Source organism: Protopterus annectens, chromosome 5.part0, assembly GCF_019279795.1.
Source record: "Protopterus annectens isolate FY-2018-M chromosome 5.part0, PAN1.0, whole genome shotgun sequence".
Lineage (NCBI taxonomy): Eukaryota > Metazoa > Chordata > Ceratodontiformes > Protopteridae > Protopterus > Protopterus annectens.
Window position 1 is genome coordinate 392,921,483 of NC_056735.1, and position 72,089 is coordinate 392,993,571.

Consider the following 72,089-nt stretch of genomic DNA (forward strand, 5'->3'; position numbering starts at 1 on the left):
TGTGTGTGTGTGTGTGTGTGTGTGTGTGTGTGTGTGTGTGTGTGTGTATGTGTGTGTGTGAATCAAATATCAGAGTGTGTGTGTCAGTTATTTGGAGTAGGGGCACAGAGCACTAGTTTCACAGAGCAGGTGGTGGAGAACTTGGCTAGGAACACTTGGCTGAGAACTCAACTCTACAGCTGTGTGAGTGGGAAGTCTTATTTGGGGCTTGGAGAGAGAGAGAGAGAGAGAGAGAGAGAGAGAGGGAAACCCATCCCCAGGACTGAATGTGTTCCCTGTGTGCTCTTAAGGGAAATTGTGCTTCGTGCAGACAGCTGCATCTGTAAATACTGTGTGTATCTGTCTTTGTTCCAACTGAACATTCCTCACTGATGTCAGTGGTGAGGATTGAGGCTCCTTGATTACTGGACTAGAGCAGAAATGCTACAGTTGCCATTGCATATGTTTGTATTTAGCATGTGTGTTGCTAATGCTTTCCTTTTAGTTACTGTGAAGCATTTGCTGTACATAGCCATTCCCCATTATGTTGTCAATTACACAATCGTATGACTGTGTAGTCAAATACATTCTGCATTAAAAGATCAAATAGTACTGTTCTCTTATCACTGATGCATACTATGTAGGGGTTACAGATTTGCAGAATGAGAAGGTTATGCTATGTAGTCTAGAAATGCTGGGATTCTTATGTTTCATTCGGAGTGAACTTTGTATTTTGGATATCTTTTGTTTGTGATTCATGATTGGTTGAATTCTGTACTACAGAGAGAGAGCTCTGTTGTCCTTGAATAAGACATTTTAGATTCTGTCAGACACTGTTATCATGCCATTGTTTGATATGTCGTGAACAGAACTGCTGTATAACTCTAGATGCCTGTGTCTGCAAAAATGTTTAATAATAAACCAAAATTAAGTTACTGAAAAATATATGCTTGAGTCATACAGAATTCAAAAGGTGAATTTCTGAAATTGTTAAAACGTCTGCTTCTAATAATCTCTTACAGGAAAACCAAGCCCAGGAATACCTGGTAAAAAGGCTCAGACTGAATTTTTGCATTAATTAATACTTTATAATCATAGACTATGACTGCATCGATCAATTTAAATTAGTTATTATGGCTTTTACTGAAATATTTTTCTTCTTTTGTCAGACATACTCAGCATATTTTGGGTTATAGCAGCCAAGTAACCGAATAAAAAATGTTCTTTACAAAGAATGCAGTAATATAATGCATTTATTTTGAGCACTGCTCTGATTTTATAATGAGTACTAAAAAAACACAGTAGACCTGTATATTTGGAGATAGCATGTTGCTATTGTCAGAAGATTCTGCATTTACACAGCACACATCACAGTATGTCATCAATTCTTCAGAGTAATTTTCCTAGAAGACTGATAGCTTTGTACACAGTGAACTTTCCATTATGATTTTGCCAATGAGTAAATGGAATTTCAGCTTTTGCTCCAGTTTCTGATAAGCACACCTCTTCAGGTCAAGTAAATGTAATCCACAAGTAATCCTGTAAAAGTAATTAGATGACCTGTTAATATTTACTGACTTAAAATTGTTTTTCGAACAACAAATTGCTAGAAGTGACAGTATTCGCTTGTTAATTTAAATTATAATGATGGGTTTGGAGAATTTGTGTTTGCATAATGTTGTATTTTCCCTGCTCTGCTGCAGAATTATTATTGTACTTAATTTTTGGAAAACGTCCTTTATTCTTGTTTATATGTTGTATCTACGGGGTACACAATCCAATATATTTCTGCATTTATAATAAGTTTACTGCAAGAAGCAGGTAAATACATAGTACAATACTTTTATATATGCATTAACATTACAAACCATCTTCACGGAAAAGGGTGCACAGTTAGCATACTGTCTAATGACAATGCTTCCTTGTGTTAGGATACCATCTTAATGACAATGGTTCATTGTGCTAGCATACCGTCTAATGACAATGGTTCATTGTGTTAGCATACCGTCTAATGACATTGGTTCATTGTGTTAGCATACCATCTAATGACAATGGTTCATTGTGTTAGCATACTATCTTCATGATAATGGTTCATTGTGTTAGCATACCATCTAAAGACAATGGTTCATTGTGTTAGCATACCATCTAATGACAATAGTCCATTGTGTTAGAATATCGTCTAATGGCAATGGTTCATTGTGTTAGCATACTGTCTAATGTTAGCATACCATCTAATGACAATGGTCCATTGTGTTAGTATATCATCTAATACAATAGTTCGTTATGCTGTCATACCATCTAATGTTAGCATACCATCTAAAGACAGTGGTGCATTATGTTAGCATTCTAATAACAATGGTTCATTTTGATGGTATACAGTCTAATGACAATGGCTCATTGCGTTAGCATATCATCTAAAGACAATGTCTTGTTGTTGTCTAGCTTCAGCAGTAGTGGTGGGGTATAGGGGCAAAGATGCATGGAAGAATGTTCTAGACAGAGATATGTAGCAGATTAGGATAGTCAATGACCTGCAGCAAAGTGTGGATGGGAAAGAAAATCTCAGAGCTCAACTCAGTAAATCATATTAAACCACAAGCTACTGTCACTTAAAAGTGTGGTGGAATGCATCATCATCATCATCATTTTAAGTGCAGGGAGTTTACAAGTGATAAGCAGCCAACAAAGAGGGGTTACTGATGAAATAGCAGAGGTAAGATGATATGCAATATCAGACATCTGTGCTGAAAGCTATGTGCTGTCTTACTACAAGAAGGCATAGACTTGTGAGGTTAAGAAAACAACAGAAGAGTTGACAACAGTGTTTAGCAGCTGGGATACAGAGTTCCCTGGACTGGTTATGTACAGAAGGAATGGGGAGAGTGAAGAAGTGAAGGTTGACAACATATACTTCAGATGGGATAAAATAATGATGAAAAAGAAAAGCAGAATGAGATGGTAGGCTCATGGATGGACATGAAGGATTATATTCCTGAGAAGTAACTACAGCATGCGGGTCATGAGAAACAGTAAAGAGGGAAGATAGCCTGAAAAAGAGGATTAGTAGATTATTAAGGAGAAGACAACCTAAGTCATGATAGACACTTATTGTGTTGTCAAGAACTAGGAGATGCTCACATCTAGGGTGAGGAAGCAGAAGGGAAGAATAACAGTGACTGAATCACTCAGAGAGTGATCATATCATTGGCTTAGTCCAAGCAAATGGAGACAGGGCCACAGAGTAGATTCATGTTAGACAGAGGGAGAGGTACTGATCATCTGTAGTCATGCCACAGTGTGGTCCACCATACCTGGAACAGGACTGGGACATACCAAAAGAATAGAGCTCTGAGACTGCAGAACTTTGATTTCAGTCAGTTGGAAAGCATATGGAAAAATAATATAGAAGGGTGACAGGAAATAAAAATAGATACCAAACAAGAACTTGTGAGAGGAGGTGTAGAGAGAAGGTGTATGGGTGAGAACAGAAGATAGAGTGACAGAAGAAAGATGCAGCAATGATGATTAGCTGTAAGAAGATGGCATATAACAACATGTGAAGTAGGTGAGAGAAAAAGAACAGCAATGCATACTGACACTTTGAAAAAGTAACAAAGATCATTTAAAAGGCAAGATGAAAGAAGGAGATACATGGGAATGAGGGACGGGTAAAATACATTTGTTTTGTTTAATGTTTATTAACCAAATAAGTAAACAGAATGACTAATTTTAATGACAATTTACAATTTAAAGCAACAATTTACACTAACAATTGTTCATGTCTTGCATGTTAAATTTATATTTGGAATGTTAAATGTTTAAAGTATATATAGAATTTAGAAGGGTGAAGCAAAATGGATGAAACAGCTGAGATGGTTAAAAGGGGTCTACTTTACATGGTCGACATTTCAGAAAGTCGACTTTCATATGGCCGAGACCATATGATTGACTTTCAAAATGCCGATCATGTAAAATAAACATAAAAACACAACAAACACTTACCTTAAACTGTTAGCAGGGGGGCTATGCCCCCCGCACCTCCCGTAAATTTAATATACCAACTCCGAGATTGCGCTACAGTGCAGAAGTGGGAAATTTTCCCCATTCCGCACTGTATGGAGATAGCAGTTCCCCATGGTCGGCTTTTCAAAAGTCGATCGTATGGTCTCGGTCATATGAAAGTCGACTTTATGAAAAGTCGACCATGTGAAGGGGACCTGTTAAAATATATGCAGAGGGAGTCAATAGTTTGGTGTCTTAAGCACAGGGAGCCTCCCTGATAGGTGTGGGTAGTCACTGGAACTTTATAGGTATAGCAGGCATGGAGTGTGTGAGAGAACTGGTACAAGGTAAGAGGCACAGGTAGTGCAGCTTATGTCTGGTGTAAGAAGGCTACTAGGTGGAGGGGGGTGTAATAGTGAAAGGCCAGGCTGGCCCACTTGTTGACCAAAAAGGACAGAAGAAAAGACAAATGAAGCCAGGTAAATATTTAAACTCCAATGGGATTTGGAAGTTTGTTCCATGTCTTGGAGATGGCAACATTGATAGTGAGTCATCATAATAATTATTAGATTTATTAGGAAAATTTAGTTTAAGTTCTGAGGATCTTGGGGTTGTATTTGGTACATGCCATTGGATGAGATTTGACAGCGATGGTGTTTTAAGTTAATGTGAAGTATTTTTGTGCTGTGAGTAGCTGGGAGAGGGTGATGTGTTGAGGAAGTTCAAGCTAGATGAGGACATTGAGGGCCATGCAGTGATAGGAGTGGTTTCAGTGGCTGCAGGTGAATTTACTAATTTTATTGTCAATGCTTTATTTAGTGTGCATTTGGCTGAAGAGTTGAGATTTGAATATTGTTGAAGAATACAGGAGAGTAGGAAGGAGAAGGAAGGTGGCAGTTTTTTTTTGTACTAGTTTCACTTAGCAGGTACTTTGCTCTGTAAAGTGAGCACAATTTGCAGTGTGTCTTTTTAACTGCAGTGTCAACAGGCAGATCAAATTTTAATTTGTCATCAAGTAATTTTGTGTTGGTGATATTTTTGTTTGAGCAGATAATATTAAGGTCAGTGTTGCTTTTATTTATAATTTTAGGAAGGAATATAATTAGTTTGGTTTTATTGGGATTTAATAGCAATTGAGATTTATTTGGCCATTTGTTTTTCTTTCAGGATAGAGGTTAATTCATTATAGATGTTTACTATAAACTGCCCCCAGTTGTGAATGTCCACCTTGTTTCTGTACACTGGCACTGTATCCTCAGGAGCCATTTTCCCCTAACACAGCCAACATCTTGATCATATGTGCCATAACTTCATCTGAGCCTGCTGCTTTCACTGACTTCATTTTCCTTCGAGCTATTTTAACTTATTCTATGGTGGGTTCCTCTTTTTTTAATTATAGACTAGGTCTGGGACAACACATCTTCTGTGGGGTTTTCTTCATTCAAAAGCTACTGGAAGGACATTTTTTTCAAGTGGTTAGGAAACAAAACAGCTTATATTCCTAAGTTTGATAACACACAGAAACTGTAAGGGTAAATCCAACGGCTTGAAAATACGGACACCAAAAATTAGCACTTTCATTCACTTTTATTTCCTTGTGAACTTCTTCAGAAATAAAAAAACTCCACTCACGTCCTTTTTTATATACAAGTTAATTAGTCACATGAAAAGTGATCTCATAAAATAAATAAGTTAATTGATTCTCTTAAAATACACTACAATGAAATATAATTATATAAAAAAATATATCAAAAACAAGAAACTTGTTATAGAAAATTGTTATAAAAATAAATATAAAAAATATATATATATATATATATATATATATATATATATATATATATATATATATAGTTATTAGATTTAATGCTGTTTCATTTGTAAAAAGCACTTTAAATTAATTGTTTCATTTAAACCAGGAGCAAATTCTGCTCCTAGTTGCAGTTGCCAAAGGGATTCTTTACATTCTAAAAGGACCATAACATCACCAATAAATGCCCCTGATGGAACACAATCCATTACAGAAAAAATACATTTCTTGAAATCTTTACAAAGCAAAGAGTGTTTAGCCAAAGCATTAACTAAATCTTTTTTCTTAATGGCTAAAAGATGTTCACTAATCCTTTTTCTAAGGCATCTTGTAGTCATGCCTATATAGAAACTAGGACACGTTGAACACTGAGCAATGTAAACTACCTTCTCTGTACTACATGTATAATAACTCTTAGACCAATATGTTTTATTTAAGTGTGAAACATATATTGAAGAAGAATTACTTATAAACCTGCACTGTCTGCAGGCATTACATGCATAGGTACCCTTAGCTAAAATTCTTGGATCTTTATTCTCTTTTCCTACTTTATTTGTCCATTCTAACATGTTTTTAATGTTTTTTTGTTTTTTGAAAACAAATTTAGGTCCTTCACCTATAATATTTATCAATTCCTGATTTCCTAACAAAATTTCCCAATTATCCACTATTATCTTTTTTATACACCACATTTCATTTGTAATAGGCAAGACAAAAGCAGAAAAAAATTATTTGTCAGGGCAATTAACTCTTCCATTATCAGCTGTCCCAAAATTGGATGAATGGAAAACCAAAATGGGACAAGCTTTGTCTTTTCTAAGTGCTATCACTTCATTGGCTATAATTTGTAACCACCCTGAGTCATAACCTCTGGAAATAAAAAACTTTTTAATAATCTCCAGTTCTTGAAAAAACATAGCATCCTGTGATGTAAGCCTACTAAGCCTAATAATCTGTCCCTTAATTACTTTTTTTTTCATATGAAATGGATGTAGACTAGTTCTGTGTAAATATTGACTGGCAAAAGTTGCTTTTCTATATATGCTACTAATAAATTGCTTTCTAATATTGTCATAAGTTAGATGCAAATCTAGGAAATTTATACTTTCCCCATATTCACCTAACGTGAACTTGAGGAACACAGTGGTACTGTTTAGATATTCAACAAATTTTCCAAAATCTTCACGAGTGCCATGCCAGAGAAAAAACAAATCATCTATGTATCGATGATAGAATAAAATATTATCTCCAAAAGTATTATTATTATCAAGAAATTCATTTCCCCATTTTGCCATCACAAGATTAGCATATGCTGGAGCTACCTTGGCTCCCATTGCCACTCCAGCAATTTGTTTATAAAATAACTTATTAAAAGTAAAAAAAATTATTATCAAGTACCAACTCCATCAGGGTACAAATTGTATTGATTTTAGTGTTACTGAAAATAGTTTTATTAGTTAAGTAATCTCCCAAAAAATCAATACCTACTTTTTGTTGAACTAACAAATTTCCTAATTGTGTTGTTTTTGGTGACAGCTTATACCACAAACTTGTAGATTTGTTTGACAATTTTGGTGTACAACTTATGAAATTGTTGAAATTGTTGGTAGAGCATTATGTTAAGCAAATTGAAGAAGTGAAGAACAAAATGAATGATTTAGACAGGAATATCAAGAATTGTTCTTGTTTCTCTTCATTTAATAATTTATATTGTGGAATTGCAGCAAAAGCAGACAGGCAGAGGGCTACTATAATAGCAAGAAAACAAAAAAAGCTTAAACGAGATATTGTAGCCTATGCCAACAAAAATGCTTATTTTGTGAAAAAAAGTACAGATGTTACCATTGAAACGAATAAAGTAGAAACAATGAATAGAAACAATAATTCTTTTATATCTAATGTCAATACCAATGAGGTTCATAACAGTTCATTGGGTTCTTTTACAAACAATAATAACGGGGTGGTATCTAATGGAGAAAGGTCTAATATGCATAACAATAACAACAACACTGAAGCGTGTAATTCAAATAACAATGAAGGGACTAATGCTTCAAATAATGGTGTTCCTTTTTTGGTCGACAAGCAGGGGAACAAAAGAGGGCCTACTTGGTCCAAAGTAGTTCAGAGCAAGGGGAAGGGAAAGACCAGGAGTAAGAAAAAGTGGTAGTTTCTGAGTATGATCTTCAGATTCATAATTTGTCAAGCCTTGTTCTTTCCCAACCCACTATACAATTTTTAAAGAAGGGATTCTCTTTTATTCCTGGAAATTCCTTTAACATTGCTAAAACTTTGGTTGATTTTAGGTTAACCTTAAGAAAATTGAATTTAAGGTATATTTTGCATGACATCCATCACCAAGATTTTAATTTAGGTCCTAAGAAAGCAAGTACCTTTAATCCACCACTTATGGGTACATTGCAGGTTTTTCAAAACATCTGTGAGGCAGGTTTTAGAGCTATTAAACCCAATAAGGAAGTTATTAATTTAGAAGCTTCTGAATTAGAAGCTTTTAAAACTCTCTGAGAAAACAGGGAAGTAAGAGTTATGAAGGCCGACAAGGGTGGAAAAATAGTCATTATGGATGTTGACACCTATAATAAGAATATGGAGGAGATGTTGACTGATGACAAGACATATAGAAAAGTTGAAATTAGTTTTATTTCACACAGTTTTGTGAAAATAGACACATGTCTATTTGATATGTTTTGTCAAGAAGAATTAGACTACCAGAGTTATACTTATTTAACAGTTCCACATCCTCAAATGGTCAATCTTTTTGGTATTCCTAAAATACAAAAAGACAGTCAAAATCCCCCTTTTAGACCTATTATTTCAGCACACAATTCTAAAACTGAGCCTATTTCCACTTGGTTAGATTATTTTCTTAACCCTGTTATGCAAGCATCTAAATACTACCTTAGAGATTCTTGGCATTTATTAGAATTAATACGTGAATTAGATACTAGAGGAAAGTACTTTAGCTTTGCTTTTCTAGATGTAGTTTCATTATACACATGTATAGATCAAGAAGTAGGTATTGATTTTTTGAGAGATTACTTAACTAATAAAACTATTTTCAGTAACACTAAAAATCAATACAATTTGTACCCTGATGGAGTTGGTACGTGATAATAATTTTTTTACTTTTAATAAGTTATTTTATAAACAAATTGCTGGAGTGGCAATGGGAGCCAAGGTAGCTCCAGCATATGCTAATCTTGTGATGGCAAAATGGGAAAACGAATTTCTTGATAATAATAATATTTTGGAGATAATATTTTATTCTATCATCGATACATAGATGATTTGTTTTTTCTCTGGCATGGCACTCGTGAAGATTTTGGAAAATTTGAATATCTAAATAGTACCACTGTGTTCCTCAAGTTCACGTTAGGTGAATATGGGGAAAGTATAAATTTCCTAGATTTGCATCTAACTTATGACAATATTAGAAATCAATTTATTAGTAGTATATATAGAAAAGCAACTTTTGCCAATCAATATTTACACAGAACTAGTCTACATCCATTTCATATGAAAAAAGGAGTAATTAAGGGTCAGATTATTAGGCTTAGTAGGCTTACATCACAGGATGCTATGTTTTTTCAAGAACTGGAGATTATTAAAAAGTTCTTTATTTCCAGAGGTTATGACTCAGGGTGGTTACAAATTATAGCCAACGAAGTGATAGCACTTAGAAAAGACAAAGCTTGTCCCATTTTGGTTTTCCATTCATCCAATTTTGGGACAGCTGATTATGGAAGAGTTAATTGCCCTGACAAATATTTTTTTTCTGCTTTTGTCTTGCCTATTACAAATGAAATGTGGTGTATAAAAAAGATAATAGTGGATAATTGGAAAATTTTGTTAGGAAATCAGGAATTGATAAATATTATAGGTGAAGGACCTAAATTTGTTTTAAAAAAAAAACAAAAAACATTAAAAACATGTTAGAATGGACAAATAAAGTAGGAAAAGAGAATAAAGATCCAAGAATTTTAGCTAAGGGTACCTATGCATGTAATGCCTGCAGACAGTGCAGGTTTATAAGTAATTCTTCTTCAATATATGTTTCACACTTAAATAAAACATATTGGTCTAAGAGTTATTATACATGTAGTACAGAGAAGGTAGTTTACATTGCTCAGTGTTCAACGTGTCCTAGTTTCTATATAGGCATGACTACAAGATGCCTTAGAAAAAGGATTAGTGAACATCTTTTAGCCATTAAGAAAAAAGATTTAGTTAATGCTTTGGCTAAACACTCTTTGCTTTGTAAAGATTTCAAGAAATTTATTTTTTCTGTAATGGATTGTGTTCCATCAGGGGCATTTATTGGTGATGTTAAGGTCCTTTTAGAATGTAAAGAATCCCTTTGGCAACTGCAACTAGGAGCAGAATTTGCTCCTGGTTTAAATGAAACAATTAATTTAAAGTGCTTTTTACAAATGAAACAGCATTAAATCTAATAACTATATATATATATTTATATTTATTTTTATAACAATTTTCTATAACAAGTTTCTTGTTTTTGATATTTTTTTTGATATAATTATATTTCATTGTAGTGTCTTTTAAGAGAATCAATTAACTTATTTATTTTATGAGATCACTTATCATGTGACTAATTAACTTGTATATAAAAAAGGATGTGAGTGGAGTTTTTTTATTTCTGAAGAAGTTCACAAGGAAATAAAAGTGAATGAAAGCGCTAATTTTTGGTGTCCGTATTTTCAAGCCGTTGGATTTACCCTTACAGTTTCTGTGTGTTATCAAGTTTTGGTGTTTTTCAGCTTTTCTACTTATAGAACTTATATTCCTAAGTGACTACAGTATGCAGTTCATCAGACACCGTAAAGGTTTAACCAGAATACTGCTGATACCAACATCTATAAATAATCATATCTGATCATTAAATGTAAAAATGTAGGACCAAAATATGCCAAAGGCATGCTGATGTGAATGGAGAATATCTGCAGCAGAAAGTAAAAAAAAAGACTGATGTGCTTATTATAATGTATGATAATCCACACACACACACACACACACACACACACACACACACACACACACACACACACACACACACACACACACACCCTTCTCAACTGTACAGATTTTCACAGACTGTCCAGATTTGGGCTCATATTTTTTGGTCTATTTTTCATAAAATTGTGGATTTCGAGCAAATTAGTGTAAATCATTGTTGTGTCTTTCAGCTTTTCCCAGTTAGGGGTCACCACAGCAGAACTCCACTCCACTAATGATTGGCAGTAGATTTTTATGTGTCAAGTTGCCGGCCCTGACACACAACCTTCAATGAAGGTACACCCATTCACACGTCTCCACACAAAAGACACCCCAGCTGAGAATCGAACAGGACAACATCTTACTGTGAGGCGACAATGCTACTGCAGCACCACCACCGCAGTCAGTAAATCAGTGTAAATCATTAAAGACTGAAATTATAATAATGACAGACATTTGAGTTTCAGACTTCATATCTTTCAGAAAATACATGCTAATACAAAACCTGTTATTCTATCAACTTTCTAAATCTGTAAGAGCAATGTTTAAAAATTGTCCCTATTTTTGGGCCTTTGTCCCACTTTTATTTATGGCTTTGTCCAGATTTATAGCTCTAAGAGGTATGCAAACACACCAAAATAAGTAAAACTCATCTTACCTGTTTGAATTTCTTGCTCATGTTTGGTCTTAGCAAACAGTCCATGACAAAAAAATAATCCTAGAACAGAAATGACTTTGTGGAGTTATTTCAGATCTCTAAATCCCTTTATTTGCAGTCAGGTTGTAGTATGAAAGTGAGGAACTTTATGCCCCTTCCTCTGAGTTTGTGCTGTTTATAGACTTAAGACTGAGTATCCTAATTCTGACACCCTTCTGCTATCATCACCACCACAGACTGCTGTTGCTGTTACATTATGGGTGTACAAAGTAGCCTTAAGCATATGCACTGGTTGGGGACTGTGACTCTTACACCCCTGTCCTCTGTGCTCTAAAAATTCTAGTGTATCGAACCTTACAAAACCCAGTGTGCACACACCACATCATGTTAATGGTTAGAATCTATGCTGTCTCCTCACATCCATCCTGACAAAGAGAAGGGCACTAGCCTTGTCCATCTTAGAAGTGACATGAGTCTCCTGTATCTTATCATCCCAATAGAGGTGTAGTCACTTGTCTATCTCTGGGCCCAACCTATCTGCAGTTGGTAACTAAGACTTACCTTGTAAAGCCTGTCTATAAGTGAAGCACCCTCCTGACTTACATTGTCACCCTCATGGAGATTAGATTACACTCACCCAGCCTAGGAGTGACTGATTTCCCATGCTATCACTTATCTGTCAACTGTTAGTGTTTTCCTCCAAGGCTACCTATTGTATAAGCAGTTTACCTTCCCTCACCAGTGTATGCTCAGCTAAAGTAGACAACTGTATCCACTGATGAGACCATGATCAGCCACTGTATTAAAACAGCAGGATAGAGCTTTGTCCTTCTGCAAAATCTGCTAAGAATGCCAGTGGACACTGAAACTCCTTTAACTAAGTCACTCCATGGCCCATCTCTTATTTGAAACTTAGACCGGGTCCAGTATACTGTTCTGGACATCCAGAAATATATTACGCAAAAGCTAAGACCTGTAGTTTAAATTTTACATGAATTGCAGCTTGCCAGCATAGCATTTGGCAGCTTGGGTTAACATACTTTACATACTATACTAAACGTCTTTATCTAGAGTTTTCCAAGTATACAATTTTTTGCATACTGTTGACCATAAGGATAACTTTATGTCAAACCTTCACAACAGCAGTAGCTGATGTTCTTCAATCCTGGACAAAAAGCAATGGAATTAATATACATATTTATTTTGTAAACCATAAAAATACAACTCAAAACACAGCATTTCTCTGGCTGTTTATCCCAGATAATTAAGGTGGTCAGCTATGAATGAGCTTCATCCTGTAATCCTGGGTTTGATTCCCTACATCACCATTTGCATATTGTATGATTTTGAGCAAGTCAGTCAACCATATAGTGTTCCTGGGTCCCAGATGAAAAAGATACATGCCTAATAGGTTTCCCTGTTAACAAAGACAGACAGATACAGGCTAGATAGTTTGATAGCTAGATAGACAGGCAAATAAGTAGACAGACAGATAGACTAATAGATGATAGACAGGTAGATAAATAAATGATAGATAGATAGCCATCTAGCTAGATAAAAGCACTTCAGTCAAATGAAGCAGCTGAAATAAATGGTTCTAACGCAAATGTGCTGCTTAAGAACAGAACCAAGACAGGTTGAATGATTTGTTGTCTGTCTAAAATACAATTTCAAAACATAATATTCAGTCATCTAAACAGAATGCAAAATAAAGATTACTTAATTGTGCTATAATTGTACATAGCATTATAAGTTGCAGTGTACGTGCCTGATATGGGAAATGTATTAACGCTTTATGACTGCAAGAAACAAGTTATGAAGAATACGTTGACTGTGACACCTTGTCAAGCTACAATCATCATGAGGCTGACAGTAATCCTCCATCTTTTGTATCAGATATACTTCACCAGGATCCTGATTGTGTTATTGAGGATGAAAACAGTAGCAGAATATCAAAAGGGGAAAAAGTCATAGGTATTCCATATAGAAAAGAAGCCCAGTAAGCCCTGTCGTGGTAATGATAGAATATAGCACTTTAGTAGCTTGTCTGGTGAACTTAAGTCCTTCATCACTTAAATGCATCAATGTGACCCAGGTGAACTTGTTATACAGCAAACAGGTAATCCAGGTACTCAGGTCAACAGTCAAAGCTCAGATGTTGTGTAAACCATCCGTTTTCTGGCTTTTTTTTTCTGGGCAGTGTTTGTAGTCTGCAGTAATTACATTAGGAGGAAAAATATAAAGCAAATCTTGGAATCCCAACAGGAATATGATACCTTTCAGTGCCCCAGGTTATTTTTATAGATGCTGTAATTAAAACAGAAATACACTGTTGCCAGGAAATATCAGGTCTCTTAATGAAAAAGGCGTGATGAAATTAAAGGAAAACAGAGGGAAGCAATCAAACAACAGTCACGGACCAGGCTTATTCAAAGTAATCATAACAGGTCCTAGGTTCTGCTAGGCATAGAGTGCAGTCATGCAAAAGCCAAATCTCTCTTTACCTTGGATACAGTTAGATAACATTTAGCAATGTTTTTAAAAGGAAAAATGAATATCAAGAAATATGGAGTTGGGGGAGATGATTTAGAAACATGATATTTAATGCTAACTAGAAAATGCCTTTTGGTGACTACAGTGCCCAGAATGCATCCAAGTATAATACATTTTATTTTAAATATTTATTTATATATTTTATTTTATTTACTGGTAATCAATCAACATAAGCAGCATGCTTGTAGAATATAGGATACCAGATATAGGAAGAAAGTAGAGTTGTGCAAGTAACCTTACCATAATAGTAGATGTTCGAATAGATCACTGCTACAGTAGCCTAAGATAGAGGACAGTCCATCAATTTTCAGCCCTCACTGGTCTCCCTCTAGAGCTTTAGGGGACCTTCCACACACTGTAGCTACTGACCTGTGCAAACAGTAGAGGGATTATGTAGTGGCTATGGTGCCAAGAGTACATAGTTTTCCAGCCCCTAGGGATGTATCCAGAAGTCATCTTAGAAACACTATCATGTGGGAAAGAGTGAAAGATCTCTCCCAGTTCATTTGAAATTCCAGATGAAATAACAAGCATATTACCCAGGTCAGGGCCTTCTGGCAATCCCAGAAGGAATCTGCTATTATCAGACAATCATCTAGGTATCAAAAAATGTGAATGTCCTGCAAACTGCAGTGGACAATCACTGGAGCCAGGGACTTTGTGAATACTCTTGGAGTTGTAGATAGCACAATGGGTAAGACAGATAAATGTGAACCAAAGATAGAAAAATGTAAAAACACATAAAATGTTTGAGGACTGTAATGTGAAGATAGGGGTTACTAGAAAACTGCCAGGGGAATGAGTGGCAGCACATTGTGAAGGGAGAGTATTTTGAATTTGGGAACTTTAATATAAAGGCTAGGAAAGAAAATCTAGTCTTTCTCCAGGTCTCCAGGCGCCTTGCCTCTTGGGTACCATAACATGGTATAAAGACCTGTCCTTTGCATGTCCAGTGGTACGGGTTCTATTACTCCTTGAGCCAACACGTGCTGTAGAATAGGAGGGAAAAGTAAAATCTGATTGGAAAGATGTAGCAGAATCTCATGGAATGGAGGAAAGGAATCACACTGCTGGGTGTAAGCCTTGTGGATGGCTCTAAAGAGTGACATGAAGGCGTGGTCTGTGGGACTGGTTGACAATTCTGCCAGGATGGGGGGGGTGGGTGGGAGAATTTGAGGAGGTTCATAGTCAGTCTGTTGTTTTAACTTGCCTGACATTGTGGAAGGTATTTCCCTTGTATCTAGTTCCCCTGCTGCTTCTTTTGAGTATTTTCCTTACCAGGTCCCTTTAGGAAAGATTTATTTTGTCTTTGAGGAACCTGAAGTAAGAGAAAATGTTCTGCAATACTTCTGAAAAGAATGCTAAAAAAACTGGGTAACTCCTTTAATTAACTTTCCTCTTTCCTCAAATCTTTTGAGAACTTCTGCCAAACAAAAAATCTTTATCCAAAGGAGCATTACAATTTTCAGCTTTAATATAGTTTGTAAAATTTTAAGAATATAACCAAGCATATTTCCTCATTACAGAACCAGTAACAGCTGTTCTTGACACCCCATCCACAGTGTCATACCCACATTTTAGTGTATGTTTTGTAACCTGAGATATAGAAGATGACATGACATTCGGAGAAGCTTTTTAATAAGCTTTAGCCTCTGATGAAGGATGTTCTGAAACCACCTTCTTCATATTATCAAAAAGGTTAGCAGAAGTCTGAACATGTGAGCTTAATTTACAACCCTGAAGGCTAAGGTAGAAGACACAAACTTTCTTCACCAATGTATCCAAGGCGCTACTCAGTTTGTCAGAAGGCAGAGGATTGGTCACTGAAATGTGCCTGGTATAGGCTGTATTTGCCAAAGAAATTATAACTAGGCCTTATATATGATTAGGAAGGTGGCATCTGAGTGTTTGAGGGACTTTTTATGGAGAGGAGCCCGTGTCTCAGGAGACTCTCTAGCAGACAAAAAGGCATCTTCTAAGATTGGTAACACAGAAGGATAGGAGCAGGTTGAGGAAAGTCTTCCTGCAATAATTCACAATATCTCAGATGAGATTCTAGAATTTCTTTCTATTCCCATTGAAACATGGCCCTCATTTTGGCAATGGTATCAGAAAAAGACAGCCCTTCCATGGGGAATTCAAAGAGAAGCTTGCCTCAAAGTCAAACTCCCCAACATTTGAAGAGAACATGTGAGAAGGAGCACCCTACTCCCATTCCTGAGCCTCCACCTGTGAATCACTATTAGCAGAGGTGAGAACATCTACCCTTTTAAACCGAGAGCAGAGAAATCAGTATTGAATGAGTGAAAAGACATGCATAAACCTTTCGCAAAATTCAGCCAATCATTTCCAGAAAAAGAAATATGCCTAGTATGCTGTTTCCTCTTCCTAAGGGATCCTGTAGGAAAAGAGTGGCTAGACAAACTGCTACTTTTTCGGGAAAAATGTTCCTCAGAAAATCTTAATAGAAGAATGTCTCCTGGTCCCTTCCCCAGTGCCACCAAGAGAGGTTCTTTCTTCCTTAACTTGGGTGACTGAACAGCTACAGAGGACATACCAGCCTCTTGGTCCATAGTGGCTTTCCAAGGAGCAGCACCAGAGGGACAAAGAGAAGAAGAAAAGTGATCTGAGGGACAGCTCATGGCCACAGCAGCATCACTCACTGGTAACTGAGGCGCAGAAGCTAGATAAAACACTGAAGCTTCTGAGTACCTTTCCTTTTCTTCTGGACTTGGGAGGGATTCAAATATTTACTGGAACTTATGTCCATGTCCTAACCAAAAATGGCAGACGGAGATTTTGCAATATAGGGAAAAGGACCACATACTAAGCAAAAACAGTAGAGTTTCTCATACAAATTTACTTTCATGAAAGTCCAAGACACCCAAAAAAAAAGTATGCCAAAATAAATTAAGAGCAGTCCCTGAGAAACATAAAACAGAAAAATAGCAGTCCCTGAGCACCAACGTCTAAGTAAAGGAAAACAAGAAAACAATGCACCATTCCACACCAGGAACCCTATAAGTGTTGCACTTATACATTCATCATTCCACACCAGTGAATATCATGAGTAATACACCTTTGACAGTCTTTTGAACTGCATCACTTTTTTATTGATTCTCTTCATCTTCTCCTCCCATCTTCATTCTTGTGGTCTCTACCCCATGCCCCGAGTCCATCACTGAGTCCACCAGCTGTTTCATGCTCCTTTCACTTAACTCCGTACATTGGCTGGGGGTTGACACGGAACCTAATGGCATCTTGGGGGCCAGATGCTATTCATCCACCAGGAGGGATCTACTCTTTATGGCCTACTCTATTTCACCTTTCCCCTTTATGCATCCTGATTACCCCTCAGACCCATGCAATGTGTTGACTGAGTCTGCATGGAACTGATATCAGCAAGTTCCCTGTCTCTTGGCAGTAGAACCTCACCAGGAAGCTCCATCACACTGTGTGCCTGTGCAGACATCATCCACCCTCCCTTAGGATGTGACTGCCCATCCTCACTGCCAATACCTAAGATGCCTGAACAGCTAATCACACCTGTGTTGCCTACGCTGTAGTAAGGGTTTTATCCCCCTATAGTTGCATCATTTGTTAACCAGGTAAGCTCCAGTGGATGGCTGCTGACTTCAGAGCAAAGGGTGGATGGAGGTGACTGCAGGAAACAGCTGTATAAGTATGACTGACCAGAATATGGTTAGGACTTTAATATAGCAGGTCAATGGTCATTGCCTGTTATCAGACAACAGATGTGCTCATTCATTTTCATCCACAGACTGTCTCAATATGTACCTAATCATTATAGTCACTCTACTGACTATATAAACCTGAGATGTTTTGGTTTCAATCAATAATCTAAAGGTTCAAAATCTTTAAAAAGCAATCCAGTCTCCATAGCAAGAAGCAGTAGCATTAAATTATTCAAGTAACTCAGCGCACACACATAGCTTCAGGAAAATAAGACGTATGACTTGTTTGATCTGGGTTGAGCTACAATTTAAAGAGTACACAACTGAAATATTTATTCTGTATACAAGGTAACATTTAATGACATATTTATTTGTAATTGTTTTCTGGAGTAGAGCACTGATCTCCAGGGACCTTTTCACAATCAGCCCCAAAGAGGTATCTGGTTAAGTGACTTGCTCAGAGTCACACAAGAGTGGTGTCTGGTTAAGTGACTTGCTCAGAGTCACACGGGAGAGGTGTCTGGTTAAGTGACTTGCTCAAAGTCATACGGGACCAGTGTCTGGTTAAGTGACTTGCTCAGAGTCACACGGGAGCAGTGTCTCATTAAGCGACTTGCTCAGAGTCACACAGGAGTGGTGTCTGGTTAAGTGACTTGCTCAGAGTCGCATAGTTAGGCAATAAAAATATAAAATGAATACACAAGCTACTAACTCTTCCATCCTTTCCTAAGCTAAGACATTTTTGTTAAACTGTAGTGTTTAGCACAAGAATATTTGATCCAGTAGAAGAGATTCTGAAACTTGTTACACTAAATATGTTCAATAAGACGATATCTTACCATTTCAAGGCTTCAGCATGATTTTTTAACTGGGAAGGTCTGGCAGACTATCAGACCTCAGTGAAACCAAAGTACATTCTTTCTCTTTCTAGGGAAAAAATGTTTCACCACAATGCAGTAGAGTCCTTGTAGTAAGTAGAGGTATGAATTTCATGAGTGGAATATCAAGCTGTCATCAGGTAAATCTGCAAAATGTAAATGATGTCTGTCTTCCTTAACAATAGATGCAGATATGGGTACCCCAAATGCATCTTCTACAGATACAGCAAGTGTCTCTGGACGCAAACAATACCTGTTTACTGCACAGAAGATCTTCCACCTTCTTCTGGTTCACAGAATGGCACAGACTCTATGAATCTATAACAAATTTGATTGACATGTCTCCTGAAAGACAAACTATTTCCCATGATTATCATGTAAGACACAAGTCCTGAACAGCTCTCAGTTACTCAGGGAATCCATTTAGGCCCACAACTGTATGTCTGCACACAGAGTTCCTTCCCAACTACAAAACTTTTCATGCTGGTGCTTTTATAAAAAAATCTGCTTCTGAGTTTGCTGCTCTCTTCAGATTTTTTAATTTCAGATCTGGTAGAAGCAAGTCAGTTGTGGATCTTAGCCTTCACAACAAAAGCTTTTTGCAGGAAATAAGTCTGTTGTTTTCCAAGTGGGTAATTCTTTACATAATAAATAAATAAATAAATGAATAAATAAACAAACAATGTGGATTTCTGCCTTTACAACATAAGCATTTCTGAAAGAAAAAAAGTCTATCACCACTGCAGGGGGCAAGTCTGTAAATAAACAAATGCAACAATATAGCAATAGTCCATGGCTGGGTGTGGGCAATGCTGTATTTACTCATGGTTGGTATGGTTTGGTCATGAGGGTGAAGCCCGAGTGACCAAACAAAGCCAACATTGGGTAAATACAGCATTACCTACACCCACCCATGGGCTATTGCCATTATACAATGACACTATTTAAGAAAAAAGTGACTTATGTTTCTTAAATAATGTCCTTGTATTCGGCACTGTGGTGCTCTTCCCTGTTTTTCACCGGTATCATAGGTATTTCCTGATGTACTGCGCATGTGCATGGGACTTACGTTCCCATGCTTACACAGTTCATCAGTGAGTGCTCTGCCAAGGAAGCAATGGAAAAAGGAAGATCTCCATTGCTTTTTTTTCTTTTGCAATAAAAAAAATTGAAGTCCAGAACCATTCATACTTACGAGAGAGACAGGGTATAGAAAATGCAAGGATAATCAGGTACATTTCTCTTGTTTTGCATAACATACCTGATTATCCTTGTATTTTCTTTGTCCTGTCTCTCTCATACTTCTGAAGTGTCCGGATATGTAAGTTTATTTATTTATTTTTTTAAAAAAGAGAAGAAAATTGGAATCGCCGTAGCATATATTAATAGAAGAAAGTCCAGGCAACCAGACTTTTTTCTGTTGGTATATGCTGGATGTACAATGGGCATGTTGGTCGGGCTGATCAATCAGCATGCATGTTTTTGAATGTTAATGGCCAGTCATTGTATAATAGTTTTGTTTCCACAGTCTCAGATTTAGTTTTCCTTATCCCTTCCTTCAAATTATGTAGAGACATTAGCTATCACAAGCTTGAAGCCTTGACATTGAGTGAAAATTGCCTTTCATACCCTCCATCAGACCATTGGATGAAATATTTATTTATTTATTTAACATTTGTTAACCGGGAAAGTCTGACTTGGAACAAAGCCAATTTTCAGTGGAGGTTTGGGGAGAAACACTCCAGACACATGTCTATGCAAGACATGAATCTATAACATGGAGCATAGTTTATAAACTGGAATTCCATTTCCCGTCATGAAGTTTGCTTAGTTCACAGTTATGAAAATCTCACTGGTCCAACAATATCATTTCTGGAGTACCACCCAGTTGTTCTTCAATATGTTCTTAATATATGCTTTATCCATTTCAGGATCAATGGGGCATTAAACCTTAGCCTGACAAGTAATAGGTATAAGGCAGGAGAAAACCCTAAGCAGTAACAACATGTGCAATGCACTTGCATCTGGGGTTATGTGGAACATTGCCAGGACACCTCTTGACATATCTTTGGAATGTGGGAAGAAATCAGAGCACCTGGCAAAACCCCACATGGTCCGAGAGAGGGCTTTCGAAGTGCACAAAGAACACATCCCAGTCAGGAAGCAGACAAGAAAACCAAGCACTTTGAGGCAATAACAATGTGTTGCACTGCTGTGCGTGCATACGCTAAAAGTTAGTTTTTCATTGGATACATGACAAGCAGCAGAATTCATGGCCTATACTTTCATCCACTTTAACACAGTAGCTATCAAAAGTAGAAACATTTTTCCAAGGAATGAAACAGGACAGTACACATGAGGTTATTTCCATTTATATTTTTTCTTATTATTTACAACTTGATTTGACATTTATTACACGTTTACTTCCTTTTTCCATATCCTAATCCATATCAGATCACAGTAGAAATGGTCAGGGTAAACGCTGACTTCTAGATATTCCAGGATGAGCATGAAATACCATTTTCAGTGTTACAGAATGGCCATGTTGAGGAACTATATTATTCTATATTATTCTAGACCCCCATACCTGTCTCTGACACTTAATACTCATCATATGGACCAATATAGCATGAATACTGACTCATTTATTACAAACCAACCTTTCCTTGTTCATGAACTTGGATGAAATTATATATTTGACAGTCTGGTATTTAATCTGGTTAGTGTGCAGGGAAGCGGGTCTATATTATATTTTCGAAAGTTTCAAACATCGGACACCATATGGTCAACTCCCTATGAGTGATGTTTGAAATTTCGAAAATATAATAAAAAATAAAAATAAAAAACTATACTTACCTAAATGCCCCCCACCCCCCGCTACTTAAATATTCCTACTCCGAGATCACACTGCATTGAAGTAAAGGGAAAATATTCCCTACTGTGATTTCCATGTTACGCAGGTGACGTTTCAACGTTTTGATCAATCGGGTTTGCTCAATACGCGTTCGTCATTTACAATTTTTGATCACGCAATAGGAACCCCAGGGAAGCATAGTATACCTTTCAATTTCTTTGCTCAGGAATCTGGGACAAAGCTAAAAATAATTGAGAAAGGGGGAACAAATGCAGCATCAAAGAAAAATGTTAAATATTACCCTATTTAACTTAGATAGTTAATAGAATAGCAGACTTTCTATCACCATGCATTTTCCAAAGAATAAGAAATATGAAACTCTAACTAGTCTGGGATTACTGACTGAAAGAATCCTTAGTGATTTATCAAACATCAAAAATTATATGAGGGCCAGGACAAATATATGAGGTAAAATTAGGGGTGTTCTGAAAAATAAGGGGCACACAGTGGTACACTATCCATGACATCTAACCCCAGGGCCTAATCAGGTGTGTCCAGGTCTATAGCTTTTGTAGAATAGGTAACTTAATTAATGTAACAGTATTAGCAAAATATTTTCATAGTCTGTAAACAGCTTAATACATATGCCTTCAGTGGCACTGCACAGCACTTTATTTTTGGTGAACTCAGTAGTTAAGTAGGCTTCCTTTCATTAATCAAAGTATTTAACAGTTTATAATCTTTATATCCATATATATATATATATATATATATATATATATATATATATATATATATATTGGTTTACAATCATAATCTCAATCTTCTTTAAACACCTCTTCAAATTTAATAAGCACTTTTCAAAGCGTCACTTGCATAATTAACATGCTTCACTTCTTCCAACTTAAGGGAAAATTGTTTAGCTGCTTTTTTCAAAGCAAACTTTGATCATAAACTTTCACTTTTATTGCACTGTTTTTCCTTGTTTGTTATAATTAACTTTCATGTAAACAACTTCCACTATGGTAGGTTTTCCTTGTAAATGTTCAGTACAATGCCAGCTGGTTGCAAAACTATATTTAGTGTTACTCTGAATTTCATTTAACTCATTGTAGTTATGCTACAACCAGTGTTAACCTCAGAAATCAAGGGGATAGCCTTTTAGATTAATTTCTACTAGGAATGAATGATTGTTTCTGTATATTCATACTCTGTGTTGGGTAAAGGAATTGTTTACACTGCACTCTGTGCTACTTTTCTGAGCAAGAATACAGTGTAAGCAATTTGTACCAATTTTTATTCAGTTCTTTCAGAACATGCTTTTCTAAAATGTTTTGCTTTCTTGTTTCTCTCTATGTGCCCCACTTTTAATATTTTTGTCAAGTTCACTGTGTCCTCCTCCTATTTTTCATCTCATTTCTCTGTTCAATCTTTTTAAAGCAAAGTGGCATGGCTGGGTAGTTTTTATGTAGCATGAGTTGCATGGTTTAATGTTCACAACAGAAGCAAATGATAAGAAGATATCTATGGTTCTCAATAAGCTATTATTTAACACATCCTGTGGTTACTATTTTGTAGTCAACAGGAAAAAGGACCAATGTCTGAATGCATATTCCAAGAGCTTCATTGTTAAGACCTTTGTTGGGTCACTATAATCAGCTGTAAACCTTTTTTTTGTTCTAGCTGGAATGAACAAAGGCCCGTCAGTTTCACTGTTTATTGAAATTAAATTTAAAGTTATGTCTTGTGCCTGTTTCTGAGGCTTCTGACTGACAGACATAATTTGACTCCTCTGTTTTTGTTCACTTTCATTATGCTGTTTTTTTTTCTTTTCTTTAGAGCATTCTGTTGGAGGAGATATAGCTATGGATTTTTGTGGGACTTATGTCACCCTTTCACTTTAATGATAGTGATCTTGAGCATTTTACATAATCTGCAGCATATTAAACTATGTGCAACTTCAAGCAAAATACATACCGATTGAAGCAGTTTTTAGGTGGTAATTGCTTTGCAAAAGCACATGTGCTCAAAGACTTTTTTGGGAAAATGTAAGACATCACCAGTCAAATGACAGTACCTGTAGGAAAACATATATATATATATATATATATATATATATATATATATGTGTGTGTGTGTGTGTGTGTGTGTGTGTGTGTGTGTGTGTGTGTGTTTGTGTGTGTGTGTATACAGTGTTCACTTGTTTGAACAACCATTTGATTCACAAAGTGAACTTTAGTGCCATTTGTGTGAATGGCACTTTGTACAAATGGGTGATTGAGAGGCTCCCTGGTTGGTCAGCAAAGATAAGTGGCTTGTGGTGGGGCTTGGGTATTGTGTGCACATGTATGTTTATGCATTTCTGTGTGAATGTGTGCATGTGTGTGTGTTAGAGTTAGGTTAAGGTTTAGGTACAGGGATACATTTAGTGTAAGTGCAAGGGGTTGGGTTAAAGGTTAGGTAAGGAAACAGATTTAGTGTATGTGTGAGTCTCTGTGAGTTAAGGTTAGAGTAGGTAGATGTAGTGGTGTGCGCGTGTGCGTGTGTGTGCGTGTGTGTGTGTGTGTCTGAGCTGTGTTTTGTAGTAGTAGTATAATGGAAAGATTTTTTTAAAGGTAAGGTGCACTTTGTAGGGGCAGGTTCAGGATTAGGGTTAGCGTATATTACCAATGTAGGCAGGGGGCTTTGCCCCCCCCCACACCAACTTAGTAATGCATGCTAACCCTAACCTTGCCTCTAACCCTTATGCACCTTACCTTTAAAAAAAAACATTTCCATAAAGCTAAAACTATTCAGGCAAATTTGAGCTGAATTTTGTTAAGGTTATAGTTAGAACATTGAAAAAGGGAATGTGATTCCTTTTTCAGTGTACTGGCTATCAATAGTTTTTGTTGTCAGTATTATGAAGCAGCTGTTTTATTTGATACTTCTTATGTTAATCATTTAATTTGTCAGTCACTCATATATATATGTATATATACATACACATATATACTCATATGTCTGCTTATAAATAAAATACAAAGAATGGAGATACTGAACACATGCATATATTGCTGCAGTGTAGATGATCAAATGGTCAGGCCTGAAGTACTGCACATTGTTTTCTTAACTGGCTTTTGCATGGAGGACATGACATTTTAAACTGCTGAGCCCATATTAAAGCCCATTCCAAGGTTTGTAGATCAGGTTTTGCATGGAGAACAGGACTTTTCCCCCTGCAGGACCAATATTTAATGCCCATTCCAGAATGTTAATTTAATAGATGTTTGTTAAGTGGGCTGTATTGCTTTGTTGTCAACAAAACGGCCATTTAGATTTATACACACACACACATACACACACACACACACACACACACACACACACACACACACACACACACACACATATATATATATATATATATTTCTATATATATGGATCTACTTCATATGTTCGACACAATGCCGAATTTCATATGGCCGAGACCATATGATCGACATTTGAAATGTCGAACATATGAAATAGAAAAGTAAAAAACAAAAAACACTTACCTAAATACTGCTAGCAGGGGGCAAGCTCCCCTGCATCCCCATGGGGGGGCTTCACCCCCCACACCCCCGTAACTTAAATATACCAAATCCAAGATTGCACTACAGTGCAAGAATGGAAATCTTTCCATTCCACACTGTACAGAGATGCCAGTCCTGCATTGTCGGCATTTCAAATGTCAATCATATGGTCTCTGCCATATGAAATTCGGCATTTTGAAGTATTGGCAATGTGAAAGGGACCTATAAATATATATATATATATATATATATATATATATATATATATATATATATATATATATATATATACACATATATAGAGAGTTCCTTATTTCCTCGCAATTTATCAAACAGACATTTGTTCAGTAAATGCAAAGGCTGCACATAGATTTTTGAACATTCATATTGATGAACGTTTAAATTCTCAAAGGTATGTTTTATCAACATAGGGAGTGGTGTTTGAGAAGGGATGAAAGTGTTTGTGCATATGTTTGGGTGTTAGGCTTAGGGTTAGATAAGGGCATAGCTTTTGCATGTGTGTCTGTGAGTCTGGGTTAGGGAGGGGTTAGATAAGGGAATAGATACAGGGCCGGATTCATGAAGGCTTGCATGGAGTCTTAGAGTAGAGTAAGACTCCATGCAGCCAACATGTCCGCCGAGCGATCCAGGAACAGCCGGTAGGGACGTGCAACTGAGCTCTCCAAACTAGTCCTACACGGACAGGGCTGGGATATGCAAATTACCTCAATTGCAGGTGAAAGCCATGCAAATGAGGTAAATTTGCGATCTAGGAAACCCGAACCTGTCCGAGTAGGAGTAGTGTTATTTGCAGAAATGTACTCAGTTGATAACTGAGTATGGTTCTGCAAATAGCAAAACGGAGCCGTGTCAGCTGGAAAAAAAGCATGCATTCACAGGAGGAAGCATGCCAATGGCCAAAAATATGGCCATTGGCAACGGGAAGTGATGCAAATTAAAAATAAAATAACTTTTTTTTTTATCCCGATCTCTGGGGTTTAATTGTAGCGCAGCGCCGTGCAAATGCGCTGCGCCCTAAAAAGCTTAAAATTAATAATTAAGATCCACAAATGTGGATTTTATAGCTAAAATGAATTTACAATGCAAGGGAATGGCAGGCTGAAGACAACATGGCCACCGAGTAGAGGTTGCTAAGGGGGGAAGCTCAGTCTAAGAGATGTAACTAAACATTAGTAGGCAATCCTATGCAGATGAGAGTTAGGATAGTGAATCGCAAGTTTACATAGCAAATGAGCACAGTCAGTGGAGTGTAGGAGTAGGGTAAGGGGAGTAACAGAGTAGAAGATAGGTGACATCACAAGAGGGGTATGTATGAAAGGAGTGAAGCTCATTGGAGCAGAGTGACATGTGTCAGCTTACATTTATATAATAGTGAAAGAGGTGTGTCAACAGGTAGGCCAGGTAAAGTCAAGAAATCAAAGGTGTATGCCGTGGATAACACCAAAGTTTCTTGCTGAGCGTGCATGCGCACGTGTGTGCACCAGTAAACCTGAGTAAGACAGTGTGCGCGCGTGTAAGCTAGTGTGCGCTCGTGTAGGCTTGAGTAAGCATATGTAAGGCTGTGTAAACAGTTGTAAGCACGTTTGCGCCGGTGTGCGCATGTTTTAAGAAGAATAAGCAAGCTTTAGTCTGTGTAAGCATGTGTGCATGCGTGTTAGCTCCTGTGCGAGTGTTTGCGCTTATGTTCGTGGCACCCCTCCCCCCCGAGGAAACAGTAAGGAAAAAGGAAGCACACCAAAGAGTGGAAGTTACCAGGGAGTACTAGCAGGAGAAAACAATCAAAATCAGGCAATTACCCAGGCAGAACACTAGCCCAGCCCAGCCCAGCACTTAAAACTCTGCAAACAACAGTCCATTATGTTTCTCTCAAGAGACACTGCAACACTGCAGTAAGCTAATAGAAGTGAAAATTGAAAAGGCTTCACTGAGACAAAAAATGTTAGGGGCTGCCATTGCTGTTATAAGGCGACATATGCAACATGCTGAGGGTGGTGATAATGCAAATGCTGCTGGACAACCCACAGTGAGGAGACAGAGAAGAGTGTACTGGCCCAGGGTTACCTACCAGGGGCTACATGAGCTGGAGATAGTGGAACGCTATAGAGTGGACAGAGACCTCTTGCAGCAAATTGTTGAGCTGTGCAGGCCACGCCTCACACACCGAACCAACAGAGGGGAACCCATCCTAGTGGAAACTAAGGTATGTGTTGTTTTAAGAATATTAGCAACAGGTACCTTCCAGAGATCAACTGGTGATATGATGGGGATATCACAGGCATCAGCATCCAGGGTACTGCACCAGTTCCTGGATGCCATGTCAGCACATGTCGGTGATCATGTATATTTCCCCAATTCCCGTGAGGTATTGGCCAGCAATATGCATCTCTTCCAGCAAATAGCGGAATACCCTGATGTAGTGGGTGCAATAGACTGCACGCACATATGCATCAAAGCATCAGCTGGTGAGCGGGGTAGGGTCTACTTCAACCGCAAGGGCTTCCCCTCCAACTGCCAGGTCGTGTGTGATGCCCAGGGCATAATACTGAATGTGTGTGCTGGCTGCCCTGGAAGCTACCATGATTCCCATATCTGGCATATGACACAGCTGTACCAGACATTTGCCAATGGGGACATCCCACATGGTCACCTAGTGGGGGATGCTGGCTATGCAATGGAGCCGTGGCTGATGACACCCATCAGAAATGCACACACACCTGAACAGGAAAGCCATAATGAGGCACACGCACAAACACGAAATGTAATCGAGCGTGTGTTTGGGCTGCTCACATCATGGTTCCAGTGCCTGGACACATCTGGTGGAGCCTTGCAGTACTCACCAACTACATGTACCCAAATTGTCATGATATGTGCTATGCTACATAATATGATCCTGCAAAAACAGCTGCAGCAGGACCAGCATAGGCCTGGGCCAAACAGCCCCCCACCATTGCCAAGGCCATCACAGGCAGAGCATGACTCGGAGGAGGAACAACCTGAGCCTGCCCCAGTAGGCAGAAGGAGGCGTGCCCAGTATGCTTTGGCCTTGGCAAAGAGGCAACGCATAGCACATACACTGGCTCAGTAGGAACTCTGGAAATGATACCTCTCTCTGACCCGCACATATAGTAAAAGGGATGCCTACGTAGACACTACCTGCTTTCAAACATGTATAGGGAGTGTAGTATGTGCATCCGACATTGGCAGCCCTGCATCAACACCTGAGGCATGATTGCCATGTGTTAAGCAATATAAAGCAGTGCTAAACAGCATTTACCATCATGAAGTCAATGTAAACAAAATCACACACACCAACTACTACAAATGTGGTCAATGTAGAGTAATATTGGCCAATATCCAGCAATGATGGTTAATATTGAGGAATGTTGGACAAGCTGGGTCTAGGTAGGGCATAGCTGAACAAAAGCCAACATGCTCATATTTGCTCTACTGGCCCCTAAGCAGTCTGGTCTGCTCAGTATGAAAATCTAAGCAGCAATAGGTCTCGAACCCAGGACACTGTGCACTATAGTCATAGCACTGAACCACTAAACCATGACAGTAGTGCAGTGGCTAAGCTGTATGAAGAAATGTTGATAAGTCTATGCAAAGTATTTCACGGAAACCCTGCAGGCACAGCATAATCCCTGTCGAGTTATGACACAAAGGTGAGTCCTACAGTAAGAATAGAACCTGACTTTCAACACACACAGTACAAATGTTAATAATGGGCATGTAGACATACATCAACAAATGTAGTGGACCTCAGACAGCAACATACTGAAAAGTCACACTGGGCATGCTCACACACTTGAATACATGAGACAAATGTCAGGCAACAGAACACTGACAGTCTGAACTGGGCATGGTCACACACTTAGGCCATGTTGGAGTAAAGCATTGGGCCACACATAGCAGGCAGTTGCATGTGTTAACCCAGGAACCTCTCACTACACAGCAATCTGCCCTGTGCACACACTTATATGACAACAGACACGTATATAATATAGTGGAACCCTGCCATAAGCAAATATGTTCTGCAGATACCTAAGCGGTTCATATAAAGTGTGAAAGCAAAGATGATAAAAACCTGCAAACAGTATCAGCAATAAACATTGTGCATCATGAAAATTATCATAGGTTCAGAGGTTGATACTAGGCTATCTGCCCTAGGGCATGTACAAGCATAGCCAGAGTGTGTTTGGCTACTGCAACCCAGTCAAATCAGAGCACTGTGCCTGTGAATAGTAGGTCACACAAGATAGCCCATTTACGTTCAGTGTATTCTGCCTCTGTCTAGCAGGGACCCAGAAGATATCCCATGGGTAAACATGCGATCACCCATCCACTTGTCAAGATGTCACCTGTAGGTGGTCAGTGGCTCTGCCTATGCAAAACCGGGACTACACTCCGGAGTGAGTGGAGGCTTTCTGATAATAATCTGTCCCCCCAGCATGTCCTTTTAACATCAGTGCTGAGGTATATGTCCCTGGAGTGTGTAGCAGCAAGGGAGTCAGATATCCTGAGGTGGAGCATGTCCAGTAAGTCTGGGTCAGATATTGCCTTCAACTACAGACACACAACACATCCGTGTAGGTGGTAAGTGACTGAGTAGAGCTGGAGTTATTGTATTGGAACTGTGCAGGGCATCTGTGTGAGTCCCTACATCTGCTTGAAGAGTAACATTTGTGGCCATTACAGTTGCTGCAGGTGTCAGGTATGGTACATCCCAAAGGTGGCATAGTAACCAAGCATGGTCATGAAGAGTATAGGGGCACAATGACCACACGTGATCAACATGTGAAACCATGTGGGATATGGTGGGCTATGTAGACGTACTGTCTAACCACTATGGCAATAGGATTGTCAAAGGCGAGAGTACGAACAGGTCGTGTCCCCAAACCCTAACAACTACTACTGCATGTAATGGATTACAACCTATGTGGTAATGTGTGGGCATCTTGTCATCCTCAAAGGGGATGACTATGCAACTAATGGCATGTAGCCATGGGCCATGGCTCAGGCACCATTCAACCTATCTCTGTGAGACCCTGTATGAGTATGCATGTGCCAGCAGGAGAGCTGATTATGGCACCCAGTTTGCAGTCATCTGCGAACATGGGCAGCCATATCCCTCCTGTGATAGCCTGTACATCACACAAATATATACTGAACAAGAGAGGTCCCAGGACTGAGCCTTGTGGGATGCCAGGTGTAACTGGTGTATAGTCAGACATGGCACCTGCAACACTGAGCATGTGGGTGCTATCCCTGCTCCAGGTAGCAATCCATCGTGTCAGATATGTGTTGGTATTGATGCTGGTGAGCCTATGCATAATGGCCGAGTGGGGTATTGTGTTGAAGGTTTGTGCAAGGTCCAGGCAGGCTGTGTGGACAACCATCCCAACACTGATGGACCTGGTAACTGTTGAAAGAATATGAACAGGTTCAACAGGCAAGATCTGCCCACAACAATGCTGTAATGTGTAGGACCCAGTGTCTGTAGGTTTCCCATGTCTATGTGCATGAGTCCCATTACAATACACTCCATAGTTTTGCAGAACAGGCTAGTTAGCCTTTTAGGCCGATATTGTCTGTGGTCTGTTGTGGCAGTATTCAGTGGAGCGGGACCACTGTCGCTGTACGCCATTCCGTGGGTACATATCCTGCAGTAACTCTTATATCGAACAGTGACGTAATGTGAGTGTTACGTCTGTCATGAAGGCTGTGTATGACACAGGCCGGGACACCGTCTGGTCCCATTGATGCTGTGTTGTCCGCTGTGGGGAGGGCAGCACTCACCTGTTTACTCGTGATGTCTGGGAGGTTACACTCTGTTGGTATGGACAGTACCACCTTAGGGGGGATGGGGGGGACACATCTGCACTGAACCTGTTTGCCAGGATGATGGCAATGTCAGTAGGTTCAGGGTATGTTTAGTCAGTATGCAGCAACACACAGCATATCAGTGAGTGTCCTGCCAGGTACCTGAATCAACTGTAGAAGGCCTTGTGAGTGTCCAACGTGTCTGGTGCAATTGTCCATTAGAAGCGTGCCTGACATAAATACCCAAGTGATTGTAGCAGTCCGCTAGTACAGATCACAGATGCCTTCCCTGTCAGGGATTGTGCTCTATCATGTAGTAGCTTCCTCTATTTGTTGTAAAACATATTAATGGCTGGGGTCTACCAGACAGGTCAACTGCCATTGGAGGAGTGAGTCCAGTTGTTATTTTGGATGTAACAATCCATGGGATCCACTAGGTGTCCATAGAATGTGTATGTAAAGGATACAGCAGTCTGAGCCATACTTACCACTGACCCAGGGTCTCTGAAGGATACCACTGTGGTTTGGAGGAGTGTGACGTTTGCTTTTGGGAAGTTCACCAAGATTACCCAGGATGGGTGTGGGGACGGGATATGGATGTCCAGTGTGATAAAGTATGTTCTGCCCTTACCAATGAGGGGTATATCGCAGGTGTGGAACATAGAGTCCCCATGTCGGTGATGATCATGTCCAATATGTTGTCCCCTGTTGTGGGTGTGGTGACCGGTTGTGCCATAGCATATGAATTTAGAAATAGTAGCAATTGTTGGGCGAGGGTGTTGGGGCCTGAGTACTATCCACAGTCAATGTGTGGGTATTTGACGTCACCCAATATAATGGTGTTTGGGGAGACCTTCATATTGTCCAATGTTCCCAGGAGAGCTGAGTGAGGTTGCTGTGTTGGGGAGTGTGGTCTGTAGCAGGCAACAAACCAAAAGGCAGATTTGCACAATGTTAGGCGCATATGTATGGTCTGTGATTCTTTGTGCAGTGCTACCAACTCGGAGGTATGTGTATCTGTGATGTATATGGATACTCCCCCTATTTGTGTTGGCCATTCCGAGTTATGTGGTCAGAAAGCATGGTACGAAATACAACCTGGTAGTGCTGGTGTGCATGTGGGAGCCTCAACCATGTGTCTGTTAGTGCACATGTATTGCTATCCTCCATACTGATGATATTCCTGAGTGGGCGCAATTTGAGGGTAATACATCTGGTGTTGAGCAGCATTACCCTCAGTGTCATGTACTCTGTAATGTGTATGGAGATGGTTCTGTCCCTTGAGCCCCGCTTAAATAGGGAAGTATGGGGGCAGCAAGTGCCCTAGCCAGTATTCAAAAGTCCAAGGGTGACAGGTGCAAGCTGTCCATAGGAAAGCTACGTGGCATGTCGGGCATGTCACCCCAGGGTGACAGACACTGTATCCCCTTTGAATAACGCCAATATGTTAGCCAACTGTTAAACGTGATCAGTGTGTTGGTATACTGTGACATCATACTTGGTGAGTGTAAGATGCTAGACAAGGTCAGGGTAATACTGGGCTGGGCTACATGATCACAGAGTTCCTCTATGTTTCATGTCATGTGGTCCAGGGAGGAATGTCTGAGGTTGTACGCACCAGCATGGACAATGATGGAGCCAGTCCTAGACTTGCTTTGGAGTGACCTGAGTGCATGTGTTATGTGGCGGATCCTGGCACGTGAGAGACAGCTCAAAGTGACTATTCCCCTGTCTGGCCTGGTGAGTGGGACGATAGTGTGTTTGACATTAAGTGTCACCTATAACAAGTGTATCAGGTGTGTTGTTTAGCCCAAAGGGCAGTGACTGTGTGGCACACTGACATTGTAAACTGTGTGACATGTGGGCATTGTAGTGGGGTAGCAGTTGTATGTGTGTCTGCTATGGAGGTCTCTACTGCTTAGGCAGAGTGTATGTAGAGCCTCCGAATATGTGTATGTGTGATAATGTGGTTTGTTTGCTGACACTATCGGTGTATTTGAGACTGATATGTGGTGTGTGTGGTCACCCTCACCACCTGATAGACTATGCCAGTCATGGGTTGAGAGAGCTCAGTGTCCTGTATGTCAATATTGTTACATCTCCCACATATATGTGAGTGTGATGTGAGGAGGAGAGGGTTGTCTGTGTACATGAGGCAGATGTGACATTGTGTCATAACCACAATATTCACTAGCTGGACTGGAGAGTACACATGAAACCGACCCCTGGACATGCCAGTGTGTTATGATGACATACTCTGTAGCCTGATCACAAAGGATCAGTAGGGTGTTAAGTGTGTAAAAGAGTATACCGGGATTAGTGCTTGGGTTTGTCGGTGTTTTGTAAAGAGTAGCTGAGAAGGAGTCCAGACTGAGAATCATGACATGTCCTTCAGCTATGTAATAAATAGTAATGTACACACATATATGTGCTGAGTCAGGGACAACTGTACCTTACTGACATTGCCGACATCCTGTCAGACAGGCCCATATATACATACCCACCCCCCACTGACGATAGTCCCTGACATCATACCAGGAGATATCACGTGTAGAATGGCTGAACATCTCCCCGCAAAGCCAAAAGCATGGCAGCAATTGGATTACATTGTTTCCCAATATGTGTCATGTATGCACTACAGAACAAACAGACCCTGCACCTGAACAGTCTGTTGAGCCTCACCCACTCCACAGGACCTGGAACCATCGAAAGTGTTACAGCAACATATGGCACTCCCCACATGTGTGGGTGCACAACACACCATGGGAAGTATAGTCCAGTAAGCCTATAAAGTCTGATCTGCAAGGCCATGGAGTGCATCATGGCTGAAGTCATAAACAGAGCTATTGGAAGCTGACAAACACACAACCCTACCAACTGTGGTATGTTCATGTGCAGATCATGGTTCCCAAGCATGCTACACCGTCTGCAAGGCAGCCACCCAGGACATACATCATGGAACAGAGCTACACACGTCCCACATAGACTTTGAACAGCTCTTCATCAACATCACAGACACATGTCGTATCCACAAAACCAACAATCTGTGCATAGATATGTGTTGACATATAAAGGGATGGCAATGTGTCCACAGATAGATCACACAAGGTGAGACTCGTGGGGTCTTGTACAAGCTGTTGATACCTGCCGACCTACATGGATCATTCCTGGGATTGCATAAAAATGTGTACACACATTACCATGTCCAGTCTGATGATGTCATCATCCTACAAATATACCAGGAGAATAAACACCACCAAGTAAAGCACGTAGCATGCAGTGTTAATACATATCTCTCTAGTATAGTAAGGTAGGGGTTTGAGTCCTGCAAATGCCAAGTGTTTGTGTGTGGGAGGGGGTGTATGTGTGAGATTTCCTTTGAGAGGAGTAGCCTTTTTGGAGACTGGGAAAACACATTAAAAGAGGTACATCCCTCTTTGGAAAGTCTGATGATGTCAGCATCCTACAAATATTCAAGGAGAACAACAACCACCCAGTCATGCATATAGCGCACTGTGTTAATGCGTATCTCTATAACATAGTTAGGTAGGGGTTTGAGTCCTGCAAATACCAAATATGTGTGTGATTTACTTTGAGAGGAGTAGCCTTTTTGGAGACTGGAAAAACACATTAAAAGAGGTACATCCCTCTTTGGAAAGTCTGATGATGTCAGCATCCTACAAATATTCAACGAGAACAAAAACCACCCAGTGATGCATGTAGTGCGCCATGTTAATGCGTGTCTCTTTTGTATCATAATGTAGACAGAAAGGGGTTTGAGTCCTGCAAACGCCAAGCGTGTGTGCATTGGGGGGGGGGAGTGTGTATGTGTGTGATTTCTTTTGAGAGGAGTAGCCTTTTTGGAGACTGGGAAAACACTTAAAAGAGGTACATCCCTCTTTGGAAAGTCTGATGATGTCAGCATCCTACAAATATTCAAAGAGAACAGCACCCACGCAGTAATGCATATAGCACGCTGTGTTAATGTGTATTTCTCTAGTATCGTAACATAGTTAAATAGGGGTTTTGAGTCCTGCAAAAGCCAAGTGTGTGTATGTATGTAATTTCCTTTGAGAGGAGTAGCCTTTTTGGAGACTGGGAAAACACATTAAGAGAGGTACATCCCTCTTTGGAAAGTTCGATGATGTCAGCATCCTACAAATGTTCAAGGAGAACAGAAACCACCCAGTATCGCATATAGCGTGCCGTGTTAATGTGTATCGTAACATAGTTAGGTAGGGGTTTGAGTCCTGCAAACGCTGTGTGTGTGTGCCACAGGTGGAAAATACAGTGTGGGTTTTGCTTTTACTACAGTATGACATATGTTTCAAACAGTATGCGCATTGCACACATCGGGTATCTGCATGTCAAATAAATTTGTGTACATGTGACCTCAATCAGTACATAGGTGTGAATCCTGCATACTATATGAATACATTTGTAACCTTCGACAGATTGTGCCGCTGCTTCTCAGATTATAGGTCACATATGTATGCATGTATGCGTCAAGCCCGGCCAATGTAGTGATCCGTGGCCAAGGACATCCCTGCCACACACACCCATGACACGTACTATAGAGTACTGTGAGTGAGGGTAATTGCCGGGGTATATGTCAGACATGTTCATACACAACAACGACTGGCAATAATGGACAGTCATTATAGGTGTGTACCAGCCCTGTAGATATGCATGCAGGCCCCTAATGTGTTATGTGAAACACTGAGGGACCCCACAATACCTATGGATATGTGGATACCAAGGGACAGATGACATAACGCGTGTCTGTCTGTACACGTTGGTACCCAACATACATGTTCAGGGCTACCACCTATGTGGTACTGTCGGGATAGTATGTATAGTAAATGTGGATGACTATGCCATAGACGGTGTATAGTTATACAGCATGTATTGGACAACAGGTATCTGTCTGTATGATACCCTTGTGTAGGATATGCGTCCCATCCGGGGAATGCAGTGTAGGCCAATGCATGTATTTCCAGATGTGGATGGACATATCCCTAGTGTGTTTGCATGTACCTAAGAGGGCTATATGCCACACAGCTGTGGTCCCAGGAACATGTGGTGGTCAATACCACTGGTTACTGTTATAGTATAGTACTGGAAGGATCCAACTGTTACTGAGTTCCCTACAACTGTGAGTCATTTGTCAGGACATCCTCTAATGATTGGTTATAGTCATGCTGTTGAGGTGGTGTATACTACCAGACTGCAGATCATTGACAGATATCAACGGTATCACCCACAGCATAGTGCCAACCCATGTCATAACACACACATGTGTACCCATGTTAGTACATATCTGTAGTAGAATGCATACTGGCCATCGAAAGATACCATGAGATGTTAACAATGTGTAGAACAGGGTATGTCGCACATCCCACGTATCCACTATACATGTACATGCAGACAGTGCGCACACACCATGTTCACAGATGTACACCCACTAATTTGTAATGCACACATCACACACGTACTGTCCACTCACTAACACATGCTGGCAACACTGTACACTTCAGCCAAGTGGCACATGGGTGGACAATACATACTCAGACCTAACACTGGTGTAAACAATGCTACAATGACTGTCAGAGCTGTGATGCATAATGCCTGCTCAGATATACCTACAAGGATATCAGTACACTTTCCTGTTGGCAAATTGATACTATTGCTACACTGCTATAATGTCACCCTGTGCATCAGAACCATGTTAGCCTATTCCTGCATCAATGTGACAGATGACAGGAGATGGCACAGGTGTCATCATATGCACAGGGTGTGTTGTAGGTTTGCCAGAGCCCGACATTGACCCATCCAATCGGCATGTGTGTGTGTGTGTGTGTGTGTGTGTGTGTGTGTGTGTGTGTGTGTGTGTGTGTGTGTGTGTGTGTGTGTGTGTGAGGGACAACAGTACTGCATGGGCCAATGTTGATGTAGTGTGTATGTGTATGTGTGAGCCCTAGTTGTATGGTAAATGTGTGTGTGTCTGCATGCACACAACTCCACCATGTAGCTGCCATATATGGGCGGTTGTGGGACAGCCACAGACTGTACCTCCTAGGCTGTACAGATCACTGTCTCTGGCCATGGACACAGTACCTGTGCCTAGCAGGGTTGCTACGGGCAGTATTGGGTACCAACCCTGACTGGGTGCTATCATCAGAGGCAGAGGTATGATGACTGGACCCATGTCCCTGCTGAGACCGGCCAGCACCACGTGCACATGGTCTAGTAGGATGGTCAATGGACAGGCCAGCCCCAGCATTGCTGGGGCTGGTACTGCCACTACGGGAGTGGCTGTGATCTGTGGTCCATCCGCGACGACTGCCAGCTGATGTTGTTGCTGGCATGCATCCACGTCGGCTTCTCATCCATCCTGCATGGTCCTGGCTCATGGCTAACACATCGTGGAGAACAGCTAATGTCTCCCTCCAACGGCTATCAATGACCTATGTGTAATTCCGGATGGCACCGGCAAGGTCACGGATGCTGTCATTGATAGCAGTGTAATGGGCCCTCTGCGCCCTTATTCCCTGTCGGGTGTACCATTCCATACGTGTCTGTGCCTGCATTACAGCCTGAAACATACTGGAGGTTGTAATACCTCCGGGGGCACGTCTGCCAGGGGCAATACGACCAGTGGTGCTCCCCCGAGAACCCCTGGACATCCGCCTATGTGGTACCTTTCCAGTAATCCAGCTATGGCTGCTGTGAGGGGATGCACATGCCATAGGTACCACACTCTCCTGGTCAATGCCAACTGTATGCTGTCCCTCAGCTACGGCCATTGGTGACGAGGGATGTATTGGCAGTATGAGTGTGCGCATAGATGGGGTTGACCGCTGTTTACTGTCGATTGGTGGACCAACGACAGACCCTGTCAGACCTTGCTGTGCCACAATACATGTCTCATCATCTCCACTATTAGTGGCGGTGACATCAGGTTCCCTGCTGCATTCAGCCACCCCTAACTCAGCACCTGTGGAAGGAAGACAGGAAACACACTTTACAATCTGTACATGATGTTAGCACACATGCACACATGAACACATGCGCACATGAACACATGCACACATGCACACATGACCACATGCACACATGAACACATGCACACATGCACACATGAACACATGAACACATGAAACATGCACACATGCACACATGCACACGTGAACACATGCACACATACACATATGCACAGAAATACACTGCTCACCACAGCACATACACACACACACACACACACCAGCAATCCAACACATACACAATAGTGGTTGATGGTGGGTGACAGTATCACAAGGCAAACAGTCACCACACAAGTGTCAGCAGGCAGACCATGTGTTGCTCAACACCATGCAGTGCAAGTGTAGACAGCCCTATCTAATGACATTATACATGGCTTTGATGCATGTGTGTAGTTGTTCAGTGATTGGCTACACCCTGGAGCACAATGTGTACATGGACACAACATTGCTGTGCAAGTATTATCTGCTCTGCAATGTCATGTGCACCATCACTCAATGGTATGCATACCATGGCTGCATGTGTTAACTGTGTGACACATAGATTGCCATGCCTGATGACATTGTCTGTGTCCATAGCACATAATAGTGGGCACAGGTGTAGCAAATGCATGCAATGTACAGACATGGGATGAGTGGTGCATGTAGATGTGAAGGAATCCCAATGCATGACATGGACATTGCACAGTGGTTATGGTGCATGTGGGAGATATTGCAGATATGTTGGTGCCAGCTATGACATGCCATGCTACATGACTGCAACATTGAACACCACACATACCCAATGTGTGTCATGTGACCTATACACCCATTAGCATTCCAGGACATATATGTGACTCTTTGTACAGATGGCAACTGATGTGCAAAATGTGTATACTAGCATATGTAAGCACACACACAACATGCTATGCATGGTGTGTATTGGTGCATATGTTTGCACACACAGAACAATGAGGTGCACAGCAAAGACTGCTATGTGTAGTATTGTGGTCACTGTAACCAGATGGGGTGTAGTACCATGTGCCATCATCATCATAATGCATCTTGTGGTCACTCATGGCTACTACAGTGTGACAGACCACCACCTAGCATGCTGTACCTGAACTGCAGTGCTGTGGATATGTTCACTATTACACAGCTACATTGTACATGTAGACCCAGTAGGGAGCATTGCCTAACTTGACTGTGTGATGTGTTGAAGAGTGTTGCACAGCCCCATGATAGGCCTCTACCCCTGAGGTACATCATGTGTGTGTGGATGACATGTGGGATACTGAAGTGTGACCTTACTGCGGGTGTGTGGTTACGCCATATGTAGCATGACTTTGTGTACTGCATGTGATAAATGTGTTATGTTGTGTACAGGTGCTGCAACTATGCCTATCCAATGTGCAGTACGGGGTTGCCACAACTGTGTGTCATGCTCTGTGTATTGCATGTCATTGAGGGAGCTTCTGACATTACTGAGCTGTGCAATGTCTCACAGCAAACATGCATGGCATGCATTATGCATAGGTGTGTTACGTGTACATGGCCTACACCTCACCTATGACATGCATATTTCATTACCAACATTGCTGGTATAACACACTCACCAGCATGGATTGGCTGCCCTGCCGTCACATCAGAGGGACCTATGAGAATATGAGAGGGTTCGTCAGTGGCCACAACTGTGGCATTGCTACAGTGGGTATGCTAAACTGCAGTACAACAACAGTCAACAGTGACAGGTGTAGGGATATTATTCAAACTATCCGTATTGCACAACACTAGGCAGTAGAACTGCTAAACACACAGTACACATCTCACGTAGACATAATCTAACAATACAGTTAACTGTAGTCTACAGATAGGGCATGTTACCTGCTTGCTCCAGGTGGATGTGCTGCGTGGCTCCGGCCTCCATTACAACACATGTCAGAGGTTGATGTAGCTGTTGTCCAGGAGCCACCACGCTTAGGAGCAGCTCCTCCACTCTCGGAGGGGGGGATGAATGGCCACCCCACCACCTGTGGCAAGCTGCTGTCTTTGGATATCAGACGCACGACGCCGGACTTGTCTAATTAAATCACTGCAGTGATGGCGTACCTGCTCATATGTCCGGTTATGCATGCCTATGTCATTTACCCGAAGAACAAGTTCCTGCCACAGTGCAGTCTGCTCCTGCTGGTGCTGGCTGCTTCTGGAGAACAGCATTGTGTACCGCTGCAATAGGCTGTCAAGTATCACCTCTTCCTCATCCGCTGTGTACGCTGGGTTGCGTTGGTGGGCCATCTGGCTGAAAAAGATATGAACAATATGTGTGAGAGTGTCCTGTGGCACACATTACACCTTTACCCACAGATATCACTTTACTGACATATATACCATCCTATTGTCTGTCAGAGGTTACACATGTTCAATGCCACTTATTGGTTCTCAGGCCACAACTAACTAACACTGCCTGGCAGACTCTATATATCACACCACTATACAACAGTACCCGACACACTGTTTGTGACACATTGCACAACCTCAACACAGGGGTGTATATCACACCAATGCACGAACAGAGATGTCATCCATTGCAATGGATGTAAAGAACAGGTACAGTAGTACCAATCAACCACCCTAGTCATTGATGCCATAGCCCTGCTTAACAGATGTGTCCAGTTGTTACTATAGGTGGCATACTGTAACAGACTATATATGTTGCTGGATACACATGTTTACCCTGTAACAGACATATGATTGCAGCCATTGTACAGGCATAATCACACACACATCAGGCAAACATACAATGCACCACTGTATGCCAACACAGATGACCATTACCTGTGTACCATACGGTACTATGTGCCACTACTTACACACCCTTATGCCTGCATTCTGTCCTCTGTGCAGACTACAGGAAACACACATGACAGTGTTTCCAAGCAATGTGAACACACACTATACTGTGCTGTTTAGGCCTACAGCTTCAGGTAGTACTACAGTTCATAGTGGTGGTGGATTCACCAGCAGTGCCACTCACTAAGCCTACATGTATTGCTTTAGCCTACAATGAGACACCACATTCGTCAACGGAGAACTACGTCACATCATATGCCATACTACTATGTCTGCCTAACAGTACATTACACATCAGTTGCTGTCCTCACAGCTAGGACAGGCACTACCATGTCAGATACAACATCACACTAAGCTATCACACCTTTACAGACCTTGCACACATTCAGCGTTACACTTATTCAACCTCACATAGCAGCTATTGCATTAAGTACATGTGTGAGTGCATAATGTCATAGGTAGGTAATATGCTATTGGCCCTAGGGCCTATGGCAGCCTAGCCATATGCTACCCTGGCCTTTGACACACATGCACTTTGATTTCACTTGCCCCTGCCAACCTGAACCACAGAGGTGTTTCCTGGGGTGTATTACCAATCTTAGAAAAAACACGTACCACCACAGAAAAAAAGGATAATCCAAACACTTTAAAAATCAGAAGCCACCAGGTGAAATAGAAGGAAGGTTTCTTTATTCCATAACACAGTACAAGTTCTGGTACCTCGGCAATTCGCCTTCATGGAACAATTATCATCAAGCTGTATCTTCCTTTTAAATGCTTCTCAATTAATCAATTAATTCATTAAGCTTTTAAGTTAATTTAATTATAACTCCTAACATTAAATACAAATATCAAATGTACATTCCAAATGTTAAATACATACATTTTTTTCCTATAAATAGTTATTTATTACTACTGAAACCATAAATTAATACTACAAGTAGCAAAATACCAAATGCATTAAATATATCATATATAAGTTACCTATTTTAAATGAACATTCAAATCTTTTGGCAACATTAAATACATAAATATTCAAAATTTCATAATGCAAACCCACTTTCTAAATTCATTCCCCTGGGGTATAAAGTGTGGTAACCCAAAATCATTTTGTGTTCTAATCTACAAAGTGCACTTTTGAAGTTGTCTGCATATATATGGGGTCTAGGCAGCACACTAAATAGAAAGCCATCCACCTTCCCATTGTGTGCATTAATAAAATGAGAGGCCACTGGACTCTCCATATTCCCCCTTCTTATATCCCCTAAATGTTCCAAGATGCGCACTTTGACCTGGTGGCTTCTGATTTTTAAAGTGTATTACCAATCTCCCACACAATCATCAGGGGTATTTATAACAACTGCTAAGGAGGAGCCTTGTTTGCTATTGCTATGTAGTCTATTCTGGTGTATGGCATATCTCTGAGATGGGAACCTATCCCTCCAGCATGTGCTGTTTAGTGAGCTGACAAGGTTTAGGGCCCTAGATCATGTATCCCAGAGGGATTGTGATATGTTGCTATGGTGGTTGTCACCCAGCTATGGGTGTGACATACCTCTGTATGTCTGGCAGAGGTCACCACTGTGTGGCCAGTATGCAATACAGTGTAATTGTGGTTTTGTGAGTCAGTCTGCATAGGGCATCTGTTTGTGGCGAGTATTACCCTTTGGGAGGTCTGTCTGTGGCCTGTTCACCTGGTGTAGTTGTCATGTGAAGTACATACCACACAGGGCATTGTGATGAGTAGAGGGGAACTCTACCCTATACTTCCATAGATGACACACCTGTTGTCATGACACATACCACACAGACAGATTACAAGTGTAGTGTGGCACTGTCTTCATCAAAGTGGAGGCTACTGTCCACCTGTGTCCCATGTTCCCTTATCACACCTTCACTGTTAGGTAGATCTCTACCTATGTGGTAGATAATGGGTACACTGTTTAGGGAAGGTGGAATGGCACTGCAGTATCAACACTTGTCTGCAGTCCATGCCTTGGTCACCACACACCTGTTGCGGTACATATGACCCCGTGTCTCTCTGTCTCTCTCTCTCTCACTCTATATGTGTATATATATATATATATATATATATATATATATATATATATATATATATATATATATATATATATATATATATATATATATATATATATATATATATATATATATACATATTATATATATGCATATCTATACACATACATGTACACATCCATTGCTGTACACATGGATGTACATATAGGCACATGTACAGTCCACCTTTCATGGTGGGGATATCACTTATGCGACAGTTGTGGGATGTACAGGTATGTGATTAAATTGCACAGTGTTATGCAGAATGCATGTGGGTGTCCTCAGCCCTTGTAGCATTAGCAGGCCTCACTGGCTGTAACACAGCAGATCTGACAAATCTGTCCCACAGCATTTAACCACCACATGACATATATCAACACTACCATAGCTGGCCTTAGGCATAGGCCAACTGGGCGTCCGCCTAGGGCGCTGCTCTAGCAAGGGTGCTTTTCCACTATTTATGTGGTGTAGTAAGACAAGGATGGGGGTACCAGGAAGTGTGGTAGGGGGTGCCGTGGAGCCCTTTTGCCTAGGGCACCAGTTGACCTAAGGCCGCTCCTGCGCACTGCATGCTGTTTTCTAGGCTACACACTACGACCTACATGGATATATGCACATATCAACCTTCACTGACAGATATCTGTCCACCCTTCACTAACAGTTGCAGTATGTCCCTTGCCCTATGCACATGTGCAGATACAGATAGCTACATACTGCTGCCACACATGGATGATTTGCAGTGTGTAGAGTACTCTTCAGGAACATCTACAACATGCCAACACATACATGTGAGTTACATACCTTACCTTTGTATTTCCCTGCTCCGTGTGTTATGGTTTTGTAGTTTTTTTTTATTGGTGTTTTGTTTTGGGTTTTTGCCCTCTATTTAACCTTCTGTCTCAGTTTCTCACTCTGTTCTGTCTCTGTCTCAGTCTGTGTCTGTGTCCGTGTCTCTCTCTCTCTCTCTCTCACTCTCTATCTCACAGCACCTGCAATGATATAATTGCATGTGTGGACTGCAGGTACAGCCTGCTTTTCTAGGTATCTGCACTTGTGCATGTGACAGCCTCTGCACCAATTGCTGCCCACCATTCAGTAATTGCATGCAGCCTGCTGTTTGGTGATTGCATTACTCACTGTGATTGCAGCCCACTGCTATAAAATGCTAGGTTAGGTAGGCATAGCCCTTTCAGATTTCCAAGGTGGGGCCCATGCTTGTTTGCTCTGGACACCATTGTGTCAGTCTGAAGGTTGGTATATGTCTCTTATCTGATGCTAGGGTTGTAGCCAGTTATATGCATGTTGTACTCAAACCTGAATGTTGCTGCTTCCAGTACACACATCTCAGTGTAGACATGTACGCACCCCTCCAAATGCTAACACAGGATACATGGGAGTATGTACTTTTTTCTCACTTACACAATTAATTGCCATACAAATGTGGTTATTGCACTGTATTCCTGTGGCCAGTATTTATCCTGGTCTGATACTGTGTGGTGTTTGTAAGGTGCTACTGTAACATTATTCCCTGCTAGGATGGATGGTTCTCCTTTCAGTCATGTCATGCAATTCCACAACCACTGCTGGTAAAGCCCCACAGAAAAGGATTTGTGTTATACCATTCCTAATTTCCATTTACATTCCCTCATTGTAATGCATGATATATTTATTTCAGAATGAAGTTGTTTGTATATCTGCTGTGGCTTAGTGGTAATTCATGCAGTCTATTGTGTCAATGGTCTGGGGTTCGAGACTGGCAGAGGTTTTTTCTTTTGCTGCTCAGCAGAACAAGGGCCCTGCCATAGAGTGACTAAGGCACTTTTAAGCAGTTGTAAGCGGGTTTGCACGGGTTTGAATGATGCTTAGCAACACTTAGCTAAGCGTACACATGCGCACACTCGCTTAAACCCGCTTACTACCGCTTAAAAGTGCTTACTCCTGCTAACCCCCGTGCTAATTTCTTTTAAAGAAAAGAAAATGGGGAGATAGGAAAGTGGTGAAAAAGGGGGCACAAAGAGGGACAGACAGTAGGTAAACAAGCTTGGGATGTGCAGGATGGGTGTAGGAAAGGTCCATAGCTGCCCATTTCTTTAACAGCAACAGCTGTGCATATGCAATGAATTTGGAGTGAAATTTGAAACCTTCCACCCTTGGGAGAGGGGTGAGAGCAACAAAGTATGTTGTACTGCCAATTCTAATTATCAGCTTACATGTCCAATGGACATGTGTGCGAAATGGGCAGCTATGTATGGGGCGTAATTTTTTTGTGGGTACAGATTGCCCTTTTTTTTTTTTTCAGGTGAGAGTGGGAAGTGAGGTAGAGGAAATAGGTATGTCCGGGGAGGTAGGTTGGGAAGGTAAACAGACAAGACAGACAAGACGCATACAGGGGCGGTGTATGACACATGGGGTGGGTGAACACAATTGACAGGGTCGGATGTTTGGAAATCACAAGCCCATGAACCCACAGATGATAACAGTGGAACTGAGATCCCCACCCATGGGCAGTCACCACTGAACCTTCACAGCCCCGAGGGTGGCTGTGCTGGGGGCTGTGTAGGATGGGCAGCCTCACTCGTGAGACACACCACTCTCGCCTTGAGCTGGCATAGGGGATCAGAGACTGAACACTGGATCTCCCTATGCACCACAACCCAGACCCTTCAAAGGGTGACAGGTGGCCCTTCTCTCCCACGCTTGCACAGGGGGGGGGGACAAGCCCCATCCCCTGCAGCACTTCCACCCAAAGGTGGCACAGGACCAACAGAGGAGGGGAGCCCGGGCTGGGCACCGGAAATGCTGGTGCCAGGTGCACTCGCCAGCTGAGGAGGGACAGGTGGGTCTGCTGGGGCCGGCCTTCCCATACGTTCTGTGATTAGGTGTGTTTAATTACAACATAAGCAAAACAACATTCCAGATTAGTTGTAACAGCATGCAGTAATATTCCCATTAACCCAACACACCAAGGTTACAACAGTTGAACAGCAAGCATAACACATGTATATATTGAACCACAGTGGATATTCCTACAGCATGCAGGGATGTTTGGTAGCAACAGGCCACCGTGATTGTGGTGTTTAAACAGGGCACATGCATCAACGTGAATGCAAATATTTATAGAACAATAGGACATATGTCCCAACAAATATTTAAGATTACACATACCCACTGAGGTGTGGAATTGCATGGTTTATGCACATACAGTAGGGTGTAGAAAAAAACCTCGGTTAACATCTTATAATTACCTTTTCGTCTACACTACATTCCTAGTGACTGCAGGTGTATATCCCCTACATGTATTATTACACTTGCCACCATACATTAGGTTGTGTAATGGGTTTGGCTAGTTCAATATATGCCTGACCTATATCTGACATACTAACTGTCCAGGATACAGATGTTACTGCTACATATTTCTTGATTACATTTATATTTCTTTATCTACATATCTGGGATGTTTTCACATGACATTTTCACTTTGATTTGTACAGAACCCTGCATTTCTTGACACACACTCACATTTCTGGGGAAAAATAACATGCTACACGTGTGCCAGATTTACTTATTCATGCCAGCCAGTAACTGACTATTGTGGACTGTATATATGTTTCACAACTACTAGCACTTCCATCACCCACTTTATATGGGACTGCACAACTCTGGGTTGCCAGCACCTTTTCAAACAGTACTGTTTGTATAATGCAAGGGTACAACAACATTTCAAACTCTGTGACACAGACACACTCTGGGTTTTAGACCTTTATTAATGACATTACACACTTTTCCACAGGCTCACTCCTTTATTTGTTTTAATGGTGTATATGGCAGACATGTTCAAGACATATTATACCTTTATTAATGGGTTAGAACACTCTTTTTTTCAGGCTCACTCACTTATTTTATATGACAGTGCCTGCAGAGATATTATTCCAGACATATGTTACCTTTCTTAATGGGTTACTACACTCTTTTTATGCCTCTCTGACATTTTTATCTGACAGTACATGCAGAGGACTTATTCAGGCAATTTTATGTCTGTATTAATGGACTACAACACTTTCTTTCATGCTCTCTCCCATATTTTATATAACAATACATGCAGAGTAATCACTAACCTGCTGGTGGTGCAGCCTTAGCAGCCTATCAGCATAGGCTTGCTGATTCGCAGCACGGTCACCTGCAGCTGTAAAGTAAATGAAGGGATATTGAGACATACCTATCCATTATACATACTACATTTTCAATTCTTACATACTGCATTCCATGGCTACATACTCAGTTGTGGGGCATCCCACATCCCACGGGCCTCCTGTATCCATTGGTTCAGGCGGTCCTGCTTTCATCTCTTCAGGTCTGCATGGTGGTGACGGACCTGCTCACCAGTCCATGGAACACCTGTGGCAGTGGTGAGGTCACGAGCTAACCGGTTCCAAGCCTCTGCCTTGTACTCCGTCCCTTGGAACTGGCCCTGCAGGAGTCTTGACTCATGACGGTGGACAAGGAGCCAAACCATGTATTTCGACTCCTCGATGCCCCAACGTTGCGCTCGGAAGTGTGTTCCCTCTCTGACACCAGACATTCTAACTGCAGATGTGAGCTACAATCAGTTATGGTGTGTATTCCCGCCTGTGGGGCTTAAATATGCCGCATTTCCTGCACTTTTTTGTGATTGGCCATTTTGTAAAATTCTCAGCTGACTGCAGACCTGCTTAGTAATGGTTAAACTACCATTAATAAGTATATGAATGTTAACAGTGGCTGTTTCCCCTATGTTGTCATGGCTTAGTGGTTCTGTACTTTGCTTCTGATACATAGAGTCCTGGGTTCGAACCTTGTCATTCATTTTATTTTCATACTGTCCAGACAGGCTTGGGGGTGTGGCTGCATTTAAGCAACTTTGCTCTACGTTGCTCCTCGGTGCCCTACGGTGCCCTGGTTGGTGCGGCACGCACGTCTGCACAAACACATTGCACTGGGTAAAGCGCTGTTAAACTATGGGCAACTGTATTGTGCTGGGTAAAGCGCTGTTAAACTGTGGGCAACTCTATTGCGCTGGGTAAAGCGCTATTGAACTATGGGCAACTCTATTGCGCTGGGTGAAGCGCTGCTTAACTGCAGGCAATTTTATATTGGGATCCTTTAAAATATTTATTTTGTTCACTGATACATTGGCCATTTCACTGCTTTTTAGTTATGTTTAAACATATATGTTAGGTATTATTCCATATACTGATTTAAAAAATAAATACAAAAGGGAGTGGTGGGATTCGAACCGTGAATGCCTCTTCTTTGTGCGAATTCTTTACCATTACACTATTGCTATTTGGTGTAATTTGCATAAACATTCTTTCTTATGCTCTTCCATGTCAGAATTGCTAACTGTAGCTAAGCAATGGGCACACCCGCGCACACACGCGCAAATACGGGCAGCTATTTTGGGAATTTAAAAACAATTAATGTTATGCGTTTTAGAACTGTGATGGGGGTTTACAATATCAGACAGTGAGGTGTTGGGTGCAGGGACATTTGAGCGGACTCGCTCTTGTTTATTTGCTTTTATTTTAAACACTTGCAGGGGCGTGGACATTTACACTGCTTGGCAGTCGGACATGTCCCCCGCTTTCTTACACGGTCCGTGTAAGACTTACGGTTGAGTCAGCATGCCCTCATGCATATTCATGGCACACTGACATCATACCGTTCAACTGCAGCTCCGAGTAAGACTTATTAAGTCTTACACGGAGGATTCGTGAATCCAGGGGACAATGCTTGTAACGTGTGTTGGTTTATGTTTGTGTGTTTGAGTTTGTCTTGTGTAGTGGTAGTGTTATAGGAAGTTTTTTTTAACATAAGGTATAGGGCTAGGGTGGTGAGCCAGTGGTAGGGTTAGGGTTAGCACACATTACTAAAGCTGTGCAGGTGTCCAAAATTATAGACCAAATGTTATGGGAGATTTTGTGTAAAGACTGGGAAAGGAAATTGCTTTCCTTTTTGATTGTTTGCAGGTTTGGTGTTATGTTCAGTCTTATGTATGTTTCTATTTTGTGCTCAACATTAAGTATGTTTTATCATACATAATGCAATTCTATATAAATTAATAAACTAAAATGTGACTAATAATGCAGGCACAAATGTAGCACAAATAAATTCTCACCAAATGAGCTGCATTTTGGGAGGACTATCCATAAAACTAAGAGGAAATCACTCAGAGATTTAATAAATTCAAATAATTGTTATGAGTGGCAAAAATAATTGAAAAAATTCAGTCTGAGAGGAGATTTGAATTTAAAGGCATGAGACTGATATTAATGCTTTCAGGTGTAAGAGCAAAGAATGTACAAGTTAAGTTGCGGGTGCTGCAAGATATGGGATATATAGCTTTAAATCTTATATATCTTTACATCTAAAATGATATATTTAAACCTAAATACAGACTTTTAAATTTTAAGGAGCAATGTACAGGAAGCTGTATGTCATGTGGTCTCCTTTCTTAAAGATAGTTCAGTCTGAATAAAGATATCATGGAGATTAGACTGAATCTTTATTGTCTGTATCTTATTTTATTCATAACTGAAACACTACATGGTGTCAGAAGTAACCCAATACTTGCAGAATTGAAAACATATAAGACAACCTGTTGGTGCAGTGGCAAGGTGTCTGTCTCCAATGTTGGCAAACCAGGAACTACTAGCAACCTGGGAAGGTGCAGGTCTGGCCATGGGGATAGGATTACGTGACCAATGACACACTCAGTTATCCTGGAGGAGGGAGAAACTTTTTACAGCACAATGCTGCTCTCTAGAAAAGGCTGGAAAGCAACATTAATGCCTTGCAATGTGCATATAAACACAGAGAGGAGGGCAGTCATCAGTACATCATGCATGGATGCTGTCATAAGTGAATGCATTTGTCATTGCACATCTCTTCCATTGGGAAAACTAAATCCATGTACTCAGGAATAAATGACAGAGGAGAGACACCACAAAACCCTTTCCCTCATCCTAAAGATAGTATAAGTGTTCTACAGCCCTACCATATTGACATGCTCAGTCCAAGAGTATGGTAAATCAGTTTGTCGGGGGGTTAGAAGGAAGGACTAGTATCAGTCCCTGCAGATGGTCGTCCTAGCCAAAGAGACTAACAATTGAAGAAGCATATTCACTTTCAAGAGTTTATATATTTGTAACTGCAGAATAATTTTCAGTAAAAGAAAAAAAAAATGATCCAACTGCAGTTGCCAGGAATGCTCTCATTGGAATGAAATTTCACTAAAATTTAGAAGCTTTGGGTCTTGAAATTCAATGTGTTCCTCATTGTGAGTGAAATAACTGAAACACCTGAAAAGGTCTAATATGCTTTATTCTTACTACTTGCTGGGAATGGAGCCTATCTTGAAGATAAGAAGAAAGACAGCAGCAACAAATGAGAAATTCAGGAATTACTGTGAGCCTAGAAATAATCTGCATTTTTTCATTTGTTCTTTATAAGGACACACATTCCTAAAAAGACTTATGTTACTGAGTTGAAGCACAGAGCAAAAACTGAATTTGTGGTGAGTTACGTGACTCATTAATAAGATAATTTGTCTGAGGTATAAAGAATGATTAAGCAACAGTAAGGCTGTTGTGAGAAACAGACCTGATATTAAGCCACGGATGCATGAAAAAAAGTGAAACTAGTAAAATAATTAATTGATGAAAAGGATAGATGAAAAGAATATGGTTAAGAAGAAAATGCTAGCCAAATACAAATTCTAAAATGAGAAATTTTATTTATTTTTTTTATTTACATTTGTTTACTGGGAAAGTCCGACTGGACACAGGTCCATTTTCAGCGGAGGCCCGGGGAGAAGAGCTCCACAGTACAATATAATGCAGAACATGAGAGAACAAAACATAGAACATACAATTGATTTTAATAGATAATAGGTTAGAAGTTAACAGTTTTAGAGAGTACAGTAGATAGTCATTTGAGGTACATAGTCAAAAACTTAAAAAAAAAATAAAGTTTTTTTTTTTTACCAGTATCTGGATTTACATGCTTTTAGGGAAAATCTGTTTATACTTATCTGAACATGTGACACGCAATTAGATTAGTATGGATTAACCTGGGGTGTAACATGAGCATAGCCAGTTAGTTAAGTAGTGGGTTTTTAATAAAAATACTTTTATTTGTTGCTGTTTTTTTTTTTTTGGATTTGTACAAGTAAAGTGGATAAGTGTAGCTGCAATAAAATAAAATTCATTTTCTGATAAAGAACCCATTCTGAAAAATAACTATTTCACATTGCACTGCAGTTTTATCTGAAACAATAAATGCTTGTACAACTTTTCATTATATATAATTGTTCTAACGAATAAATGGTAGCTGTCATTTTCCTGCCAAGTCATACAAATGTGTATATACTCTTCAATGAATATGCCTGAATTGCTTTCCACATACAATACTTCCTCATAATTTTCTGGGCACTGTTATTAATGTATGCCTCAAATATGTTCCTTTGTGTTCTGTAAAGCTCAACATTTTTAAAAACAAATTAAACTATGAAATACAGTACAATAAGTCAAATGTCTTCCATTTATTCTGCCATCAAGAGGTAACTTCATAAGTGAGAAAACAGCTTTGTAGCATCTTCAACATTTATTTCTTGTGTGTCAGAAGGGCATACCTGTTGATGGGTCTTTGGCTCCGAAGAACAGCCTTTTGATAAGATTTTTACTTCCCTCTGAAGTTCTGCAAATGATTTATTCACATCAGAAATAAAGTGAGAATACGTTGAAACACAAGTAAATCTGAAAAAAAGAGCCTTGTGAGGTTGCATTGTGACAGGAATGGAAACCATAAAAAAAAAAAAAAAACGTCAACTGATATTCATACATGATGTACTAGGTGTGGCTAAAAGCATAAGAGAAAGCAGTCTGACCTGCATTCAGTAATTTTTGCAGAATCTTTGTAGAACATGACAATTTTCTAAGATGTGTAAACAGAAAAAAAAACAAGTGTGTTTAAAAGAATCTGAATTATATTGAACAGAAATAAGAAAATGAGCATTACCAACAAAGTTCTAGAAGGTATTACATACAGAAATGAAAAGAGTTGATGTAATGAAGTCTTGAAGACCTTTAAAACAATGACACAAGAGGTTAAATGAAATTTTTGGAAAGACATGGAGAGGATTAACAACAGAAATATTGCATTTAAACTAGATACTGGCACTGAGTGTAATGTTATTTAAGGATACTGAGGCTAGAATATACTATATGTACACTGTTAACATATTCTGGCAACTGGGCCACTCGGGCAAAAGCTGCTGACATACAAATTAAAAATAAGAATTACAACAATTAGGTTTCAATTTATAGCACATAAAGAAGGAACTGACCTCTTCCTTTTGACATGAATGCATATAGCTGGCTTTCTTAAATGTGGTAAGATTTCTATTTGTAGAATGGATATGAGAGCCAACTGTCACTCCCAGGATGAATAGTCTTTCCTTACCTTTGATTATTTTTTTGTATGCATTTTTATCATCTTGGTATTGTTCAGAATTTCTTCCACATATTATCCCCCTTTTGGTAGTGTCAGATCACAAAGATGTATCCTTCAAACCAAAAATCAAGTCTATGAGCCTGGCTAACTCTAGGAACTATTCTAAGGCAAACTTTCTACTATTAAGTGATAACTTGTCAAAATTTCAAGCTCATCAAACCCTTAGAACACAGCTACCTAAGTAGAGGTGTTCACAGAAACCCTATACAATCCTGTCAATAAATGCACCAAGACAGCTGTGCTGACCACAAGTAAGCCAAGAACTAACTAAAAAAAACAAAACAAAAAAAAAAAAACAAAAAACAAACATCCCTGGTGGAATCCAAACATAAAGAGGTTGCACAACAAAAGAAAAAAGTCATAGTCAAGATTAGGAGGTGCTGCAACCAGCATGATAAAAACACTCTCATCAATCTAAACAAACAATTAAGAGGGCAAATTAAGTCTACAAAAGCCAGATTTGAGGGAAAGATAGCCTCCCAGGCAAAGGATAACCACAAGGCTTTCTTTAGCTATGTTCAAAACCTCAAAGGCTGCACACAGAAGTGTGTAGAATTGATTGTAAATGGAGCCTACTATGCAGAGATAGAAGATATAGTAAATCCGCTGGCTGACAAATTCAGCTACAATTTTAACACCTCCTCTCCTCCAGCTGCACTCTAGGAAACACCATTAAACAATCCCCCCAACTATCACTAGTGGAGCAGGTCCTTGATGGACTCTCTAAGGCCAAAAACACTGCATAGATGGGCTCCAATAACATCTTTGGATGTCTGCTAAATAGCCTGACACATGGCCTAGTGGGACCACTGATAGGCTTTGAGCCACATGAATTGAAAACTGCAATGGTCATTCCTTTGTGCAATGGCAGGCCATCAAAGGACCCTGGGAATTACAGACACATAACTCTGACTGGTCTCATATGCAAAGCCATGGAAAGAATTATCATGGAAATGATTGCTAAGGACAAAGAACAAATTCAAACACTGGATCCAATCCACTTTGATTTCTCCAAGAGCAAATTATGCCTATTCAACCTGGTGGACTTCTTTGTGAATGTCACCATGGCAACGGATAAGGGCAAAATGATGCATACTGCCTATCTTGACCTGGCTAAAGCAATTGATGTAATACTCCACTCGGGCATAGTAAACAAACTCATAGATATAGGCAAAAGTCCATATGTTACATACTGGATAGCCAGCTAGCTCTAAGATAGGACCCAGGAAGTTGGAATAGGGGAAAACACATCCACAAACAGGATATTCACTAGTAGAGCCACTCAGGAATATGTGCTGGGACCTTTTCTGTTTGGAACCTACTTCTCAGAAGTCAAGGCCAATGTCAAGGACCTCTGGATGACCAAGTCTGTAGATGATTGCAAAACAGGAACAGTCATAGAATCCCCCCATGACACTAAGACAAAGGACTGGTACCAAACCCATGGCTTAAAACTCAACACCAAGAAATGTAGAATAGTACATTTTTGGAAGTGAGACACCCTAGGAAATTGCCTCATTGATAGCACACAACTAAGAGTAGAACCAGTAGTCATGGATTTGGGTATGCATATAAATAGTAACCTGGCTTTCAACCGACATGTGTCTAGGGTAGTAAGGAAATCATTCTATGTTGCTCAACTTAAAAGCAAGGGCATGTCATCTAGGTCCAAGGAAGTCATTGTTCCACTGTACTTATCCGTCATCAGGCCCATCATTGAGTGCAATGCTACTTTTTGTATGTACCTGACCAGGCACATGTAACAACTTGAACACCAACAGTGGTCCTGACAAAAAAAAATACAGGGGATAAACAGCATGGCCTCTCCAGATCACCTCAAAGCCCTCTCTCTCTATTATGTTTCTTACAGACTGTTGAGGCGTGATCTATGCCTGGCGTACAAGGCATCCCTGGATCTCACTCTGATGTACCTTTTGCTTATCCACAAAATGAATAGCCTCAGAATTACTTGATCTAGGAATTTAAACTTCGCCTGTGTCATAAACCGGGCATGATGGAAGGACAGGTAGCTATATGAGAGAATTCCCCTTCTCTGGAACTGCTTTCCCATCTGTTTGAAGCAGAGTTCTTCCTTAAACCTGTTTAAAAGAAACTTAGACCAGGGGATGGGAAATCAGAAGTACACCCCAGGTCTAGCATCTATATCTCTAATGGACAGAGACAACCTGTAAATCTTGTCCTAGCTTACATATACCCCTTAAAATAACCTCTAAGCCATATAAACTTGCAAGATGCAATTAGGATGCTTGGCTAGGCTTATAAAGGCCCCAGTGGTTGTTATCCTAGTATAGACTAATAAACCTATGAAATTTCTACTGTTGCTTTTTCACTCCATAGCTGGAGTCTCGAAGATCTAGAAAGACAGCACATGTAGACCCATGATTTCTACTTCTTCCTTCACCTACCTCATTCTACCATCCTGGTACAACACACCTGTAACTTTGTTCTTAAATTCAGAAATTCCTTACTGTGCATTTCCTTTTATCCCTGGTTGCATTTTAGGGCTCCCATCAGTAGCCTTGTGTAACTCCCTTATCCCCCCTTGTATCTCTTAACCATACTTTAACCATCTCTAAGCCTGTTAATACCCCTTAGTTTCTTTTCATGTTTTCCTTTTCACCCTACCCTGAATCTCTTTAACCATGCATTTTTGCCTCCTCTGAAGTATAATCTGTTTTCCATACAACAGTCTGTTCTATCTTTAGGCTCCTTTTCATTTTCACTTGTTTCTGCTGATATCTTTTACCAGGTTATTGCCATTGCCTACTCTTTCTGGGATACCACTTTTCTTTTTTCAAGAGTTTTATTAGCATCATAAAGCCTTTTCTCTCCATTTTCATCCATTTCCTTTTCATTTGTACTGTTTCCCCCTACAAATCCCACAGTTAAATAACCTAGATGATTTGTAAGTTCTGTAGAACAGTTTTGCTTTGCACATTTGTGTAATACCATGCAGTCTTAATCATATATTTCAAGTAAGGTTACACATTGTGTTCCACCATAACAACTGGATAATGGGACTCTTTATTCTACATTTTCTGCAAGTTTTCTCTTTCTCTTTTGAGGCATCTGATTTTTTCTTTACCTATGTTGGTCTCATCTGTCCCTGCTTCCTCTCATCCTGTTTCTCTCAAAGATCCATTGTCTTCCACTGACTTAAACACATTCTATGACCTTTTTCTGAGTGATCTTCTCTACTTGGTGTGACTCCTTCCTCAAATGTCTTTGGGTTAATCACCCACTCTGGTTGGTTGTAGTCTCTTCTCACATACAATATCTCTTTTTCCTGTATGCTGATGAGACCACTCCGACAATTCCTGTCAGCCATTTTTGGATCTGGACAACGCTTCCATTAATGTCACTTTCTCGCATCATCTCATACTTTTCAGTTACTTCTGTCACTCTTCGGCCATGGGATGGAACATGAATTTGGAGGCCCAGCTATGACTCAGGCTCTTTGTGACCTCCAACTCTTCATGCAGATCCAAAAGACTTATTTATTCTACTTACCAAATAGTGACCATTCCTCCCTGGATAAGTATATGAGTGTCTGAGTATCCATTTTAATCTTAACACCATTTGCAGTCTAAAACAAACATTTTCTGTAGAATAGATCAGATGAGTAGTTCTGAAATATTTTTATTCTGTCCTCAGTAACACTGATGCCTTTATATTCCAGATTTTTTCAGTAGCCATTCTTTAGCCAAAAAGGAATACATGCATTATCGCATTTTGTATACATTTCTAATGTTTTTTTTTTTTATTTTCTCCGCAGATGGGATTCTTTCCACTTTTCCAGTCTAAATCTATGGGTTGTCTGCAGAGCTGAGTTTCAGCCCTTCTAATCATGTTCTCTAACATCAGAACACTGATCCGCATGGACTATTTTAGGTTCAGCCCAAGTGTACAGTGACACATGGAATACATTCAGATGTTATGAACAACTTACATTATTAAAGAAAAAAAAACAGCTCAGCTATATACATCACTTGACATTCTGTTTTTCCATTTTGTTTTTTCTTTATTCAATTAACATATGCAAAAATAAATGTGCAACTTACATTTAAAGAAAACATGTTCCTATACCTACCTTAATGGCAAATCACTAAAGCACGTAATTGTACAATGTTTAAGCTATAATCCTGCATAAATTGTAAATGCATTTTTAAACTTGTCAAGTATGCATAATCCACTAGCCCATGTATTTATTATCTTAAATTTTTAGGTGAATTATAAATTGTATGTATTATTATCACTATGCGAATGGAAATCTGAATCAGAATGGACAATGGTCACCATTATTTCCTTGTGCAAAGGTGGTGCTTCCACTGACCCCAGGAATTATTAGCCTGACTAGCCTTATCTGCAAGGCCATGGAGTGAATCATCATGGACCTTATCAACTAAGATATAGGTAATCTCCAAACACGTGACCCTACTCAGTTTGGATGTGTCAAAGGGAGATCATGCCTGTTAAACCTGGTGGACTTCTTTGAGACAGTCACCAAAGCCCTGGATGGGGGGAAATCTGTGGATACAGCCTACCTAGACTTAGCCAAGGAGTTTGACACTATCCCCAATTTAGACATCATTGACAAACTCACTTAGCTAGGTATCAATGAAAACTCAATTATGGCAGTAGAACAAAAGGGCACTAAAAGAAAGTCATATGGAACAAAGGATCAATTGTTGTTAAATAAAGTCATAGTGGACAACTATAAAATAGGGAAGAATCTAAGTATGGCATGGAGTGACTACAAAAAAACATTTGATAGTATCCCACATTCATGGATAAAAGAGTGCTTAAAATGTATAAGAGTGATCTTACACCGATTGACCACATTACAGTGACCATGAAACAGTGGCAGACCACTTTGCAATTAAGACATGATAAAGGACACATTATTATCCCAGGGATAAAAGTTCAAAGGGGGATATTCCAGGGTGACTTTCTGTCACCATTGCTATTCTACCTTGCCCTTAACCCATTAAGCTGTCTACTTAACAGCTTAGGCCATGGCTATAATTTGGCGCATAGAAAACAACAAACTGTAAAAACTTCTCATCTTCTCTATGTCAAGGATTTAAAACTGTATAGCTCATCAGATGATGAACTGAAAACACAACTGCTATTTGGCAAAACTTTCTCAGGTGATGTAAGAATGTCATTTGGTCTTGATAAATGTGTAAAAGCAACCTTTAAAGCAGAAAAATTGCAGCACCAGGAAAACATCAGTTTGGGGCAAGAATGTGATATAAAGGAACTTGAGCAAGAGGGAGTGCATAAATACAGAGGTGCCGGAAGCTGTTGAAGACTTTGGGGGTGGAGGGTGACAGGGGCACTTAGTGATCTGAAAAAGGCAATTTTTAAAAACTATTTACTGCCACAACATAGATTCACTTGGAGGACATTTTAAGCTTAGCCAATTTCCATTTTGGTGCTTCAATTAACATTTCCTGATTGGTCTTATCTATCCCATGGCTGATAATTGTATATTAGCCCTAGTGAGAATAAATGTGACCACATTGTAGATAATTTGAGGGGACCCATGTAAGGGATGCAGCATTTAGGAACTGCCTCTATCCATTAGTGGCACAAGGGGTAATTCTGGAGTACATTGTCTATTACCCATCCTTAGATCCAAGTTGCATTTGAATATAGACAGGGATGAGCTTTGTTTTACTTGAATGGATAGACTGTTCTGGATATATATCTATCTCTCCACAACATTCAGTTTAGATACCTGGACTGAGTATTTCTTATGCCATTTGACATGTTGATGTTCAGTAGGTCCATCTGTATTAGGTCTTGTATGCCAGACACATCACCTCTAAGCACTCTGTAGGATACTGAGTATAGTGATAAATCTTTGAGATGGTCCATGCAAGGCCTACTGTTTAGGACTTGTATCCTTTTAGTAAGGTATCTCTGTGGGATTCCAATTGTTGCATGGGTCTGGACAGATATATGTCAAAATGGGCATTATACAAAATGATTGACCTAATGAGGGCTTTGTAAAGGGGGACAATAACATCTCTAGATCTAGTCACAATCAATTTGTTTATAAGCCGTGCAATATAGCAAGACTTTTTTATGACTCTGGGCACATGTTGATCAAAAGTTAGGTCATTATACACACAAGTTCCCAAATGCCAAGCAACTGGGTCAGTTCTCAGGGGGCATTGCCAATTTGACAGTTCCCTGGAGTAGATGACCTCCCAAAGGATACGATAATGTATTTCTTGGAGTTTAGTTGCAATTCATGCTTCTGGTAACAGTTAATGTTTGGGACAAACCTTCCTGCATGACAGTTAAGTCATTTGGGGATTCAGTGACTGCTCTTACCTTGCAGTCATCTCAGACTTAGTCGGCCAAAGCCCTTTGGTATTTCTTTTTACTTTTGAGATGTATATGCCAAACTGAAAAAGTCTCAGCACCGGACCCTGGGGGACACCATTGGTGACTAGTCTCTTCTCCTATTTTGATCTCCTGCATCCTATGAGCAAGCATACATGTATACATTCTTTGATTCACCTTCCTGATTGCATTACCCTGATTGTATTAAATTCTATTCCTTTTATAATACAATACTACTTGTTAGAATGTGTTTTAAATTTGTAGTTTGGAATAGTCTTCTAGTGAGCAAAGAAACAAAATGTATGAACCAATAATGACAAAACTACCAGTTCAGAAAATTTCAAGCAGAAAAGGCCACTCAGACTTCTGTCATTACAATCCACCAATATCAGTAAATATGCAAAATCTCTGCAGAAGTAAGTCATCTAAATAATTCCACATTAAAGGGATCTATAACTAATGAAGAAATTGCTGCTAGCAAACAACTTTATATTTCATTGTTTCATCTACAAATAAAGTGCATGTTGCTCTTGAAGAATAAATTGCCTATGCTACATAAAAAAATAAGCTAGTAATTTTGCAATGGGGAATGGATGGCAAACTGATAATGGGTTCATAGTTACTAATTCCTCCAAAGGAGGACATTCATAGGACTGCAGTATCCACTCCCATTAAAGTACAACACAGTACAGTATCAGCGATCCATCTGCATACTGTGGGAGTAGTACCCACAGCCTTTTGCATCAAAAGCAAGTACACTACCTGTTGTGCTACTAACAATGCAAACAACTTAGCATAAGTAGCATTAAACTTCTCTTCCCCCGAAGCTCTCAGCTCCTTGTAAAATCCACTTGATGATTAACTAAATCTCTCAACGTCGCAGCACAAGAAATCTGGAAAAAGCCAAAATTTATTTTGGGGGGGCAAAGGCCCTAAACCAGGGACACATTTTAAATATTGCTTGTATAATCTTAGACAGTTGCTAAAATAAAGTGTTTTGTGTTGCCATGTGCTTCCTGAAATATAGGAAGACTGAAACTTAAAGAGCTATCATTATTTAGTGAATTCAGTTCTCACTGATTTGTCAGAAAAACACAAATTTTAAAAGGAACAGACTAAAAGTATGAGCCAAATATTCTGTGAAAATCTGGACAGTGGAGAGCTATGGACTCAACTCTCACACTAACCACTAGGTATACCTAAGCGGGGCATTTTTTACACACACACACACACACACACACACACACACACACACACACACACACACACACACACACACACACACACACACACACACACCCGGGAGCAGCATAACTCCTGCAAATAAAAGAACAAAACTCTCTTTACTTGCATGACTCTGGCAGCACCAACGGAACAGCGGCAGCATAACTCCTGTAACACAGAGCAATAAGAAAACAAGAACAGCTAATTTAGTTAGTTTAACTTCCCCAGTGAATCCACGTTAGCATGAAAAGCTACACTTTATTAATTTTTCCCAACAGGTCTTGCATCTGTAAAAGTAGTGGGGGGCTCTCCCTCTCCTTGGCTCTATGGTTCTGGCACCCATGTATAAATATTTGGGAATTCATGAAGGATCAACAATAAAACATGTACAAATATGAATAAAACTTAGTAAGGAATACTTTAGAAGGCTTACATTAATCCTAGAAACAGCATTGACATCTAGGAACAAAATCCAAGCTATAATCCAATTTTTTCTTCCTGTCCTAACTTACAGTTTTGGAGTGATTGACTGGCCCCAAAATGTGTTGAATACATTAGATAGGAAAACAAGAAGGATGCTTCATGCTCACCAAATGATTTATAAAAATCAGTGCATACCAAAATTATACATTCCCCGTTCCAAAGGAGGTATGGGACTCCTTGACATTGATTACATGCATGGTCGGTCTTAGGCATAGGCGAACTAGGCAACCGCCTAGGGCGCCATAAAAGCTGACATCGTAAGGGGCGCAAATTGAGTTAACTTAAACTTTACTTCCGTAATTAAAAGCATGATTCACCAACCACACATGGGCGCCGGAACCATAGAGTGAGGGGGAGGGAGCATCCCCCCACTTTTGCAGCAGTAAGATCTATAGTACCCATGCGTGCATTGCACGCTAACATTCAAATACAAAAGTGCGCAGAAAGGAAGCTTTTGAAGGTGGATGGTAACGTCAACAACATCAGATTTAAGTACAAAATGTGGACTTCTGGCTACACCCCTGAGCCCATGTGTTCTTCTTTGGTTAAAGCTATTTATTCCGAGTTATTAATATGAAACAGATCTTTACAGACTTGTGAAATCGAGTTTACACCACCAAAAAAGCATGATTAGAAAGCCGGCAGACCTTGACCTAGAAGTCAAAACCCGAATGTTGATTACCATACCCATACCCATAATGCATCATGCCAATACGCATTGGTTTGTTTTAAATTACACGAAAGAGAACAGACATTTAAGGTACATTAAATTCCTGAATTGCTGTAGTTTCTAGAAATCAAATTTGTATTTAAACAAATAGTTTGCGTTTGACACCCTATTATTAATAAATATTGTTAATTATATTAAAAACCCACATGAGAGAATTGGATTAGTATATGTCATGTTTTATAAAAATACTGAACAGTTTTTGGAGTCTCACTATATGTGTGAGATAGTGTTGAAGTTATGAAAGGTCTAGCATTCTATTACAGTTTTATAATGCAACGTTTTGCAAGCTTCACATTATTTTGGTATTATGGCTAGAACGCATTGTTTGAATACAGTGTGTGTGAAGTAATAAGAGTGAAATAAATCAAGTGTTGGTTGAGTAATACTTTATTTTTAATTGTATACAAATCAAGTTGTTAGCAGCATTTTATTAATTATATATTGGCAACACTGAGACCAGAACACCTCACATATTCTTTCAAGGCCTAGCCTGTCCTTAGTTAACCTACCTGCTTTGCAGCTGGAGGCTTAAAAATAACCTGCGGACTAATTGGATTGCTTTTTATAACTAATTAAGTAACTGAACCAAACTGTTCATACTACTGACTGCATCAATCACGTAACTCATCGAAGTCATATTGATTCTTATATCATTTGACTGACATGGACAGCTTGGGCTATGACTCATGACCACTCTAGGTCAGGCAGGTGTCTGCTAATTCTAACAGCAAGAAATGCAGCATCAAGCTAATTCTAGGAGGGGAGAACAATTTTTTAATAAAAATACCGGTCACCATGAAATTAGCATAATAGTGTTATTATATGCAAACTGCATTTTATTTATCTTATGGGGGAACCATCCATCCCAATGGAATGACTTTCAAGGAAGTGCAACAGCAGGTACTAAATCAATCTAATTCCCTAAAAGTCAGGCAGACAATAAGTCAAAAACAAAGTAAATGCCAGGTGGCCGAGAAAAGAACTCATTGCCTAAAATTTGAATAGTGCAATGGTGACAGCTAGTGCAACAACACAGCTGATAATTCAAGACAGAAATATGAATTTATATAATTATTTAACCTTTGGCTGGCTGGTCACCCCTATCCATTCCCCAAACTGGCTTTCATGACTTGGCTACTACTCCCTTATAGAGAACTACACTCTTTCCCCATCTCTGCTGAGTAATTTTGTCTTATAACCATTAACATTATTTTTCCTTGCCTTTTTTTTCTTATGGGTTTGTTTACAGCAGTGTTTTTATAAGAAATTTGAAATATTCACATTTGGAGAAAAGGGTGGATAATTTATTTTTCCTAGTATTCCAGTATGTTTCATTGCTGTCTCCGAATGTCTGCTTATGCTTCATATCTTTAACAGAAGTGGATCTAGTCTCCATAGTACATAATGTGGCACATTGCTCTTTTTGCTAAAAGTCATACACAGGGCTGCATGCTCTGACCATGGTTGACATAAATATTAATCTCCCAAACTGATTGGAACTGCCTTCTAGTGATGAACCACATATCTATTCTGCTGGCTATTTGTGCCCCCCCCCTTAAATATAATCTTTTTCATTCCGGTGCAACTTTCTCCATTCATTTACCAAATCAAATTCTTCTAACATGTTGGGTATAACATTTGTAACCTTTGGAAGTTTGTTATCCCCCTGAAGAACCATCTGCAGGTGTGGCTCAAATACAGGTGTTCCTTGAGTATGGTGTGGGTGGGGCTTAAGGGGCGCCAGAGCAGTACTTCGCCTAGGGTGCCATTTCAGCTAAGGCTGGCCCTGATTACATGCATAGATCTGCAATCGTGGGACTCCACATATATTCAATGACCTCACAAGACCCAAACAGTGAAAGCTTTGAAACATGAGGAGAATATATCTAAGAAGACTTCTCTGCTTAATCTAGCAGAAGCATATCGGCGTCAATCAGGAATGGAAAATAAAAACAGAAGTAGATAAAAATCAGGCAGCAACTGAATGTGCCCAAAAACAAAATAAAGAATATAAGGTGAAGTACCAGATGAGAAGGCAAGAAATGATGAAAATACATAAACATAGTTGCAAGTATAGAAACATTTTGGAAGAACCTCATGTTGATCAAGAACGAATGCAGGAATGGTTAAGGAGAGGCAAATTCAAACCAAGATTTGAAAGGTTAATATTGGCAGCCCAAGATAGTGGGCTATGTACACACTGGTTTACAAAATCCATTGAACAGCTGGGAGAAACAGACAAATGTAGGTTTTGTAAAACCGAATTAGAAACAGTCGCACACCTTGTTGCTGGTTGTGACATACTAACGGCAGAAGGACTGTATATTGAAAGGCATAATAATGTAGCAAGACTGTTACACTGGGGATTGTACAAACATTATGGTACTGAAGTGGCTGAAAAACATTGGAAACATGAGCCACAAAGCATCATAGAAAATAATGAAGTTTATATCACATGGGATCACCCATTACCAACAGTTCAAAAGATAGAAGATAGAAAACCAGATATAGTGGTCCATGAAAAGAAGACAAAAGTAGCATTGATCATTGAAATCACCACACCCAGTGACTGCAGTGTGTTGCATACAGAGAGACACAAAGTCATAAAATGTCAGGATCTGCAGAAAAAAATGAGAACAATATGGAAGAAAGATACCCAGACAGTTCCAATAGAAGTAGGAGCAATGGGTCTTATAAAAAAGAATCTACAATGGTATTTAAATATGTTACCAGTCCACGTAACTTCATACGAATTGCAGAAGAGTCATTACTGGGCACATTGCAGGTGCTGCAAAGAGCAGTGTTGGCTGATATGAAAGATTAAACAATATTAATTTCATGAACTTTAATTGTACTTTGACTTAGGAATGGGGTCCATTCCTGTCATGGTATTAGAAACCCAAAAGATTTGGAGAAATTAAACTAGGTATCAACAACATATCTTTAGAATCCATATAGTCAAAACAGGAGAATCCACCTCCAACAGCAGACCTGTACTCAGTGGTGTTCCGCAAGAATCAGTCATGAGACCTCTACTGTTTGGAATCTATTTCTCTGAAGTACAAGCAAAGACTAAAGGTTTGTTGATGACTGTAAACTGGGAGTGGTCATAGAATCTTCAAATGATGTCAACATCCTACAAGAGGGTCTTACACAAACAAATGATTGGTGCCAAAGTCATGGCTTTAAACTCAATGCAAAATAATGTATTATCATCCCTTTCCGTAAAAGCGATGTTTCTGCTAACTACCACTTCAATAGCAACACCTTAAGTATGCACTCAGTGGTGACAGACCTGGGCACCGAGGTTGACAGCAACCTTGCCTTTGACTACCCTGTTTCCACAGTGGTAAGAAGGGTATTCCATATTGCTCATCTCATAAGTAAGGGCATTGCCTCCAGAGAAAAAGAAGTTATAACCTCCCTGTACTCTTTCCTCATCAGGCCAATAATTGAGTACAATGCTCCTTTTGGTATGTACCTTTCCAAGCACCTGCAGGAATTGGAGACACCACAAAGGTTCCTCACAAGGAAAATTCAAGGTCTTCAGCATCTGTCCTATGTGGATCATCTGAAATCACTGTCACTTTATTCTTTATTCTGTTTCATACATACTACTCAGAGGCAATCTCTGCCTTGCAAACAAGGCAATCTCTGACCCTGCCTTATTGGAAATGCTGCATATCTGTAAGTCAAATGGTACAACGGTTACTCACTCTAAAGGCCTTAACCTGGTATGTGACATTAATAGAACCTGCTGGAGGGACAGGTTTGTCTCCCAGAAGTTACCACACCTTTGGAACAGACTCCCACTTCATGTCAAACAGAGCACCTCATTGGCCCTCTTCAAATGCAGTCTGGATGTTTGGATGGGTAACTGTAAATTCACCCCAGGGGTTCTGCCTATGTCCCAGCTGAACACAGACAATAGGTGCTGATTGTGGAAATAAGGGTAGAACTTGTCTAGGCTTGTAAGGGCCCTATGGCCATTAGCCTAGTAACTTCCTATGATCCTATGAATCTATGACTATGTAATTTCACAACAATCAGATTAGTTACTTGTATGTATAACCATAACTTCTCTGGATAATAGCTAGTATTTATACTTTTGCTGCTATACGGACTTTTTTGGGGCATGTGTTGTGGCTGAATAGGCAGATCATCATAGGTTCATAGGGAGGTGCTAGGCTATTGGCCCAAGGGCCTACGTAAGCCTAGCCAACAAGGTTCCCTGGCTTACACCATGCAAGAAAGTTATTTTCCTGTGCCACTGTCGAGCAGAGACACAGACGTGATACCCGGGGTGTATTTCATCAACAAACTTACTTGTTAAACAAACAGAAAAATAAATAAATAAGTGCACTTTACTTCTGAGACCTCTTATGTTGTCTTGTGTTAATAATTTCTGCAATCCTGTAGTCTTCTCAGATACTTCCTTACGTTTCCATAATTTTGTCAGTATTTATGCAGGGAATCCTCTCTGTTTTGCTTTGGAATGTTCTGTGTACATTTCTTTATGTCTGCAGTCAATACCAACATCCTATTTCTGCTTTATTCTATTTTATTTCTTTCCACAGCATGGTGCTTTTTGAGAAGTAAGCTCTCTCAGCTCTCTACAGTGGAAGATATTGATTATGCCTTTTCTTTTTTTGGTTACTGTGAAGGTGTATTTATAATATCTTCACATGCATTGCACTGCGTATACTGATTTTCTTAGTTTATTTACTTATTTCTTAGTATTTGTTTACTGGGATTGTCCATTTAGGCATAAGTCATCCTATTTCAGTGGACGCCCAGGGAGAAAAGTTCCAACTATAAATAAATATGCAAAGCAGCTTAACAGAATGAATGAAAAATGGAACACATAGCAAAGAACTTTACAAAAGATAACTGTACATATTAATTGATATAAATTGTAGGAAGTCAATAAAATCTAACACTTGAGTGCAATAATGATTCAAAACAAAGAAAGTGGAAAGAAAGAAAGGAAGAAAGAAAAGAGAAAGTTGTTCGTGAGAACATGCTTTAAAAAAGTGAGGTATGAGGAAAAAAGTAATGTTGGTCGAAGTGATTTTTATATTGCAATGTGCAGGGAGAATAAGGTCAAAAGACATGCTTGTGAGGCAACATCAGGTGTAGAATAAGAGGAGAAAGCTGTTACATGATAGAGCAAAATCCATAAAAGAGAAGACACCCTTGATCATTATTAGTAAAAAAATACGAGCACTCATAAAATCATCCAAGGCCAAATTTGAGAGAAAAATTGCAATAGATTCAAAAGACAATCATAAGGCCTTCTTCAGCTATGTTAGAAGCCTGGGTGGAAACTCCCAGATATGCGCAGAATTAGTCCAAAATGATACAAAAATCACTGAACCCACAGACATTGCCAACATACTGGCAGACAGGTTCAGTGCAAACTTCACCCCCTCTCCCCCAAAAGGAGAGATAACTATCCCAGCGGAGTGTAGCCTCCCAGACATCTCTAATGCACAGGTGAAAGCTGCTCTCTCTAAAGCTAAAAACACAGCATCAATGGGACCGGATGGTGTCCCCAGCTGTGTGCTACACGAACTCAACGAGGAACTAAACCCGCATATAAGGCAGCTGTTTAATCTTAGCCTTACCACAGGATATGTGCCCAAGGAGTGGTGTACGGCAACTGTGGTCCCACTCCACAAAGGCGGTACCTCTACGGACCCTGGAAATTACCACCCCATAAGCTTAACAAGCTTGGTCTGCAAAGCTATGGAGAGGATCATAATGGAACTCATAAACAAAGACATAGGGGACTTGCAGACATTGGTCCCGACCCAGTTTGGCTTTGTCAAGGGCAGATCATGCCTTTTGAACTTGGTCGACTTCTTCGAAACAGTCACCAAGGCCATTGATGAGGGAAAGGCAGTCCATACAGCCTACCTTGACCTTGCAAAAGCTTTCGACACAATACCCCACTCGGGTATTATAGAGAAACTTACCAGCTTAAATGTAAACCCATATGTCACAGGATGGGTTGCAAACTGGCTAAAGGACAGAACCCACAGGGTTACAGTTGCTGGCGCCATGTCAGACTCCAAGCCGGTCACAAGTGGGGTCCCACAGGGCTCAGTCCTTGGCCCCCTGTTGTTCGGCATCTACTTCTCAGAAGTACAGGCAAACATAGGAGGACTATGGCTGACAAAGTTTGCAGATGACTGCAAACTGTGCCATAGTGGAAAGTACATCGGACACAGATATCCTTCAGAGGGTCTCACGGAAACTGATAACTGGTGCCAGAGCCATGGCCTGAAGTTAAATGCCAAAAAATGTATAGTCATACCCTTCGGGAAAAACAAGGTAACCCCAAGCTACCATATAGGTGGCAATCCATTAAGCACAGAAGAGGTTATCAGGGACCTGGGGACCCAGGTTGACAGTGGCCTTTCTTTTGACACTCACATTGCTAAAGTGGTTAGAAAGACCTTCTACATTGCCCACCTGATCATGAAGGGATTCACATCCAGATCAAGTGAGGTCATTGTTCCCCTGTACTCTTCACTTATCAGACCAATGATCGAGTACAATGCCCCATTCGGGATGTATCTCACCCGACACCTGCAGCAATTGGAGAGACCCTAAAGGTTCCTCACCAAAAGGATAAAGGGACTCCAAAATCTGTCATATGCTGCCAGACTGAAGAAACTCCAGCTCTATTCAGTCGCATACCGCCTGCTCAGAGGTGACCTGTGCCTGACATACAAGGCCATGTCCAACCCGGAATTAATGGACATGCTCCACCTCAAAAAATCCAAATCTACCAGATCCACTAGAGCAAGTGACTTAAACCTTAGCACGGATATAAATAGGACATGCTGGAGGGATAGATTTGTCACCCAGAGACTCCCTATGCTGTGGAATAAAATCCCAGTCCATGTGAGGCAGAGCACCTCGCTGGCTCTGTTCAAGAGAAATCTTGACCGGTGGATGGGAGATCATAGGTTTACCCCGGGAATCATCTCTGTGTCACTGCTGGACAGAGGCACAACAAACTAATGGGCACAGTATTTTTTAACATAAGGGGTGGCGTAAGCCACAAAACTTTGGGCTAGGCTTATAAATGCCTTAGGGCAGATATCCTAGTATAAACCTATGAACCTATGAACCTAAGTGCTAGCAGAGAAAGTGGTTGGATAATATACTGGAAGTGGAAGAAGTTGAAGTAGATGATTAATACGTAAACTGAGTAACAGGAAGGTTGTCTAAGAAGATGTACGATTATTGCCATGAAGGGAGGTTATAAGGTGTCAGTGTGTGCTTTTTGACTGGCTAGAGGGAGATACCAAAGGGATGTGATGTGAGAGGAATAAGAAAAGAGGCGAAAGAAAAATCAAGGTAGTGAGCCAGAAGATGCTGAAGGAGAATAACAGTGAGTAATAAAAATAAGGGGAGACGAACAGAGAAAATTAAGAAGTGGTAAAGAAAGGGAAAAATAAGTGATGCAGGAAGAAAGGATGATAGAGACACAAGCTTTGAATATATATTATCAGTATAGTGTCCTTAGATAAGGTGAGGAATAGCAAGCTCAGAATACACTGTTTGGATGGACAGGAATTTTGTCTAGCCAGAAGTTTTTTTTTTTCAAATAACGTTTTATTGAATTTTACAAAAAAGGACAATGAAACAATATGGCATGACAATACAATCAAGTACAAAGTGAAACAGGTATGTCATGAATATATACATATTATATTGTAGTCCTCTTATATAACATAAGCTGTAAGAGAAAAAAAAGGGGGTGAACAGAAAGAAGAACTATGTACAAGATTACCAAACATATATATACAAGAAAAGATTACCCAAAGGTTATATAGAAAGGTGCTACTGTGATTTCTATAGAATGGAACCAAGTAATTCTGTAATAAAGACACAATCATACAAGGGGATAGATCAGAATAGCCAGGTTGAGAAACTGAAGCATCTTGGATAATTAGATCATACACCTTCTAATCGCCCTGAAAAATATCAAAAATTATTTTCCATATTTTCTTGTAATATACTCACTTATTTGGGTTATTTATGAACATTTTTTGTGAAGATATGCACTTTATCACTAAATTCTTGAGGCTGCACCAAGAAAGTTTAGTGCAATCTAATCAGTTTTTAGTTATATAGAATTTGGTCAATAAGCATAAAATGATGAGTGCATGAAGCTTAAATCTAGGTAACCTAAGATCAATGACATGCAGGATTGCTGGTTCCCATGAAAGGGTTTGTTTTTGATAACCCATCTTTTCTAGTCTAACTTTGAGGGAGCACCAAAGTTTATATGTGTGACTACAGGACCAAAGAATGTGTAATAAATCCGCTTGAGGAAAGGAGCAGCAAGGACATGACGGGGATGTATTGGAATTGAATTTATTTAAGATACATGGGGCAAAATAAGTATTATTATTTATCATTAGTTGTGTGTAAATCAACTTTTTAAAAGGAGAAAACTTAAGGGTTAATTCTATTGCTCTGAGTTTTTGGTCTTTACTGAGATTACTATCCTGCTGATTCCAGTAGTTGGAAAAAAGTATTTGCATTCTGATGCTTGGAGGCCATCAATAGTTTATAAGTATTAGATATCATGTTTTTACTTCTAGATAGACTTTTTTATGATTTCCAAAGTAGAAGAAATGTTATTTCCAATATTTGGTTCGTCTGACACTACTGCTGTTAAGAGTTCTCTAATTTGATGAAGGATGATAGTGTACTTCTGGCCAAATTTTAGCTCTTCCTTAAGTTCACTCAGTGATTTCTCCTTGTGTCTCTATATATCCCAAACAATGCAGTTTCTTATTAAGGGGTAATCAAGTAAATTAGTCATTCTGTTGTTTAACCCAATGTTAGGGTTCATATGGATTTGTTGTAATAAGTGAAAAGTATTCTCTAACTCCATGAACCTTATTAGATTCTGGAAATCTTTAACTCTTTGTTTCATTGTGCTATTTATGGGAATAGAATTCAGGCTTTTAGGTGATAAGAAAGGCAAAGCTATAGGATTAATATTGTTACTAATCATGTGTCTATGCCAGAGTTTGATCCATTGAGGGAACCATACGTTATCTACCTGAGAGAAAGTGGAGATTCATATAACCCTACTTGCAAATATTATCAAGTAATAAAGACAAAAGTCAGGCAAGCTTAGACCACCTTTTAATTTAGGATAACATAATTGCTGATAAATTATTCTAGTCACCTTAGGGAACCATATGAACTTAGCCAACTCTTTGTTAGTCCTTTGAAAGAAAGTATTTGGGATGGTTAGATTTAAAGTATTAAACTGATAGAGTAACTTAGGTAGGACATTCATCCGTATAATTGCAGCTTTGGACAGGGGGGAAAAATTTAGTTGTTGCCATCTATGCAAGTCCTATAAAATACCCGTCCATACCTTCAAGAGATTATTCTGGTACATAGACTGAGAAGTATGGTCAAAATGTATACCCAGATATTTAAGGGAATAACTCATTTTGAAAGGGGATTATGCGAATAAATATTCTTTATGACATGACTGGTTTATGGGAATCTAGCCAGAAGTTGAAGGAGAACACAGATGTGTTCATTAGCTGTTGTTTTAAATTAGACTTGAAAGAATCAAGTGAACATCCCCAAGTGATGTCACTGAAGTACCAATGTGTCTGGATGTTATGCTATTGTAATGTTAGACACACCTTGCCTGTGGTGCATAGAGAAACAGCTTTAGTGAGAAAATAAGACTTTGGTTTCAACACATTTGTTAAATCTTTTCCTATGTCTCAGTAATGTGGAACTGCATAGTTGATACCTTAAGAGTGGAGAGTGGTATTTACCTACTGAAGAGAATGTAGTGTTGTTTATTTCAGGGTTAGTGTTTTGGAAATATTTATTTATTTATCTACCTATTTAATTATTTTGCTGCTCTGGATTTATGAGGTTACTGGGATTTAGTATGGATAATGCAATTTTTGGTAATTTGGATGAGTTTGATCTCTATCTATAAATTTAATAACTCCGCTTTCATTTTTTTGTATTCTCGCATTCTTTTTCTGTTCCCAACTTCCCCATGTCTGCTGACCAGAGGTGTAGCTAGCTATTCTGGTGACCAGTACCATCCCCTGATCTGACACCTTGCTGAACTTTAAGTTGAGAAGCAAAGCAAGAAAATGCAAAAAAATACGAAAAAAAGCTCCTCTCCTCCCACTGGAGGAGTTAAAAATAACCACTTATTTCCTGTTAAACCATAGTAAACTGCTTGCTACATTTTTAGCAAGCAGCCACTACACTTTATGTCACATGTAACAAAAAAGCACTTCATTTCTGACGGCAAATACAATATGCAATACCAGCATTTATTTCTGAATGCTGATAATGCACTGAAGACAGATTGGAGTATCTGCCAATCACATCTTCTAACACTGTGCACCTGGGGTGGCTGCCCCTTTACCCCACCATAGCCACAACTTTGCTGCTGAGCATCTAGCTGCTGCCAATATCACCAATTTGCTCCCCATCACTAGGACAAGAGGTGTTTGTTGTGGCATGTCCATTATCAAGGCAGTCATGAGGGGTACTTCCTTCTTCTAGCCTAACCCGTATGTGAGGACCTGCTACGCCATCTCCTGTGGACATGAGTGTTCTTGTTCATAGCCTATAAAGGCTGTCATATAGACCTGGCTTGGCAGAGCCAAGGGCACATCCCCAGTCTATAGTACTGCATGCAGTGTACCTTTCTCACTAGGAGGTGTTGGCATTGCAGCTAATTAGGCCACCTTTCTCTCTCTCCCCACTATAGGCAAGTCATCATCGGTCACTCATTTACACCCTCGCATCCCTAGTCCCTCCAGCACCCAAGGTACTAATTGATTTAGGATCATGTGGGTCATAGTTAGGCCTTCATCTCTCTTATGCCTTGGAGCCAT